The sequence below is a fragment of the Sebastes umbrosus genome, chromosome 14 (assembly GCF_015220745.1).
Source record: "Sebastes umbrosus isolate fSebUmb1 chromosome 14, fSebUmb1.pri, whole genome shotgun sequence".
NCBI classification, from domain to species: domain Eukaryota; kingdom Metazoa; phylum Chordata; class Actinopteri; order Perciformes; family Sebastidae; genus Sebastes; species Sebastes umbrosus.
In genome coordinates this window covers 15,100,075-15,172,163 of record NC_051282.1, presented here as the reverse complement: position 1 = coordinate 15,172,163, position 72,089 = coordinate 15,100,075, and the positions used below count along the sequence as shown (strand labels likewise).

Sequence of the window (72,089 nt, the reverse complement as noted above, 5' to 3'; positions counted from 1 at the left end):
GTTATACCGAAATTTACCAATTAATTTGAAAATTATACATCAATGTTAAAATGTTTAATTATCACATTGGCTAGTAAATAATCTGCACCACTTCCCTCCCTCTGTCGCTCACCTGTCTGTGGCTGTAGCCCTGCAGCAGGAGGAAGTAGGGGAAGTCGAAGGGTGGATGAATGGAGTACTGGGTGGTGTTGTCGTCGCTGCTCTCCGTCTCCTCCTTCTCCATGCCGAGCCGCAGGACCTCCTTGTCGGCCTCGGCCTCTGGATCCTCTCTGAGCGAGCTCTGCTGGGCCCGGCTGGCCTCCTTCCCCATCGCAGACAGATCCATCTCACTCAGACTCCTCCAGATCCCGAGTCCGTCCACATCCTCCGCGCTGCCGTCCACAAACAACGAGGTCACTCTGGAGCGGCTCTTCTGCAGCTTACGAGCCTGAGCGTTGATGCCTGGATCAACAAGATGTACAGATGAACATGTTACAATTTACAATATGAGAAACACACTGTTGCATGTTCATGATAATACTGTGCAAAACAGAGCCATAAATACACAGGAAAGACCACTCATAGTCAAAGATGTAGACAAAATATACAATAAAAAAGATTTCTGTGGATTCCCACTTTAATTACTGGCCAGATTATGTTTTTCTATGAGGTCACACCTCATCCTTCACGTCAAGAGAAACAAAATCAAAGAAAAAACATAAAACAATGTACCCTAGAACAGAATCAAACAACTCAGCATCACCTTCCACATTTAGATCAAAATAAAAGTCCCAAAAAACTTTACTTTAAGTTTTGCATTTAGAGTAAATGGTTGATTGATGGTGATTTTCTAATGGTAAAAATTGTGATAATTGATATAGTAGTAGTAATTATTAATCAAAATTAGTAGTATCTTGTATTTTCTGTTACTAAAAAGATCAGGCATGAACATTGATTGAAAACATGAATAGCTTTCCAAAAATGACACACTGCCAAAAAAGATGTACAAATATTCCTTCTTTGCTTTTGCATCTAGGACAGTTTGGAGAATTATCTTACTGGAGTAAGATGACAAATTAAGATAAGATATAAGCTAAGCTTTCATTGATTCCCACAAGGGAAATCCGGTTGTTGAAATGAGAGGAGGACCATGTATCATCATCTAAAGCCATGCCTGCTGTAGGTCATTATCAGTCCCAATTAGACAAAGTATAACCTATTTAGCTTAACACATACAGTAAGCAAAGCACTAACAATGACCAAAATCCCCCTGAAATCACTCTGGTCAATCAAACTCCAACACCACGTTTCTCTCCACTGGCACCAGTTCAAATGAAACATAACCAGAAGGAAAAAGTGGAAATGTGCGGGGAAAGTGAGATGTGACCACCTCCTCCTATCTGATGTACCAGCAGCCACTCTGTCGGCCTGACGTAACACAAACACTATTCAGCTCGTTTGGAGCCATTAAGCAGCGAGGAATGTCCACCGAGCCCCGGCTTCACACCCGGCAGCCCGCCGCTCTTATCAGCTGTGGAAGTGGGTGTTTTCCACATTGTTCAGCACCAATGTGACAGACTGGGCTCAGAGCCTAAAACACTCACACTGTAGAGGTAAAGGGCAGGGAGAGAACTACGGTTGGACTCATATTCATCAATATTGATATTTATGACATAAAATGTAAGTTGTCAATGATTGCCCTTGAATTTTATTCTTCTGGTGGTGGGAAATCCTTTCAAACAGCATTAAGACCATTATAAGACACTAAAACTCACACGTGAAAATCCAGACTAATGAAATTCATTTAAAGGATTTAAGGGAAATATTTACTTTTTTCAATTTCAATATATTTTTTCAAATTGTTGTTTTTGTCATGAATACTTTCACGCAGAACGTGACAATAACACAGCAAAAAAGCGGCGTACTTTTTTTTCTGAACAGAGTCGGTTTTCAGAGCTTTCGCGTTGCGAATTAAGGCATCAACCAATCGCGTTGCACCAACAAGTCCTGGACCATCTGTGTTTATACCCGGTGTTATCAGCACAGAAATTAACCTCCATTTAAGCCAAGAATCCCTCTAACCCTAGTTTAAATGCAGAATTAACTCACAAAAAAAGTAATTTAACAAAGCAAAATAGTACCAAGAACAATACTGATTAAAAAGCCCAAATATTGGTCTAAGACAGAGAGAGGTAAACAGGTCTGTACAGTCCCAAGTGAAAAGGAAGTGAGCTCTGATAGGAAGAATAACAGACCAGTGAGTGGTTAGTTTCTGGCGTCTCCAGGCCCAGTGGGAAGAGCTGCCTCGATGTTTAATGGGCCCTCGCAATAAAACAAAGATAAGAGTGGGGCCGCGCTGACCTCCTCTATCCCTCACGGCAGCTTTTGTTTCCTCCTGACCTCTCTCACATGCCGGCCATCTCCCCTGTTCTAGCTAGTGATAAGCTGGACAATGAAGGCTGTTAGCCTGCAATAAGAGACAAGGATAAAGGCTCCCCATGCCACCACAACAGAGACTGAGTGATTGATTACCCAGGCGTAAAGATGTTAGGGTCGCTGAGTTGGTTAGATGTTTAAGGAGGCTCAATCTTTGGTCTCTGAAGAAGACGAGGGACATAAGCTATGAAGGTGTTAAGCGAGGGTACACACTAAATGAGAATCAAGCTGAATGTGGGCCCGATTCCTCCCTCCAAACAATCGTCAGCAAAGCCCAGATGTTTTGGGAGATTTCTGTTTTATTTAGTGGGGACTCTTGTTATTCATGAATGAATCTGTTAGTGTGTGATGTGCTGTTTTTGCCAGATCGTTGCTCTCCACACATTATAGGAACAAAACTGTTAAATGTATCATAACATGTCGTTATGTGTGGGGTGTCTCCCATTTTCAACATCTGTTAAGATATGAAAAATCTTTTAGCGTGTGCCAGCCCTTAGCCGATGTGTATACCTGCTGTGACGGTGTCTCTGTCCTTTAAACTTTGCTCTTCGACACTCGCTCTCAGCTGGATTTCAAAACGCCTGGAGAAACCTTCCTTGGGTTTCCAAAGCGACTGCAGCATGAGGGGCTTCTCGTTGTCTCCTACCACCCGGAAACACTCCCTCTTCCACTGGTTGTCTGCACCCGTCTGGCCGATCACGTCGCAGAGCACGTAGTTGTTGGCGTCTTCTTTTTCCAGGGAGTACCTGAACAACAAAAGTGGACATTATTTAGACAAGAGGATGTGGTGGATGTTAAACCCTCTGGAACTGAGTCAACCAACTGTTTTTAGGCCAGTTTAACAATAGATATAACAACCTGGATGTCGTAATTTTATTTTTTTTAGCCATTCTAGCAGCTTTAGGGAAGAAAATGTACTTCCACCACTTTGGTCCAGACTGAAATATCTCAACAACTATTAAATTGATTGGTATGAAATTTGGTACAAGCATTCATGTTATCCTCAGGATGAATCTAACTATAAAGCGAGGAATCTCTGTCTGTCTGTTTGTTATTCACATATCTCCAGAAGCACTCGTCGGATCAACTTCACACTTGCCGGTGCATTGCTCAAGACCCAAGGGAGTTCAGAGTCAAATGTGGTGCAATTTGACCAGTTGATGGCGCTACAATGACAATGACGTTTACATTTTGGCCTGTAACCATAAGTCTCAGAAACAAAAATCTTTACTCCCATGTTGATAAGAGTAATATCTACTTCACAAATCTTTCTTTTTGAGGTACATTTTGAACAGATACAAAATGTATGATTAATTCGCAATTAATCTCGATTAAATATTTGTATCGTTTGCCAGCCCTAATCTCTACATATCTCACCTCTCCAAGGCCTCCTTCACCAGTTCCTTTGCACTGGACTGTGTGGTGGCCAGCACGCTCTTATAATTGGTCCCCTGACAGATGTCGCTGCCAAAGATCTTCAGGATGCCAGGGACAGACATTTGACTGGACAGCTCTGCCGGGTCGTCTGCAGCCTGGGGGTCACCGGCCAGGCACCCACTGCCCAGCCCCTGCTGGCTGCGGCGTCCACTGTTGGGGCTGTGGTTGAAAACAGTGGAAAGCCTGTTGTTGTGGCGGCGGATTTTGCTCTTGGCCGGCTGCCGGACACCAACGCTCTCTGTGGAGCGGACGGTGGTGTCAGAGTTATTGGATCTGAGAGGGAACAGGGAGGAAAACAAACACTGTTAAGTGGCAAGCCTTAAATATGTACAAGGGAGTAATCAGCCACAGAAATTAGTTACTTTTTCCCTGTATTTTTTCATTCATATGTAATAATCTTTCCAAATAACATTGTAATATATCTCACATGGGTTTTATACTACTCAAAATATTCATTTAAGCAGTAAATATTTATGTCAAAGGTGGTGAATGTTTTCTTGTTGAGTAAACTGGGTTTATCTCAACAACATGTGACACACCAAAAAACAAAAAGGAAGTGGTTTATAAAAGCTGGCAGTACTGTAATGACATATTGATATAAAACCAGTAAAGATAAAGATAGAAAAGTTTTCAAAAGTTATCAAATTATACTTATGGTACCAAAAGTAAAACTAGTAATTATGCAGAATGGCCTATTTCAGAATAATATATATTATATTACATGGAGTTTGTAGAATTATAAAGTAGCATCAAATGGAAATACTCAAGTAAAGTACAAGTACCTCAAAATTTTACTTAAGTACAGTAATTGAGTAAATGTACTTACATTCCACCATTGTATTTTGCACTGAGGTAACTAAAGCTGTCAGATAAATGTAGTGGAGTAGAAGTAGAAAGTAATGGAAATATTCAGGTAAAGTACCTCAAAATTGCACTTGAAGTACTTTACATTACATCACTTACATGAGGAGTTACACAGTGGTAATAATCTAAAATATGTCTTCAAGGGAGAAGTTATGACAAATGATGTACCTTAATTAACATTTTAGTCCATTTGTTAATGTTTATATAAACATTATATACAGTATTAAGACTTACTTACTTGTATTTTGTACTGAGGTAACTAAAGCTGTCAGATAAATGTAGTGGAGTATAAGTAGAAAGTAGCACTAATAGTAGTAAATTGGTTATGACATATTATGTACCTTAATTAACACTTTAGTCCATTTCTTCATGTTTATATAAACATTATATACAGTATTAAGACTTACTGGACAGATCCATTAAAGTTTATATGAACATTATAATATACAGTATTAATAAGACTTACTGGACAGATCCATTAATGTTTGTATAACATTATATACAGTATTAATAAGACTTACTGGACAGATCCATTAATGTTTGTATAACATTATATACAGTATTAATAAGACTTACTGGACAGATCCATTAATGTGTATATAAACATTATATACAGTATTAATAAGACTTACTGGACAGATCCATTAATGTGTATATAAACATTATATACAGTATTAATAAGACTTACTGGACAGATCCATTAATGTTTATATAAACATTATATACAGTATTAATAAGACTTACTGGACAGATCCATTAATGTTTATATAAACATTATATACAGTATTAATAAGACTTACTTGACAGATCAATTAATGTTTATATAAACATTATATAGAGTATTAATAAGACTTACTGGACAGATCCATTAATGTGTATATAAACATTATATACAGTATTAATAAGACTTACTGGGCAGATCCATTAATGTTTGTATAACATTATATACAGTATTAATAAGACTTACTGGACAGATCCATTGCTGGGTTTCCTTCCCAGTTTGGCCAGTCTCTTCTTAGGAGAGCGGATGAGTAAACCCACTGGGAAGTTCAGGGCTTGTTTGTTTACGTGACTGCTTCTCTCCTCTGAAATCATTGTTGTTTTAAAGTCACGTAAACACAATAACAGAACTACTGGAACAGTTGAGATGAGCAGAACACAGCATGCTTCTCCTTCTCCTCAAAAGAAATCACAAAAAGCCGTGTAAATACTCCAACAGTATCTCTGTATCCATCAGACAACACACATGTAGAAGGACATCAAAAGAGCGCCAGTTGGTTCAAACTTCCATAAAAAAAAACAGTTTTCTTGAAGATAAAATCCCAACTGAAGTGAATATTCAGCAGCAGAGGAAGAAGCAGAGACATTTCCACACAGCGTGTGTCCGGTACCGACTGGAAGCAGCTCGAGAAAACAGCCCCGCGGTCCGTAGTAAACCGTGAGATCCGTTAACTGTCCGTCAACTGACCGCCCGGCAGCCTGGACCGTTACTGACTGACTGAAGAGACAGGAGCTGCTGCTGCTGGAGGACCGAGCTACTGCTGGTGACGTCACCTACACGTCATCCTAGCGGGAGGCGGGACAAGTCACACACGCATTCTCACCCATGCACAGATAAGGGGACCGGGGGGCTGACCATTAGGGACTGACCGAAGTCCTTGTGGAGTCCTACTAAGTTTCCTCAATAAAATATTAAATTAGGTGAAATATGAAAATAATATAAAGTTTAAGGGTGTTTCTGCAACTATGGTCACTTTTGACTCTCCCAAAAAAAAAAAAATCAACTTCTATGAATTGTATTATGTAACAAAATGACACATAATGGTTAAAGCGACTGTTTGTAAGAATCAGAAAGGCTTGTTAACAGTGACACCTGTGGCCGTTAAGTTAACAAAAGTCAGCATCGGGCTCGCGCTTGCTCGCTCTAAATAGACATGAACGAGCATCACTCAAAACAGTGAGGCGACACATGTCAGCTAAAACCACAATATCACTCTATATTTCACCTGCTTGGCGGTAATGTTAGCTGACCAGACGAAGGTCTCTCCATGAATCACTGTTGATCCTAGTGTTGGCTTTTCCTGCTTCAGCCTCCCGACTGTGACACCGACACCCGGTCGGAGACAATAAAGTAACTTGCTGCGGAGCCCCGTCACTTCACAAGACACGGGAAACCTCTGTTGGTCTGGAGGAGCTGCAGCATGTATTTCTGCACAAACGTCCACTGTACATTTACTAGATATTCTCAGAGCTAAACTAACTCTCCTGCAGTATGTAGTGTGCGTGCATGCACGTGAGGTGGAGCGAGAACGTGCGCGGTGCGTGAGTGAAGGCAGGCAGGCAGAGGAGCAGAGTACAGCAGAGACTCCAGCCCTGGAGACCAATGCTACGGTCTCCCCCCGCGTCCTCCGACCGCGGCCAACACTGTTTTGCAAGACGGGCTTCACCAGATAGAACTTTGCGGTTTTGGTGCTTCCGTGTAGTTTGTGTTGCAGTCTTGTCTGAACAGCGTAGCCACATGGCGCGCATGGGACACCAACCCGGTAAGAAGTTACAAACATTCCCTTTAATTATATGTTGATGCTAATACTTTACTCAAGCAACATTTTGAATGCAGGACATATTTTTTATATATACTGTATATTTCTACTCTGTGGTATTGCTGAATACTTCTGTGTCGTACTACACAAGATTATTTTGCAAATTTTATATTGGAATTTCACTTAAACATGACATTTTTGGGCCACTTTGGGGCAGTTGTTGACATGATCAAGTTAATATGGTGAACTTGTTAGCAAACAGTACAAATCCAGCAGTTACGGAGCGACATGATGATTCATTAGGAGTCTTTGTGTTTGTGTCACCTGATGAATGCAAGTCCAATATTCTCTCTTTTAGCTCTGTTTTTGGTCTCCACCAACTCCTGAGGGAAAAATCTGTCTCTTTAGCTGCTAAATGCTCCACTACGTTCACCAGCTAGTCTCCAACTGTGTCTGTCTGCTGTTTGCAGTTAGTGGACAGTGGCTTTTTACAGACTCACGATGAGTCAACACATTGTTAGGTAATATAAAACAATGTTGCTTTAATTTTTTTATTTATGTTTTTTTTTTGGGTTTTTTTACAAAATTATAATGTTTTCATGTTTAAATATACCATGCAGGGTTAACACCTGACGCTGCATATCACATTGTCAGCTCCTGTCATCTTGGCCTGTACTGGAGGATGAGTGAGAAGGCTTAGGTGAGGATTAGTTGTGTGTTAACCAAAATTCCTATAATAAATCCTGGTGATCACTGGATGCACACAGACCGAAACAAAACAAAACAGGAAAACAAATCAAGAAAAAGTAGTACAGATGCAGTAATAGTAGTTGGGTAGAAGTAGTATTAGCAGTTTTGTGTTAGTATGCAGCAGGATCATGAAGCTATAATGTTGATTCTGCACCAAAAAGAAAAATGGTGTTTTCTCCTGTTGCGCAACGTTAACGTTATTTTACACTTAAATTGTCCTGTAAACAGCTCCAACTGGCTGCTTCACACATTTTAGAAATATAACAAACAGGATGGCTTTATTTATTTTGTATTTTATTTAATCTTTATTTAATCAGGCAGTCTCATTGAGATTAACATCTCTTTTCCAAGGTGGAAGCGCATGGTGCTTTGTATTCATTGGCATTATACTTCTAGAACAGGAAAATTGGATATTTGACTTTGTTAATTCCACCAAGGAGGTATTATTTTGCTTGTATATATCTTATATGTTGATACACATTATTGTTTAATATATCACACTGTTCATGTATAAACAACGTCATACAACTGTACAATCCTGTAATAGACAATAAACCCTGAAGCTTCAGTCCTCCGGTTGAGGCTCATTTGTGCATCAAGAGTTCCATCTAGTGACAGGATGGTTGAACAGTCACACAGCTGCAGCACCTCATTACCTTAGTAGAACATACACTTACATGCACACTAACACTAGATGTGACCTCCTAACAGTTTTAATGACAGTTATCATATTATAATGTACTAAATAAACAACACTGTACTGATGTTTATCATACCAACCAAAACCAAATTTGTAAAAGATGCATTGCACCATCATAACAAAGTGCTTAATATTAATTGATATATTTATTCTATTATTATAAAAGGAAATATTGTACTATTTGCTCCAGAATTTTTATCTAACAGCTGTTGTCACTGATTATGTTGCAGAATTTTGTATAATGTACTTATTTAGAAGATTTTCTCACAAAATTATAGTGTCAATCAAATGCAGATATTCCAGGCAGACGGTGAGAGTTCAGTTATTGATCAATTGAAGGTACATAAGCTTACAGGCAGACACAGGTACAGCGTTAAAATGATGGAAAAATTTAATATTTTTAAAAAAGTATAATAAATGTTTTGGAGTGACTTTTTACACTACCGCAACACTGGGTTTCAATGGGCATCACTTGTCCACACAAAAGGCCCCCATCAATGAGTCATATGGGTTATAGGGTTAATGTTAGGGGTTAAGATTAAAGGTTAACCCTATATACACCGATCAGCCATAACATTAGGACCACTGACAGGTGAAGTGAATAACATTGATTATCTTGTACTAAATCTATGTTGGTGAAGAAGGAGGATCAGCCCTCTTTTAGATGTTCCTCGTGTGAATAAAGAGAATATCTATAGAAACCAGAAGAGTCCTGAAAGTTTGGACGAGGAGGACGAGGACTGCTTCTGGAACAAGGTGCATGTTGACGGCCAGACGGCTGCCCTTGCATGTGAGGCAGACAGAGACCAACTAGTTCTGAACTATTTTTCTGATAAAATGCTTATCGTAGATACATTTTATTATAACGAGGAAAAGGCGTTTAATTTTTAGACACCACTACTAATACATTTTTGACAGTGAATTTCATGTGAAAATGTGAATTAAATGAAATTGGTACTTGTTATTCTCTGTTGGGTGAATAGCTTCCTTTCGGTATGACATCCCAAAGATTCGCCCCTGATGTTTTAGGTTTGATACATAATGGTAATTATTTCTAATACTAAATATATAATACTGTGAAGCATGATAAAATACTTAAAAATGTGTATACTAGAATACTGAAGAGTGGTAATTCCCTCCATTCCTGACTGAATATCTAAACAAAGTCAATGTTGCATGTCTGTAGGCACTAGAGGGAGCCAATGATCTGCTCTCTCTGAAGCTCATCTTGTCCAATCACCAACATGCAATGCACACACAATATTATGTATGAGGTCATTTTATCATTTGCATCTATGCCATTCTTTTATTTTCAGCTGTCATTATTTATCAAAAACTGGTGATTACACATAACGTCTTCAGCTTGGCTTAAAGAAATATCTGTAGCCTACTAATATCTGCACACCCACAGAAATGCTTTCAGTTGTTACATGATGTTTAATTGCCAAAATATGAAGTAGTGCATTCTATGTTAATAATGCATAGTTTTTATTATGTTAAATTCACAGTTGGAGAAACAGACTTCAAATTATCATCTAACAATTTACAGTACAACATTTCTGTCAGCATAGTGGTGTACTAACCTGTGTAAATCATTGTACAATATCTAGTTTGGCAATTTCCTTCATGTAGTTTCAACATATATTTACTAGTCTGGTCATGGTTGCATTTCACTGAATCTCATGAGGAAGACTGTACAGCTGTCTCCAACAAGTTGCTATGCCTACAAACCAAAATAAGTAATTTGTCAGTACCGTGCAAAACAACCCATATGATGCAAAAAGGCTAGAAAGGTCGTGGTCATGGTTTAAAAAATTCTTACGGCAGGTAGGTGACAGACTGTGGTAAAGGTTAAAAGTCGCACAGCAGTTTAAATTTTTCAATTACATTTTTGTGACTATTTCACAATCTGCCATGAGATTGTGTTGCATATTCAGATCTTTTAGTTAAGTAAAATTAGCAATATCACAGTGTAGAAATACTCTGTTACTAGTCATGCATTCAAACTCTTATTTAAGTTCAAAAGTATTGGCCAACAAGGTGCTCCGAGTTTGAGTATTTTCTTTCACATAGATGTCATAGCATGGTGTGCATGATATGCCACCACTAACACTTGCAGTACTTCTTTACAAATATACTCTCACACGCACACACTCTGAGCCTGTGTAGTTTTGTTGTGGTATTGAGTAACAGACTGAGAGGCGGATGTTACTGAGCTCCACCTGCAGCTGCACAGCAAGCGGTTGGGAAACGGCGAAGATTCAGGTCAGAGATGTATATTTACACTTTTCTGCAAACGCCCTGTTTCTGCTGTCTGGCTCTGACACTGACTGCACTTCACTATCCATCCATCCATCCATCCAGTCAGTCAGTCAGTCAGTCAGTCAGTTATTTAACTGTGCTGGTCATCTATCAGACATGTTAGAATCTGTTTTCTCTGTGTGAGGATGTTCACTCATGTTACAGCCTTTTTAGGAGAGAATAGATCTTGCTTATTGGAAAAAAAAATGGAGAAAAACATAATGAGGAAAAAAGGGACATGCATGCAATGACGAGACAATGTATAGTGTCATTTGATTAAGTTTAACAACAGCACAGAAATCCACCACATATTTTACATCAGGACATAAAGGTATGCTGGTGTGTTTATGGGATCAAAAGGCTGTTATTGGGTACGGCTGCACCATATTCTTCAAATTAATTAATTAAGTTCTGAAATTCGTGCAGAGAAAAACTCAATTTCTATGTGAAATTAATTAACTTGATCCTGCTCAGACCAAACAAGATGATTTGAGAGTTTTATTAGCTACTATCAAAATAATTTACAACCCAACTGTGCTTGTTTACAGTATTAACAAAAGACATTTTGTCATTAAACATTTTCTTTCTCACTTATTCACATTCACATGTCGACAAGTTGATTATGGCTGAGTGACGCAATAGCAACTGCCATTTCCATAAAGCACTCAGGGTAATCAGATTTTCTGTCATCTCCAATAACACTCCATCAAGATAATGTTCATTGATGGCAAAATGTCAACCATGTTTTATGATAACACTGCTGTAATCTAACAGTTTAAAAAATATAAAAGCAATATAAATCATATTATATCTTCAATAAATTAATATATAATCACAATACAGACATTTGTTTACACATGCAATGAATGAACATTAGATTGTTCCCTTTGTCTTTGCAGCATGATGAAAAGCTTCTCTACAAACGAGACTTCCTCAGAAATTAATCAAATTGAACTTCACTGACTCAATATGTTACATAGTCGGGCTCGTAATACAGATAAATATGCAAAGATATCGCCACATGATAGGGCCTTAAGATTAGGTTGAAATGCAGAAGCCGAATGTCTTAATGTCTTAATGTTGTGGTGAATATTACAAACAAACAAATACATGCAATTAATCAAATTACAACAAAAATGTGCGACCTGGCAGGAACTGCGAAGCATCTAGGTTACTGGAACAGTTGCTCACTTTGCTCAGTTGGTAAATCAGCCATGCATTAGGTGTTGCAAGCCTGCATAGCAAGTGTGAAACCAAAGCAGTAGCCTTCTGGCACATACTGTAGGCATCGAAAACATTTGACATTTATAAAATTAACTGTTTTTATGTTGAAAATAAAACGGTATTTTATTATGTTGGAGGTGGAAAATCTCTGGCATATTAATCAAACATTGTACAGGATCATTATAATAGAATAGTAATAACATGAAAATAACTTCATCATAACTACATCATCATCTATGTGAACACTTGTATGTTAACATAATACTAAGGCCTAATTATGTGTGTGTGTGTATGTGTGTGTGTGTGTGTGTGTGTGTGCGCGTGTGACTAAACCACAGTGCAGAAGTGCTGAGTAGTGACCTACCACTGATGAAGCCTTCACAGATGAGGAAGGTTTGTGGTGAAAATATGGGGCAAGGAAGGGGAAGTTAACCAGAGAAAGGCCGGAAACTGTCTGGATTTTCTGCAAAATGACAGGAAAACAGTTAAGAATAAGGGTTAGAAAAGCACAATTTAACATTATTGGGCTTTTGGCACAGTTCACCATGTATTTTGATAAATTAAATGCTTTGTAATCTGAATGGCTAGAGCGAGGCTAAGTGAGAAAATAATTTACTGAACCCAAAAATGAAAAAGAAATCACACATAACGGGTCTATTTTATGGGATATTTTTAGGATCCACCCACAGAGAAAGAGTCTACTAGAAACTTCAAAAAGTTGAAATTGAATGTTTTCATTCTTCCAGATGTGTTAAAGACATAGGCTGAATTAAGGGTTATTGGGACAGTTTTTGAATATCCGTCTTGTGTAAGCTTTCTTGCCATAAATAAAAAACAAATGCCCAACACAGGATACATTTCTGTAACACTGAAGATGTTACCCATGCATATGAGGAAGAAAGAATCATATTCCAAGGAGGCATACAGGCATACCCTTTTGTGTAAACTGACCCAAAACCACTTTTTTTGCTAACATTTGGGTGACTGAGACGGCACATCTTATCATTGATTTAGGCTAGTGTGAGCATATTAATTGCACAATTTAATTCATACTTTGATATAATTTCACATGAACATTTGACTTTTCCTGTTCATCATTAAGAATTAAGACTCCATGTTCATTTCTGTTAAACTTTATTACTGAAGGTTTAAAAATCCGTCCACAATTCATGCAGTATAAAGCTGCCTTTCCTCACTGACACAACCCCATCCCTCCCTCCCACTCCCTCCCTTAATTCCCTTAATTAATTAATATTGGCAAGTTCCAGGCCAGGACCCTCCACCTGGGTGTGTTCCCTGCTTTAGTCAGGACTAGTTAAGGATGGGTTATGAGGTCAAGTTAGTGCTAGGTTTGGCTTAGTTAGTGAATTAGGGTAAACTTGGTGCAAAATCCAGCCTGCATAAACTGCATAAACAGTCGTTCCTCACCTCATGCTTTGCAGGGCCAACTTCCTGTTTGATGTTTGCCTACGTGATGTCACAGGAGGACATGCAATTTTGATCATGTGGTTTCATAACTAGGGCTCAGCAAAAAAAAAAAAAAATACATATATTTTCACTCATCAGGTGAGGAAATAAACCCTGTATAGTAATACTGTCCCATTCAACCATATGTCCCAATCACCTTCCATATATTTCACCTAAAAAATACTCTGCTTGTAATAATAATCTAATTCTAATGATTTGTTTTTTCCAACCAAAAAGTTGGATTAGTGCCTATCCACAGCTGTGGAACTCTCTTTCGGAGGATCTCAGGCTAGTAAACTCTGTTTCTTCTTTTAAATCACGCCTCAAAACCTACCTTTAGAGGAAGGCTTTTTTTATAGCATCCTTTGTTTTAAATTTCATTATTGTTGACTTTTTTTACAAAAGTCTTATGTTCAACATTTTATTTTGGCCTATGTTTTTAAGTTTTTATTCTGTATTGTTTTTATCTTGATGTTTGCACTCTTTTAACTTATGTAAATCACTTTGTAACTATGTTTTGAAAGGTGCTATACAAATAAAGTTTATTATTATTATTATCTTTAATTTCTTTAATTAGCTCAGGCTAATTTTTAAATTTGAAAATCCAGAATATATGAAAAAAAAATTTTTAAGTCCATTATCCTACTTCTAAAGCTCACCAATTAACACTTTATATCTGTTTTATTTAATTCAAAACCTAAGTCTATAAACAACAATTATACATCAAATTTTGTGTTAGACTACTAGGTCACTTCCTGGCTGGAAGCAGTTGCCAGGCAACCAATTCAAATAGTCCAGCACATTAGCATTAATATTACATTAATAAAAGAGCAAATTTACTTAAAAAAAAATTAAATCTCGGCGAGAAAGTGAATAATTCCCCAATTAAATGCCGAACTATAGACTACTTTAAAATATTAATTCAGACTTGGAAACTTTCTCAAACCTCAACAACAAACAGGTGGAGTTTTATTCTGAAAATGAGGACGGAAGTGACGGATAACCCGCTCCGTTGCTCCATGGCTGTTTCTTCTTCTTCTTCTCAGAGCGACAACCGCACCGACCAGAGACACACGCAGCTCATAAATCATCCGTCTTTACTGCACCTCATCCCGCCAACAGACCAGTAAATCATCCCTCAGCGCAAACCGGGGCTTTTATTTGATTATGCAAACATAGTGTGAGCCTATAAATATGCTGCTGTGTTCACATTTCGGCAGGAGAAGAGGTCAGCCTTAGAATAAACTAGAATAAACTCCACACAACTTCAGCTCCACTCCGGAGAGGAGGAAAGGTAAGAAGAACAATGTTGATTAAATATCAGAAAATGTTATTATTAAAAAAAATCAACCATATACTTCATTGCAAAAAAAATTGAATTTAAGTAACAGCTCAGTTCTCTTCCTCTTTCTCTTTCTCTTTATTTCTCACTTCTCTAACGTTCATCTCTAGGTACATAGACTATAACAAAAATATTGACAGCAATTTTTACAATTTATGTAATTTTTTAAAACTGAATGAAACCCTTTTGGAAATCTCTGCTGCATCTGCAACAGCCAACACACATCTGGCTTTTATACTCTGTTATATGGACACCTGCAGCAGTCTGCACTCCAGTTATACTTGTGTACATGTAAACACAGGTTAAAACTTAAATTTCTGATCTAATTTCTTTGTTATTTATGTGTTCATTAACTGGATCCTATGTGTTTGTTATGGCTGGTTTGTTCCTCAGCTGCATGTTTTTACTGCCCTCACTTTGGGGAAGTGGTTTTTGAAGGGTATCGTTGGTGTACACGAGAGGGTTTAAGGAGGCCATAACTCATAATCATTTTATTAATTCAGATGTTTTGTTTTTTTGAGTTTTTGTGTCACCAGAGAGGTCAGACATCAGGGTTAGAGGTCAATGTTGGACTCTGTGAGCGACCTCATGTCAAGACATCCTCCTGGTGCATGGTACACACCCTGCTGCACCCTGTAGTGGAAGAAAACTAACTATTACCGTCATTAGTGACTAATGAGTGCTACAGGAATGAGTCCTAAAACACAGAAATAAGTTAGCATTTTAGCACTTCAGGCTTCCTCGTCTGGAAGTCAATGTTTTTGGTTTTTTTTACGTTTTTTTTAGTTAGATGTCTGAAATAAGGTCTGTGGTTAAAACAAGCTGAAGAGATTTTAACGTTTTGTTCTACGACATAAAATACATCAGTAAATATCCCACTTGTGAATTTTGAAGCCTTTACGAGTCTTAAGAAAGGCGATTGCTAACAAGTGGCTAAATCACGCCGATTCATCCGCCTTTACAGCCTCGTTAACTCACATTCACGCGACCGTGGTGTAGTTTATCTATAGCCTAACATTAGCGTTTTACATCTGGCGATTGCATTCACACTTCAAAAATCCTGAAGTGGTGTTCATTTGTGGAGATTGTCTTGCTCAACAAAACATGTACGTATCATAAACGTTTGTTTTTTCTTGTATCTTGTATTTCCTTTTTTATTCGTGAAGCTCAGCATGACTTTCAAAAACGTATTAAGTATGTTTTTAGTAACGCGTGATGCAGGTGTCAGTTTACGCTCCAGTCTTTTCAAAATAAAACTACTTAGTTAGGTTTAGGAAAACATCGACTTTGTTAGGTTTAGGCAACAAAACTACTTAGTTAGGTTTAGGAAAAGATCGCGGTTTGGGTTAAAATAACGCCGTAACTTAAGTAAGGAAATTACGTGACAAATAAATCAACGTTCTGGTTTCACACGGGACACAAACTCCTAGGTGAAAGTCCGGTGTTTTTTGACCCACCCATCCGCCCCGACCTCCTCCCTATGTGGCGTTCGTCACTCTCCATACATGGTGCACAATTAAGTGGATTACATGCAAATTGATTATGTGCTGACCATCACGAAAAAAATGTGAAATTCGTGTCACGTGTTTCACGTGTTGCTGGACATTTTGTAGGAAAACGCATGAAAAATGTGGAATAACTTTTCGCAAGGTATCATACAAACCGGAGGATATGTTGATTATTGTGCTCACGTCTTTATTCTATAGATATCGTTCTTCTAAAAAGGTCCCAAAAGCTTGTTACATTTTAATCTACTGAGATAGACTCATAAAATCCCATCAGTGACACTGTGTTTACCCAATTTTTCAAATCTGGAACTTTAGCTATTTCTCAAAATAATCCCAGAGATTCTAATCATACCCATCATAATAACTGGAAATGCACATTAGAATATATTTGTAATTTGAGATCTGTCCTTTAATAAACTGAAAGGAGGAGTCAAAGGGATTACTGAGACAAACTACACAGAACTTCCATTACTTTGACCCAGAATGGTTTCATTAATGTACATTCCTCATTTTTGTACTTCCAGCACATAACACAGATAAATACAAACATTAATGTGATGGACTCATGGTAGAACGATTACTGTCAGCGAATCCACAGTGGCGTTTACCGTCCAGCTTCTCTTGCTGCTGTTATCATGTGGAAGTTGATTATAACATCAATCATTAACTGTTGACTGAAACAGTAGAGGCGTGGTTACATATTGATGAGATAAGAGTTTAAAAAAAGTCCCTGAAGCTGTGCAGGAAGAGCTTGCTGTACTAAAACTGTACTGGATTTCCTCTTTATATATTTCTGCATTTTAACACACAGTCAGCAGCTGAGACTGGACTGAGAACGAGGCTGTTTCATATGAAAGTGTGCAGGGAACAAAGTACGTTCATTTCTACACCTTAAAATCCCCTTAAACTTTTCATATAAACATAAATGTGTGTTGAATAAGTGAAAATCTTAATCTCATTATGATCACACCTTTCTCAGGTTCAGGTTACTTTATTTGTACCCATAGGTAGATTTGGTCTATAACACTTTCTGGAATGCAAGAACTTTGGAGTAGCCTAATTGTTACTTGCTTAATTGATCCTTCGCTAAGACACTTTGTTTTCTGGAAAAAACTAAAAGTGATTCAAGAGAGAAGAAGACAGAAGGGTCTACACTCTGTGTTTGGAGGATATTGCAAACTGACTCAGCAGCCAAAACAGGTTAAAAAGATAAAGATAGAAGCTAAAGCCTACAGACCACAGTGTAAAAGTGAACCACCATTGTCATAGCCCGGCTCCTAGGCCATGACAAATACGGGAAAGGACGCAGTGATTGATTGTAAATTAAAGATATTTATTACAAATAAATTAAGGATATACAGAAATAATTACAAATGTGGAGTGTGTCAGTCAGTAACATCAGTAATGTAGATGTGGATGTGTGAGCATGATGAAGTGTGATGTGTTGTGAGTGGAAACTAAAGAAAAGCCAAACAAAGGCAGCCCGGCAGGTTCTGACAGGGATGAGTCCAGGTGAAGGAAAAAAAGGGCAGAGCAGCACTTGATTGGGGCTTTTATACTCAGGACGCGCCAGCATCAGGTGCTCTGCATCAGGCATCCTCTCCCGTGATACCTTCAAGGACACAGGGAAAGAATGAATGGCCAAATCCACACTGGCATCTCAGTAGTGAGGCAGGGGCCGTCACACCATCACCTGGTAATAGACAGAAGGCAATGATATGAAGGAACAACAGTGTTTTTTATTCACTGTTACTATCATTACAAAGCAAAACATATTCTTCTACGACATAAATATTCAATAAATATCCCAGCTTTAATGTGTCTTAAAAAAGACGGTTAAATGAGACTACTAAACGTCATCACGCCGACTCGTCCGCCTTTACAGCCTCGTTGTGTATACTCACACTCGTGTGACCGTTAGCTTTTTACTTCTGGTGATTGCATTCACACTTCAAAAATCATAAAGTGGTGTTCATTTGTGGAGATTATCTTGCTGAACAAAACATGTAAGAATCATAAACGTGTATTTGTCACATAGGTTATTTTCTGCAATAATCCAAAACTCAATAGAAAAATCCCATTGTCTTTTTGTGGGGGGATCCAGGGCGATGCTGACTACAAAAATATGTCATCCCTGCAGCACTCTATAGTCACGAAAAGTAATCTATTTGATTCGTGTACATTATGTATTTTTTTCGTGCTTTCTCCTACGAATGTCCAGCAACACGTAACGCTCAATTTCCGCTCCAGTCTTTTCAAAATAAATCTACTTAGGTTTAGGAACAGATCAACTTGGTTAGGTTTAAGCAACAAACTACTTATTTAGGTTTAGGAAAAGATCGCTCGGTTTGGGATTAAATAACACCGAAACTGTAACTTTAAGTATTGAAGTAACGTGACAAATAAATCCACTTTGATCTGTGGTTTCACACGGGACACGACCACCGGTCTCACGTGTGAATGTCCTGTGTTTTTTAACCCACCCATCAAAACCCGAACACACGTGAGAAGTTGTAACCTGCAACCTCACCGCTAGGATACCGCCAGATACACACTGTTCCTTTTAAAGATGATTAATCTCTTAACCCCACGGAGTAAGGGAATATACTGTAGGGGGTATTTTACAGCACTATACAGTAGTAGGTACTTGAGTTCAAAGAATATAATTGTAAACTTGCAAAGTTGCACAGCTGCATGAGTGAAGTGAAGTCACGATAACTCACCACATCCTTCACTCCGTAACCACAAACAGAGTGAAGATTACACTCACGTCTGTGGGAAAATAACCAAAAGTTAACACCCAAGATACAGAAACTGTCATGGGATTCAAATTCTCACCGTAGTTTTAATACATTTTCACTAATGACGTGTTGACGTCTGCATTCCCGTCCTGTTTGTGTTTCTGTCGGTAAACAGTTAGCAAACGAGGAAGTGGCTTTTGTGACTCTTCCTAATTTAAAAAAAGATTAGAAATGAATTTTTCCAGTTCCTTTACTCTGCACATGTAATTTTGTCCTTCATTCCTGTCAACCTGATAGCTGCGTCACATATGACCACATACTGTGTAATACCAGGAACTCAAGTATTAAAAGGTTTAATGTTTATATTCACTCAACATCCTGTTCCCTTCCCATCATATCCCCTAAAAATATAAGATAAATTAAGACTTTTATGTAAGAAATGTTTAAAATCAACACTATGTCTACCTATGCATTGAGTCCATACAGTATGCACTTTGTTTACTTAGATTTAAATTATTATATGCATTTTATTTAACTTCTACCTTTTTTATTAACCCTAATGTAAACATACTGATTATGTATTTGTCTGTAAATTATGTTTTTGTATATCCCATGTAACAAAACATGAAATATTTTCTAATTTGGTGAAGTATATAGAGTGAAGATAGCATCATATGGCATCATATGAAACTAGAAAAAACGTAAGGAATCCATTGGTACCAAACATGTCATACTAGCTTGTTAAATAACGCTTCAAAGTTGCGCTAAATGTTGGCGAGGAAAAACTGTCATGGGCATTTTCAAAGGGTTCCCTTGACCTCTGACCTCAAGATATGTGAATGAAAATGGGTTCTATGGGTACCCACGAGTCTCCCATTTACAGACATGCCCACTTTATGATAACCACATGCAGTTTGGGGCAAGTCATAGTCAAGACAGCACACTGACACACTGACAGCTGTTGTTGCCTGTTGGGCTTCAGTTTGCCATGTTATGATTTGAGCATATTTTTTATGCTAAAAGCAGTACCTGTGAGGGTTTCTGGACAATATCTGTCATTGTTTTGTGTTGTTACTTGATTTCCAATAATAAACATATGCACACATTTGCATAAAGTAAACATATTTGCCCACTCCCATGTTGATAAGAGTATTAAATACAAGACAAATCTCTCTTTAAGGTACATTTCGAACAGATAAATGTGTGATTAATTTGCGATTAATCGCGATTAACTATGGATAATCATGCGATTAATTGTGATTAAATATTTTAATCGATTGACAGCCCTACAAATAAGTTAACTTTGACTTCTGGCTTCACACGGGACACGAACAGCAGTCTCCTGGGTGAAAGTTTGGTGTTTTTAGACTATGTCACCTGTCTGGATTCACGATTATTATGTTGCCAACTAACCATCCTTGGTCTATTAATACTCTTCCATTGTAAGGCAACGAGGCGTTTTAGCCTGTAAAATACACATGTTAATAAAATTAAATAAATACATTTGTATTCCTTTTGTCTCAAATGTATATTTAATTGTACTGATATAACTACAATATGAAATCACACTTTTCTCCCTGCATAGAAACACTTGCTGTGGACTCTCTGATCGTCTCTTTGCTGATTTTCTACGTTTGTTGAACACTTGAGCCAGTCCTGATGGAGGCCAGAGGAAAGTATGATTTTGCTGCGACAGCAGACGACGAGCTCAGCTTCAGAAAGGGCGATACACTGAAGGTCAGTAGATGAGGATTTTTTTCTCAATGTGGCTTCAAAATGTTTTATTGTGTGACATCTCGTTTCTTTACTTCTTCTGATCAGATTTTAAGCCCACAAGACGAGTGGTATAAAGCAGAGTTGGACGGAAAGGAAGGATTCGTACCACAAAACTACATCGAGATGCAGACTCCGAGGTGAGAGACATTAAAAAAAAAACTATTACACAGCTTTGTTGAATACCCGATTCTGATTGGTCAATCACGGTGTTCTATTTTGCTATGGACGCAGTTCTGATGTTGGACTCTGGCGGACCGTTTTTGTGTCAAATTATTGATTTCTTAAGTAACATTATCCGTTACTTAAAAAGCAGCGGGCCTGGAAAGGATGGCCTCCAGTTCATAAACATTGTTTGAAAGCAGAAATGTACCTGTGCAAACCATTTTAAGATCCAAATATCGCAACAGTTGCTAATATTGCGACAGGACTGCAGATAAAATACAGCAATAAGATGAGAAAAAACATATATTTTGACTGTGTTTGTGCCTCGGTAGATTAGATTCAGTATCACTTAGACTAATTCTTACTATTTGATAATAAACTCCAAAATGTCCCCTTTCAGAAGAGACAAGGAACAGGACTGTAATAAAAAAAAAGCTGTCCTTGCTCAGGGGAAGTTGCAACAGAATGTCGTTTACATCAGATAAGCAGCAGCATTATATCCTGTGTGTGTGTTCAGGTGGTTTCAGGAGAACGCCAGTCGCAGCGCTGCAGAGGAAGTCCTCCGGCACAAAGGTTTGGGAGACTTTTTGATCCGAGGATGCCAGAGCTCCCCGGGAGACTTCTCCATCTCTGTCAAGTGAGTGAAAACCTCAGAAACATGAACAGAAACTTGGAAATATTTGTTTTCACTTTAAATGAATGAGCACCCAAATTCATTTATACACTTTAAAGTGATAGTTCAGATTTGTCTCAGTGGGGTTGTATGAGGTATTTCTCCATTGTCAGTGTATTACCTGCAGTAGATGGAGTTTGGAGAAACAGACAGGAGTACCAGCACAGGAGCAAAGCAATATACTGCTGTGGACGGGGGGCAGCAGAAAAACATATTTTAGACGCCTAAAAACAACAATATCAGTTTAAGTGTACGCTACATTTAGAATATTTTCACCACTTTACCTTGCTGTCAGACAGCCCTTTCTGACGGGGAGCTGAAGCCTTTATATATGCTCTCTTCAAAGCCACCAGACTCCTTTGACAAAAACAGTAAATTGACCTTGCAGAACACGGGAGTTGCTGGTCTACCGCTGCCTCGATCGGTTAGTTTGTTTGTGTTATCGTATGACTTTGGTGAATCCAAACTATCCATCCATCCATTCATTTTCTTCCGCTTATCCGGGGCCGGGTCCCAGGGGCAGCAGGCTTAGCAGGGAAATCCAGACGTCCCTCTCCCAAGCAACGTTTTCTAGCTCTTCCTGGGGGACCCCGAGGCGTTCCCAGGCCAGACGAGATATATAATCTCTCCAGTGTGTTCTGGGTCTACCCCGGGGCCTCTTACCAGTTGGACTTGGCCGGAAAACCTCCAAAGGGAGGCGTCCAGCAGGCATCCTGATCAGATGCCTGAACCACCTCAGCTGGCCCTTTTCGATGTGAACGAGCAGCGTCTATACGCCGAGCTCCCTCCGGATGTCTATGCTCCTCACCCTATCTCTAAGGCTGAGCCCAGCCACCCTACAAAGGAAACTCATTTCGGCCGCTTGTATCCACGATCTCATTCTTTCCGTCACTACCCAAAGCTCATGACCATAGGTGGAACGTAGATAGACTGGTAAATCGAGAGCTTTGCCTTCCGGCTCAGCTCCCTCTTCATCCACAACGGCTTGGGGCAGCCAAGGAGGGCGCAGTCCACCGTTTTCCTGCAGAGAACCACGGCCTCAGACTTGGAAATACTGACTCTTATCTCGACCTCTTCACTCTCGACTGCAAATCGCCCCGGTCCGTGCTGAATCAGAACTAACCCAAAAATCACCAAAGTCACACAATAACACAAAAAAACTAACCGATCAAGACATTTCAGAAAGATTTGAAGGGTACTTCGGGGACGGTTTTGTCACTGACACCTTAAACTTCTGACACATAACCTGATATTGAAATGATTTGTGGTTTAGAGTATTATTACTAATCTAGTTGTTGATTTGAAGAATGTTTCCTTTCTACGCCCATCAAAGAGGTAAACTCTGACTCACTATCTCACCCTCTGAGCTTCTCTAATGTGCTGCAAACTCTGCAAGACTTCACATATTTACAACCAGGAGACAGCTGTAAGTAAACAAGACAGAGGCAGAGTTCAGTTAGTTTACCTCAGAGTGTCTTCAGTCATTCAGTCCACCAGTGAAAACATTCAAACTGCACAGCTTTCTTTAACTCTATTCTTAGTTGTTGTTGTTATGTGCTGTTGACCTCCATTGTGGCCACCAGGATCTGACTCATTCCTTTTTAGTGAACCTTGATGCTGTAGTTTTGTAAAATGACCAGCCGAGGAGATCCATCTTGAATGATGGAGCACAATCAGTCAATCAGTCAATCAATCAATCAATCAAACGGTATTTGTGGTTAGTGCAGTTCAAAGCACACGAGACAATAAAAATGACAAAAATGTAATAAAATCAATTTAAAAGCTATAATAACAGTAATAGTAGTAAAACAGCATGAAATAAAAACTAGATGAATAAAATAACAATAAAATAGAATTAAATGTTACAACTTAAATACAATAAAATAAGTGATTATTAAAATAACAATAAAAAAGAATTAAATGTTACAGTTTAAATACAATAAAATAACAATACAATTTAATAACATTATACAGATAAAAATGCAATAAAATAAGCCATCCATCCATCATCTGCAACCGCTTATCCCATTAGGGGTCGCTGGGGGGCTGGAGCCGATCCCAGCTGACATTGGGCGAAAGGCGGGGTACACCCTGGACAGGTCGCCAGCCTATCACAGGGCTGACACATAGAGACAGACAACCATTCACGCTCACATTCACACCTACGGGCAATTTAGAACAATAAAATAAGCAATTAATACAATTTTAATAAATAGAAAGTTTACAACTTAAATACAATAAAATAAGTGATTTATATAATAACAATGAAATACAATAAACATTTACAACTTAAATACAATAAAATATGTGATTAATATAATAACAGTAAAAATAGAATACAAGTTTACAGCTTAAATACCATAAAATACATGACTTCTAAAATAATAATAAAATAGAATAGAATTTACATCTTAAATACGTGATTAATAAAAAATAATAAATAGAGTATCAATATACTGCTTAAATACAATACAATAAGTGATTACTAAAATAATAATCAATAGAATAAAATTTGCAGCTTAAATACAATAGAGTGATTCATAAAATAATAACATTTTACAAATTAAATACAATAAAATTAGTGATTCATAAAATAACAATAAAATAAAATAAAAGACCATAAAGTGCAGTAAAATATTAAAATAATTTTTACGTTTTTAACTAAGCTAACCAATGTAAGGACTTTATAACAGGTGTAATGTGTTTTCTCCTTCTGGTCATCATTGTTCAGTTAGTTGTTCAGGTCCAGCTTATTTAACAACACATGCTTTATCTTCCATCAGACACGAGAGTGACATTCAGCACTTCAAAGTGATGAAAGACAACAAGGGCCAGTACTTCCTGTGGTCTGAGAAGTTCACCTCCCTAAACAAGCTGGTGAACTTTTATAAGTCTACCTCCATCTCTAAAACCAGGGAGATCTACCTCAACGACGGCAGCTCTGACAGTAAGAGCCCCTCCGTGGTCCAGGCGGTAAGAAACATCTCTGTTCAGCACCGCTGCTTCGAGTTGCTATTCACCTCAAATAGTTCAGTAAACTCGACTTCTTAATAAGGCCTCACCACAGTGACCTACTTAGGTGGGTTACTTTACTAAAATGTGCTAAAAGACTTTTTCAAAGGACTTGATGTCTTAATGAGAGTGAATCAAAGTGAGCTGAAGAGGAAGACATTAGACATTCATTTTATTTACTATTAAATAATTTATCCTGAATTTTTTCAGTTTTTTTGACTAATCAAATGTTAAAAAAAAATATTGTAATGACAGCCAAAAGAGCCAAAGTTATTCACTTCACACTAGGGCTGCAACAATATATTTTCATTATTGATTAATCTGCCGATTATTTTCTAGATTAATTGATTAATCGTTTGGTCAATAAAATGTCAGAAAATAGTGTAGTGATGTCTTCAAATGTCTTCTTTTGTTAGTCTAAAACCCAAAGATATTCAGTTTAATATGATATAAAACAGAGGAAAGCAGTAAATCTCCATATTTTCTGCCATTTTTACATTAGAAATTACTTTAAAGATTGATTAATCGCTATCAAAATATCAGCAGATCATTTTTCTGTTGATCAACTAATCGATTAGTCGACTAATCGTTGCAGCTGTACTTCACGCGAATGTTAGAGAAGACGCTGTAACAATGAAATGTTGTTATAATAATGTTATTTTATGAATAACCTAAATGATTTTTGTCATTAATTAATTATCTATTTCTTCATTCATCAATTTCTCACTTCAGCTCTAAATATTCAACATATTTTCGTCCTCAGCATTTTGCTTTTTGTAACGTTAATTTGAACTCTTGTCAGCTTTTTACACCAGTTTTTCTCAGTTCCAGTATATTTTTAGGAAGTTAAACAAATACTGTTGGTAATTATATTGTTTACTGTCATATGGGAAGTTAGAAAATAAATTAAAGCCTACATGTTTATGTTTTGAATATGTCTTTGCTTCCCCGTAGTCCACCGGGTGAACATGTCAGATTCACATTTGATATATGAACATATAAATAGAAATGTCAACTGTCTACTGTAGTTCGTGATGTGACGGTGTGATGTCATGTACTTCCTGTGTGTTTCCTTCGTTTAGGTGAAGAGGGGAAGTTTGCCTGAACAACGAAGCGCCGCTGCAGCCGTAGCTCCTTCACCGCGCAGATCTTCAGACCAGCCACACAACCAGCTGGTACTCTCTCTGCTTCTCAACCTTTACCAGTCTGATATATCCTCCTCATTAACACCCGGCATGTCCCTAATGTGTTCATTTCAATTGATTTGGATGAAATTTGAACACTATCTGTTATATAAAAGCATATCTTGTCACAATATTTCTTTATACTGTGTCGATTTTTAGGTCAGTTGGTCGAGTTTGCATTCATAATACCAATCGGACATTTCAACCATTTATCTATTATTTTAGCTTATTCATTCGTTAATTTGAGTAACTATTTCAACTGTTTAGATTGCTCTGCTTCCTTACTAACTAGTTTTCACACACCAACACCTCTCATTCCCAACTCATCACACACTGCATACTACATACTACACATTTCCCAGCGCGTCAAACTATGACGCTCCACTATGGTCGCAGTAAACACGTGGTTAACATTGTGAATTCAAACAAAAAATCTTGCTTAGGTTTAGGCAACAAAACCATTTAGTAGGGTTCAAGAGAAAAGAACATGGTTTGGCTAAAGGCCCAGACACACCAAGCCGACATTGAAGAAGTAGCGGCGATGAAGGCCGACCATTGTGTCGCGTCACGTCGCCTTTGTCTTGTCCGACAAGTTGCATTTGAACACACTGTAAAGATGGCCAGTTAGCACGGACGTTCTGCGCCTGCGTGAGATGAAATAACTCTCCACACCAGCAGGCTGTGGTAGTCTGTATTTGTTATTCAAAAAGGGAAATCGGGAGACCGAGGGCGGCGGATATACAAGCCGTTGTTATGATACATACATGAAACAAAGCAAAAACTAGGCCGACAGACGCTCACCGACGGCCCCAAACTGTCCGACAGACGATCGTTGGCTTGGTGTGTCAGGGCCAAAAGTAACCCCTGGGCTACGAGTGGCCCTGGTGGTTCTCCAGCATATTATGACTCATATAATATTTGTCTGCAGAAACATAAAGTATTTTTCATTCTTTTCCAGGCTAAGAAAGTGGGTCTGGAGGAGCGAGCTCACACCATCGGTCACACAGGAAGAAACAGCCCCGTCCCAGCTGCTAATCCTCCCCGTCGTACATCGGACACCATGCCTCTCCCTCAGGTCAGCCTGCCATCCTCTCTACCTCTCTGCTTAATCTGGAAAAAGTCAAACAATTGTGAAGAATTTCCAAAGTCCTAAACACAAATGTATTCAATGTATTATAATATAAAACAAAGAACAAGCTGATGACAGACTTGAAAAGCTGATTAATTTTAGTCTGAGTCTGTTGACTCGTTTCACCATTTCAGCAGTAGCCTAATACAATTTCTTTGGATAATTTTAGATCTTCAAATTAGTATTTCGTGCCCTTAAAATACCAATTTTGTTCCCTAAATTCTGTGATTTGTGTATTTACATTACTTTATCACTACTGTTTTTATCATCAGAAATAATGGTGAACGACACTTTAACAAAGCTCTTTAAAAAAACAATGAACTCAACTTTAACACTGAAGATTTTGTATGTATTGAGCCGTCCCTGACTTCTTCTTCTTCTGTCCCACAGAGGGCATCCACGCTGCAGGTGAAGGCGCTGTACGCCTTCACCGCAGAAGAAGCCGACGAACTCGGTTTCGGCTCCGGTGACATCATTGAGGTGTTGGATCGCTCTGACGCGTCGTGGTGGAGAGGGAGGCTGCGGGGGAAAAGCGGGCTGTTTCCTGCTAACTACACAATACAGCTGTGAGAAACAAGCCGAGGCGATGCCGTTACTCTGCCTGCACGTATTCACAGACTGCAGGTGCTTCATGAACATAAAGACTGACTCATCTAATCTCTGCACCACATGTTCATCAACACGCCGCTGCCCAAAAGACTGAGAGTCACACATCATATTCACATACAGTATATCCCGCAGACTGGAGCAGAGACAGGAACTTCCTAAAACCTGCTGCAGATGGCAGCGAGAAACGTTTCATTATCTGTATCACGACATGTCTGACGGCAGGTATTTATTTGTAAAATGCTCGCTGCTGATGAACCGTTTCTGCTTGTGTTGTAAGTGTAGTCATATTTTATACCACAAAAAGTTTTGTATGAAAAATTCAGTAGATTTCTCAAGAAGTCTGAATGCTTAACATAGACGTGTAACTTCCTCGCAATAAAATCTTTTTTTATCTCCGATTTGATGTTTAAATTTAATATTTTAATGAGTAATGAGGGCCACTTACGGTAAGTATTTTTTACAAGGACTTACTGTTATGGCAATATGACAATATATATCGGCAAAACGATATAAAAATGTCTATCGTATACATTATACCGGCAAATACGTCATTGACAGTAGGCTCTCGTGGCCACGCCCCCTTTTGGGGGAAACCAATCCCGTGTCCCTCATAGACAGTAACATATAATATAATATTATATAATATAATATAAGAAATATGTGCATTAAAGACATACAATATATGACATATAACCACGGTGCAAATAAGTAAATACAATATTCTGAGAGGTGGAATCTATTAAGTATGTTCAATATAAATTCAATTATAGTATAAATATGAATTAAATAAGAATATTTCTTTATAAATGCAGTATTAATGACAGGGTATTGCACAGTTGAATTATTGCAGTTGAGTTAAGTCAGTACATGAGAATGATAATAACAATAATAATAATAAATAATAATAAATTATAGGGTAGACATTGCTTCAAAGTTCAATGAGACATCTGTTTATAGTATGATAAATGTATCTTCTATTTATCTGTAAAACCTGTCATTAACGACATACCCAAGTGATTGATGGTAAATGGACTGTAATTATATAAAGTGCTTCTATGGTGCTTCACAGAGTGCCTTTCATTTATCTGCTACGCACACTCAATTCAGTGTCATCTCGCTCAAGGACTCTACATTAATGTGGTTTTCATCTTTACACGTTGAAGAGAAGCACCTAAATGCCCCATCAAACTGGCCCTCCAAATTCTCTGCTAAAATTTACATTTTTTTCTTGAATCAGAATCAGAATCAGCTGTTTTTGCCAAGTACATGCTGTACATACAAGGAATTTGACTTCGGTTTTATGCATCTCTCTAAATATACTTACACAGAAATAGAAGAAAAAAAAACAGCTAGGGAAAAAAACAACTAAGCTGTAAATAAAGGTGAGGAATAAGCAGGACTGTTATGTGCACAAGTGGTGGCTTCTAGATGCCGACACTAGCCTAACGTTAATAACGCCGTTGCTCAGCAGCAACGATATGATCAAGAGGGTCAAAGTTCAAGGTGCAATGGTATGAAGAAGTAGCAAAGGGTATAGAAGCAAAGAGATGAAACTTCTGTGTTTTTTTGACAACAGCCGCTGCTGCCATTTTGGACTGAAGTCACTTATTATATTTATAATATAACACAGGTCATTTCGATAGAATAGAAATATTCTGTTTTACTTTTGTACGGCACTTTTTAGGCGGATGTTTTACTGGGGTCCGGTTTCTGGTTTTTCATATATGTTCTTTGGAAGTAGTACGTCCTAATTTTATGCATACTTCACGCAACAGTATGTACTTTGTAAGGGTAGCGGCAGTACGCACTAGAAGTAAAAAGGAAAAGTATGACATTTGAAATGCAATCCATTGTAATACTGCATGGAATCCATGTGGGCAATTGACATTGGGTCATTATGGAACCCACGGACAATCCCATATAGGGCCCATTTACTACCCACATGGGCCCCACATACAAATGTTGGCTGTGAAGTGGACCAGGTGACTTTATAACACCAAATGTTTCTTTTATTCTGAAAGTTTTACAACAGGAAGTTCTTGGCTTGGCTTTAAACTGCCAAACAGTAGCTTGGTCCCGCCTCCTAGCTTCTCACCTGAGAGACTCACCTGAGCACCTGCCGTACCTGTCATAGTCATATTAGGATTTGAACGCATTTCTTATGCTAAATGCAATACCTGTGAGGGTTTCTGGACAATATTTGTCATTGTTTTGTGTTAATTGATTTCCAATAATAGATATATACATTTGCATAAAGCAGCATATTTGCCCATTAGATGTTAATAACAGTATCAAATACTTGACAAATCTCCCTTTAAAGGGACTGTTTGTAACTTTTTACACGTATAAATCACCCGGGTCGTTGTCCCATGCGCGCTCTCGCGTGGCTACGCTGTTCAGACTCACACTCCAACACAAACTACACGGAAGCACCAAAACCTCTTGGTTATATCTAGTGAAGCCCATCTTGCAAAACAGTAGTGGCGGCGGTCGTAGTACGCGGGGGAGACCGTAGCTTTGGTCTCCAACGCTGGAGTCTCTGCTCCTCTGAGTTATCCCGTGTCTTGTGAAGTGACAGGGCTCCGCAGAGAGAAACGTTATCGTCTCCAACCGGGTGCCGGTGTCTCCCTGTGGTCGCGGTCGGAGACGATAACGTTTCTCTTCCTGCTTCAGCCCCAGAGGCTGAGGCAGGAAAAGCCAACACTAGGATCAGCATTGATTCATGGAGAGACCTTCGTCTGGTCAGCTAACATTACTGCCAAGCAGGTGAAATATAGAGTGATATTGTGGTTTTAGCTGACGTGTGTCGCCTCACTGTTTTGAGCGATGCTCGTTCATGTCTATTTAGAGCGAGAAAGCGCGAGCCCGACGCTGACTTTCGTTGACTTAACGGCCACAGGTGTCGCTGTTAACAAACAGTCTCTTTAAGGTTAATTTTGAACAGACAAAAATGTGCGGTTAATTTATGAATAGTCGTGATTAACTACGAACAATCATGCGATTAATCACGATTAAATATTTGAATCGATTGACAGCCCTATGAGTTCAACCAGGTGAGACACAAACAAAGTGGAACAGGTGACCAAATGTTTCTTTTATTCTGAAAGTTTTACAACAGGAAGTTCGTGGGAGGCATACAGTAGCTTGGTCCCGCCTCCTCGCTTCTCACCTGAGAGACTCACCTGAGCACCTGCCGTACCTGTCCGCTCAGTGTTGTGGAGCAGCAGCGTGTAGACCTGCTGCCATGGCGATGTCTCAGTTAGAGTGCCTGGACGAGGGGCACGTTAACGAGAAGATCCCGGAGAGCAGACCGGACTTCTACTACAGCGAGGAGCAGCGGGCGGCTCTGGAGCAGCTCCTGAGGAACGGAGACGGAGCCTTCAAGATGCGCCTCAAGGAGGACAACATCAAGGACTTCCTCTGCGCCCGGGAGGTCGGGATGATCCGGGACACGTTCCGGGAGTGCGACACGGACAGCGACTCCGAGTCCGGAGAGCAGGAGAAGAGTAAAGGCTCCTCTAGTGCGGACTCCGGAGTCCACTCCACGTACTGGCCCCAGATGTCCGACACGGAGGTCCCGACTCTGGACATCGGCTGGCCGGGCAGCAGCGGGGTCTACAAGGGGGTGACCCGGGTCTCCGTGTTCTCACATCCTCCCAAAGAGCCAGGGCCACACATCAAGGAGGTGGTGAGGAGGCTCATACAGGAGGCACACAAGGTAACTAAGATTAGTATTATTATATTAATATATTATACTATATTATACTCTACTCTACTCTACTCTACTCTACTCTACTCTACTCTACTCTACTCTACTCTACTATATTATATTAAATATATTATATTATACTATACTGTATTATACTATAATATACTATACTATATTATATTATATTATATTACATTACATTACATTACATTACATTACATTACACTACATTACATTATATTATATTATATTATGTTATATCATATAATGTTATATTACGTTACATTAATTACATCACATTATATTATGTTACGTTACATTACATTGTATTATATTGTATTATATTATATTTTTTATTATATTATGTTAAATTACATTACATTACACTACACTGCACTACACTACATTACACTACACTACATTACATTACACTACACTACACTACATTACATTACACTATACTACACTACACTACATTACACTATAATACACTACATTACATTACACTACACTACATTATATGATATGATATTATATTATATTACATTATATTATATTATGTTATATCATATAATGTTTTATCATATTTTATTTTATTATCATATTAATAACCCTATTTCAATGTAAAAAGTAAAGTGATAGACTAAAAACTGCAAAAACAAATAGTCTAAAACAACTATATGTCATTTGTTAAGGGTTGTATAAAGTTGTATAATTTTATAAATTAAGCAACACTATCATTGAACATCAGTTGCTTAATTTTCTCCGGTTCTCATTCCCAAATTTTTTAATGAATTCATTTACTTTGATTAAATTATTCTCACCCCTGGTTGTTTTTTCCCCACTTTTTGGACTCTAATAATAAATGGTTAATAATTAATGTCTTTATTTATGTGAGAATCACAAGAAAAACATGAGGCTAAATGAACAAAACTCAGTCAAACCTTCATAAAAACTATTAAGGCAACAACTAACAATTACATCTTCTAATCACTCTATTATTGTCTTGATTAATCAGTTGATCTACGTATAAAATATCAGAAAATGGTGAAAAATGTTCAGCCTCATTTTTTTTCGACCAACAGTTTCAAAGCCAAAGATATTCAATTCACACATTCACAATGCAGATTAAAGCAGCACATTTTCACATTTGAGAAACTATAATTTAGGACTTTTGGCATTTTTGCTTGAAAAAGAAAAGACTTACTTACACCCAAATGTTTTTTTAGATTTTATTGATTTCTGCTTTGCCTTCTTACAGCATAATGTAGGTCAAACCTTTTCACGATGCACGCAATGCAATTCTGCAGAAAGGTGTGAATCTGCAAAGAATGACGCAGGCAGATTTGATAGATCTACAGATTAACAACAGTTGGATCGACTAAATCTCAAAGCCTGAGTTTATATCTACAAAGAACACAATGTTGAAGTCTTGATGTTGGCCTTAACAAAGAAAAAGTAAAACTCATTTATGAACATGTGAAAGTACCCGACCATGCAGTAAATCAGTGTCTTCTTCTACGTCATGTCCCTGAGTTACTGGAGCAGAACAGCAAAACAATACTTGTGAAATATTCAAAATGATTGGCTACAGGTGATCATGTGACCGCCTCCTACAGGTTAAAGAGACAAAAAACCCCAGGCTGAGATTAATTGCTGGCACTCCACATGTCTTTACGAATGCACGAGACAACCTTTAATGACAGTGTGAGGTTTAAAGGATTTTTAATCCACAGTAGACACACTGTGATTTTTAATCTCTAACAGGTAGCCGGAACATGAATGTTACAAATAAGATGTATTTATTTATGCCCAAAGACTGTATTTAGTATGATGAGGAAAAATGCCACTGCATTTGTTCTGATTGCTCAAAAAATCTTGAAATTTGGTACGGACATACTTTGGACGAGTATCTAACAGGACAACTTTTAAATTTTAAGATCACATGAAAAATCACACTTTTATCAATAGTCAAAGTCAGGATTTTTGAAAAATGAGGAAAAACGCTAACATCGTGTTTATTAAATGTTTTCCATGTGAAATCATTTTTTCATATGTGTACTTAATCTTTGATATTTAACTTGTTATGAGTTCATAGATTTCAAATACTTGATTGTGCTCCTTGTAGTTTCTGAGATACCGCCATTTTATTATCATAATATATCTAGTATTTGGGCACATGGGACTACTGTTTAGTAATTAACGTGATAATAACACGTTAACGCAAATTCGCCTCTAATTTCTTTAACGCAATTTGTGATTTTCAGGTTGAAACGGGCTCAGTTTTAAAGCTAGAGTGGAGATACTGATATCATATGAAACTAGAAAAACCTAAAGAATCCATTGGTACCAACTACTATGTCATAGTAGTTTGTCGTGAAGGAGGCTAAATAATGCTCCATGCACAAAATTCCAACAAAGTCATGGCCATTTTCAAAGGGGTCCCTTGACCTCTGACCTCAAGATATGTGAATGAAAATGGGTTCTATGGGTACCCACGAGTCTCCCCTTTACATACATGCCCACTTTATGATAATCACATGCAGTTTGGGGCAAGTCATAGTCAAGTCAGCACACTGACACACTGACAGCTGTTGTTGCCTGTTGGGCTGCAGTTTGCCATGTTATAATTTGAGCATATTTTTATGCTAAATGCAGTTCCTGTGAGGGTTTCTGGACAAAATTTGTCATTGTTGTTAATTGATTTCCAATAATAAATATATACATACATTTGCATAAAGCAAGCAAATTTGCCCACTCCCATGTTGATAAGAGTATTAAATACAAATCTCCGTTTAAAGTACATTTTCAACAGATAGACAAATGTGTGATTAATTTGCAATTAATCGTGATTAAATATTTCAATCGATTGACAGCCTTAATTTTTCCTAAAATATAATAGAGTCTATTGCAAAAACAGCACTCCCATGTGCCCAAAGACCACATATAGTATGATAAGAAAAACTCACTTTTCAGACAAACAGTTTGCAAGATTTAGAAAATTTCTTCACATCTGTGCTTAGGCAAACCCAGAGAACACCACCAAAGGAAAAGAAAAATTTCATTTGCGGCCACAAATGGGTTAATCATAACTTACTCAACCATTGAAGTTTTAATTGAGTAAAAATGTTGGTGTAGACGTCAGCCTGAGTAAAAATATAAGATAAGATAAGATAAGATATTCCTTTATTAGTCCCGCAGTGGGGAAATTTGCAGTGTACAGCAGCAAAGGGGATAGTGTAATAAACAAGATGCAACAGCTAACACAGTAAAAAAGAGCTAAACAAAGTGTAACAAAATATGAACCATTTAAATAGAAGGAAGTATAAAAATAGGAGCAGTATATACAGTATTGACAATAAACAGACTAATTAAAAGGACTATTCAGGATTTTTTTTTAAACTGAAATCATATTTATTCATCCCTTTTTGTTGTCAACAATAATGCTAACATGTTTATTTAAATGTATTGTTAATAGCTGTTATTATTTAAAGGAAAACAAGGTATACTTGTCTCAGCTGTCTTTATGCTAAGTGAGAGTGTTAGTAGTAATAGTCTTATATTTAACGGACAGACATGAGAGGGACATCGGTCTTCTCATCATCAACAGCTGAACACAGTTCTGCATACATTTACCAGACAGTGATAAATCATTACAGGACAGATATTCTTTGTAGAATACTGATTTAAACTCAGATAACATGACATGTTTGCCAATGGTTGCTAAGATAACAGTCGATTACTGTGCTCAGTATTGGTATGGAAATCATTTATCTATGATTTATCTTAGGGAATGAATTATTTTCATTGCATTTGAATTATTGTAAATTGATGGGAAGTGATTTTTGCTTTTCCATTTTACATAACATGTTTTTCATGCAACACATGCACTTTGAATAAATCTTACTAATTTTTAACTCAAAATATGTTTTGCTCACATAAAGTCAGTGTATCTTCTGGAGTGTTAATATAAGAAAAAGGTACTAAACACACATACCGTCATCATTGCACCTGGGTCCTAAGCCAAATTTTGAATGTGATGTGTCTTTTTAACTGTTGCTAATTATATGACCTATAGAGTAAAAAGGTACAGAAATTTCCCCAGGCACTTAACCTTCCCTCCGAAACCTAAAGTATACAGCATTATTATGTATGACTAATTTAAACTGCAGTAATCACATAACCGACTTACTGTAGAACACCTATAAAACCTAATGCCGGGTCCACACGACACGAAAATCAAGCTGATTTTGGGCCCGATTCCCCCCTCCTGACAACGGTCAGCAAAGCCCAGATTTTTTGATGGTTCTAAAGATTATCTTTCCAGATATTCCTGTGGTGTGAGGTCTGTTAAGAGTGTTTTTTACATCCCCGATCGGCTCGGAAGTCCATCCTGCCTGGCCACACCGATTTCAAATTGTAACATGTTCAATATTTACGATTGGATATCCTGTTGTGCGTGGGGAACCCCGAGGACAGACGATGACGCAATCACGTGGGAAAGAACGATAGTCAATTGAAAACAAAGCTGACTGAAGAAGGAAGGACAACAACCGCCGTCATGGCAGCTAATGCATGAGCTAATGCAAAAGTAGTAGTAAGATGGAGCTCAGAAATGAAGGACCGAGTTGTTGATTTGTGGCAACAAAACAAGTGTTTATTTAACGTGCCTCCATGACTTCATCCATCCATCCTTCGTCAATTTTCAATACAAAGTAGTGCAAAAACTAACATCGCTAATTTACACACACTAAAGTCACGTTTGATCGCAAGAGATATTGCGAGATTTACGTAATATTTTAGTCGGGACTAGTGTTGTTCATGAATGAATCTGTTAGTGTGTGGTGTGCTGTTTTGGCCAGATTGTTGCTCTCCACACACTATAGGAACTAAACTGTTGAATTTATCAAAACATGTCTTTATGTGTGGGGTCTCTCACATTTTCAACATCTGTTAAGATTTGAAAAGTCTTTTAGTGTGGGCCAGCCTTTAGCTGTCCTTACAGAATCATATTTCGCATATCTATCTCTGTAAGAAGGGTTAACAAAGCCCACAGCAGAAATAAAAAAAATGGGAGAGTCTAATGCAAGTTTAAACAAGCTGAGTCATACTTGGTGCAGACAGAAGCACGAGCAGCTCTAAATGTCAGCTTCACATCAGGACATGCAGCAGAACGTTAAAGGCTTGTTCAGCCTCCCCCACCGTCCTGCAGCCCAGGTTATAGGGTTGAACTTCTTTATTTTTCCCTCACCCACTCAGAGATTCCCATAACTCCCTCTGATTGGGTGACCTCCTTGGTATGCAAGCTTAAGCTAAAAAAGGGGAACATTGATTGATTTGTGTAGCACCGGAGGCTCCAGTCGCAGGGTTGGGTGAAAGGTTTGTTTTAACTGGCAGAAGGTGCACTGTTCCTCTTTTTGAGGTGTGGAGGACAATAAACTTACCCGGACCAGACACAGTTGAACGGAGCATTTGAAGGCGTCCAACAGTTGTTATTGGGCAATAATTGGACATACTTTGACATATGAAATAATCCTCTTTATTATCTGTTTATATTAGCCTACTGATGGCAATGACAGCTTAATAACAACATGCTGAGGTTGCTCCCCTTGAGGTGAAGTAAATCATCTACTCCTGAAATCTTGCCAAATACTGGAGAGAGGACTTCTGCATTTCAGTATCCTGAAGTTCTTTATACTTACAGAAAGGCACACACACACCTTATGGAAACAGGAAAAAGGCTACAGGATATCTTTATCTCAAATCAAGAGATGAAGCACAGCTGTGTCATTTATGTAGCAATGACTTCAGGGTTGCAAGCAAAAATGGTTTTCCGGCCAGGTGTATCTACATGACAGGTCCTTTCAAGAGTAAGTGCAGCGTTGCAGAAAATGTCTACATTGACAAGTCATTTAAATCCACATTCAGTCTTAAGGCCGTTACAAACCGGCGGCGTTTTTTTTCGTGCGATTAATTCACACCATAATGTATTTTTTGAACTGTTGTTTTTGTCAATACTTTTCACGCAAAACGTGAATATTATGCGGCAAAAAAAGCTGCATAATCAGGAACGAGGTTGATTTTCTGTGCTTTCACACCATGAATAAAGACATCAACCAGACATCAACTTGTGCAGAACGGGTTGAGTTGCGCCTATAGAGTTCTCCAGGGATGACGTATTTTTGTAGGCCAAACAGGAAGTTAGCATCGCCCCGGTTCCCTCGACAAAAAGCCAATGGGATTGTTCCATTGGGTTTTGGATTATTTCAGAAAATATGCTCTGTGGCAAACAAACGTTTATGATACTTACACGTTTTGTTCAGCAAGATGATCTTCACAAATGAACACCACTTTATGATTTTTGAAGTGTGAATGCAATCACCAGAAGTAAAAAGCTAACGTTAGGCCGTAAACGAACTACACCACGTTCACATGAACGTGAGTATACACAACAACGCTGTAAAGGTGGACGAGTCGGCGTGATGACGTTTAGTAGTCTCAGTTAGCCACTTGTTAGCAACCGCCTTTTTTAAGACACATAAAGGCTTCAGAATTCACGAGTGGGGTATTTATTGACGTATTTTATGTCGTATAGAGCAAAACGTTAAAATCTCTTCAGCTTGTGTGAACCACAGACCTTATTTCAGACATCTAACTAAAACCCCGTCAAAAAACCCATTGACTTTCAGACGAGGGAATCGGAAGTGTTAAAATGCTAACTCATTACTAGGTTTTAGGACTCTATATTTATGAAACAGTAGTCCGAACCAGAACTGCAAACTTTATTACTCCTTTTAAAGGTAGCGGAGACCAGATCCACTCCTTCTGTTCTTAACTTTCACAATAAAAGCTCTAGACTATTCTCAGTATTCAATAGTTGTTGAGATATTTCAGTCTACACCAAAGTCGTGGTGGTGGACCGAACGCTAAAAATAATGTTTATTCCTGAATGGTCTTAAAACAGATGGATTTACACTGAAAGAAGTGTAACTGTCTCCTTTCCTGGACAAACGTTTTTCTCAATACACAGCCTAATAACCAGATAAGATGAGTAATTGTTGACAGTTTACTTTTAAGGATTACTGTCAATCAAAATTTGACCAAGCTGCTGTTGCACGTAAAGCCGTCTGCCAGGAAAACTTGTTTGGAAGTTGTTGGATCAGGACTTATCATGCACGCGAGAGCCGCGATAAGGAATTGGAAAAATGCTCACATGATCACTCTAAATTGCACTCACGGATATAAAAACACAGTGTGGCTGTAAAATGCTTCACTGCAATAGTCAACATGTTTGTTTAATAAAATATACATAATATAAAGGTGCGCTGAAAATACCAAAATGGAAAGTACATTAGTTCTGTGGACTGTACTGTAGACCGATACCTGTACTGTATCTCGTGTCTTGTGACGGGATGATTTCCTCCTCAGCTCAGATCCTGTACGGTTATGTCATAGTCTTGAGCACAGACACACTGGTGGAATAATTAGCAGTGATAATTAGCAAGTTAATCCTAGCCGTTGCTGGACTGTGTCATAATTATTTTGAATAACTTTTTAGTCACCTGGAAAAACAAGTTCCACAGAAGCATCAACTGTCACTTCCTCTGTGAATTATACTTACATTTAGTATCACAACAGTAATTATCAGTTAGCGTCTGAGTGTCACAGTGTTTACCGACAGTGGGAGTGGTGAAAAATGTTCATGAGGCTTAATGTTGCGGTTATAAAGGCAACGAGACGTAACTAATCAAACACCCAGAAATCATCGGTTGTGACATCAGTAACGTGCGCACACACACATCTTTACCAACCCGTCTGGTCAGGTATGTTTTACAGTGAAACCAAATGGATAAGAGGAAAAAGAATCAGAGAAACATGGGTTAGCTAAGAGGACAAATATCTGTAGCCTCAGTGAAGGTGATGGGGACAAAAAATTCATGCCGCAATTCAAACAGAATCAGAAAAAATATTTGTCTCTTGCCGTTGACTACCGTTCATATTTTTTCCGAAATAAGGTCCCATGGTGGTCCACCGGAAGGGGCGGGACTTCACCTCTCTATAATAGTTTACACACACAACAGTTGACAAGTATAAATTGTTGAAGGAGTACTTCATCTAACGGGACTGTGGTGGCATGTCTGGCAAAAAGGGTTGGGAACCACTGCATCATATTTTACAAGCTCATCATACTGTATATGTTGGATGTAAAGTCTGAATCTGTAAAGTAACTACAGCTCTCAAATAAAGAGTCCAATACTTCCATGTGAATTATAGTGAGTATGTAAAGAAGCATGAAAATACTCAAGTAAAGTTCAAGTATTTCAATTTGTACTTGAGTAAATGTACTTAGTTACATTCCACCACTGCGGCTGTCCCTCTGCTTGGCTGCATTTAAATCTCCCCCCCTTCTGTGTTCCCCAGGTGGTGGCCATCGTCATGGACCTCCTGACTGACCTGCAGATCCTCCAGGACCTGCTGGATGCCTCGTCGCGGCGCGGCGTGGCTGTCTACGCTTTGCTGGACGCCAGGGGCGTGCCCCACTTCCTGGATATGTGCACTCGGCTGCAGATTAATGCAGTGCATCTGCGGGTGAGGAGTGAGCTCAGCAAATGCTGGAGAGCATGACAGAGTGCTACACACAGACAGAGGAGGGAGGCTCGCTAATACAATATACAAGCAAATGGAAACACCTCAGTTGGTCACTGCTCTGCCTCCTTTAGGAGACAATGGCAGCAATAATTATCATGGTTTACAAAGCATCATGTGTCATATGTCACGCCAAGTAATGGCTTTACTTTTAATCCTTATAGTAGCCGCTGTAATCTGTTATTTTAAAGGGTTTTTCTGGTCTTTTATATTGTTGCTTTTTAAATGACAAAGATGACAGTTTTAAACCTAATTAAGTACTCGTTTATTGTTAGATGCAGAAAGCAGAAGGACAATGAGGCGCAGTGTTTTGGTTGCGTCTGGTTGCTATGATACGGAATATCCGCAAAAATAAGGCCGAAGCACAAACAGTAGGGAGAGAGGACAGACCTGCTGGTCTATGTCTATGTCATTTTACACAAAGTTGAACATTTTTCAACTCTCGTCGATCGGAAAAAAAAAAGTACAACGCTCGCCGTTTGTAGCAGAGTGTAAATTTGTGTCACTCCCATTGCAAAGAATTCAAAAAAGAAAAAATGTGAACATCGCAGTTGTGGCGGTTGTTTGCCATCCCCTGCAGGTGGCTTGTCCAAATCGCGGCATTGCAATATTGTGGTTATTGCGACAGCTGTAATGCATCCATGTAGTCTTTGACCCACTTATGGGAAATTGGGGTAATAATACAAAAACAAATTCTCTTAAAAAGTACAAGAGGTGAATAAAACATTTAAATGGATGGCATCAAGCATAAGATTTTTGAGGAATACTTGGAAAAAGGAAATGCTGAAATATTGATGCTCAAATGTGTTTAAGGGTTAAATATAATCATCTTGCTTTCATGAATTAACATTTAATATCACATAATCTGCGTGTTGCCGAACCTGAGAAATGACGGTTAGTGCTGTTGTAGATCGAGATCGTGCAGCAGTTCACTGAGCCAGACTGTCATCCTATCTCCACGGGGACACAATACCCGGCCTTATCTGCTGTATGCAGAGTTTTGTAGCTCCAGTCTAGTTTGACTAGAGCGCTGGAATATACCTGGTTATAGTGGTGTCAGTTGATAAGGCAGTGAAAGGCCTTTTCAGAGCACTGGGCTCTGTTACTCTTACTTCTTACAAATGAACATTCATACATCCTGAGAACAAATCCAAAGACTGTAACTCGATGCTTCGGCAGAGGAAAGCCTCCTCCCAGTGTGTCCACTCAGTATCCACGTCTCCTTTTCTGTCTCTTTCCTTTCTCTTCCCTTTAAGTAAACATATGTGGCTATTAAGGGTTTGAGTTTTGCCCTTTATGTCTTGAGAAAAGTTGACTTGAGGTTGCAAGGTGTGACAGCGCAGTTTGACTTGGCACGTCCTTCGATCAGTTATGCATGATATATCAGGGGACGTTTGATAGCTGCGGCTGAGTGAGTTTACTCAGGCTCACCCGTGTGATGCTAAGCCAGCTGAAATGTGTAATCAAGCAGGTGTTTCTTTACAGAATCTGCGTGTGCGGACGGTGGGAGGTTCAGGGCTGGCCCTGTCGTTTGGAAAGCTGCCCGGGTCCCTGTGCTCTAAATACATGCTGGTGGATGGAGAGAAAGTCATGTTTGGGTCGTACAGGTGAGCACGAATATCCAGCAATGTCTTAAACTGGCACATTCAGCCTGTGCAGTCGGGATAATACTGTATGTCTATCCATCTTGTGAATGAGGTATTTTATTTTATTATCTCTGGTAACTCATTTTGTGAAGAGTCGGAAAAAGTTTAGTATGCAAAAGTGAAGAGAAACACATTTTTGTATGTAATAAATTATTATAAAAAGTATATATATATTTAAGCTTTTTAAAAATTGTTATACCCATCCAAAGCATCTCATGCAAGATCTTTCATACGAACAGGTTTGTTCTTACAAACTTCTGGAGTTGGTCTAACTGTCTACCAAATTAAATTGAATTAAAATTGAAATGAAACCTCCTCGTCCAAAAGTCAGACTCTTGATATTAATCAAATCATACATCAAGAAACGTGAAAGTTGTTGATACTCAGGGCTATAGACAGAGTTTAGTTGGTATTTAAAGCAACTCTAATCAATATTTTTATACTGATGCTGCTAAATTTGGTCTGTTTTTGTCTGCTGATTCCTGACAGCAACGCTTGAAGCTCTGCTGTATGTAAATTATTCTCTTTTCTAATTTTTCTGAATGAATTTGGCACAGTTTGTTAGCCATACGTGGCAAATGTAGCAGCATCGTTGATCAAATCTCACGCACAGGTGGTGTTCATCAAGTTGAAACAAGTTTTTCCAGTTAGGAGATTTAATCTGACTTGGAGCACACGGAAGAGATTTACAGATAAGAATACAAGATGTTCTCTTTCCATTGATATGATAAACTCCATCTGATGAGGAAATTCATTCAATCAAAAGCTCCAGTTACTAAATGGATCTTGTGGTGCAACTGTTGTGTTAACAACAATGGTGTGGTTTTTCTTTTCTTTTAAAGCTTTGTCTACCTTTTAAAAAAGTACAATAAATATAAATATTACTTCACTAATTCTTAAAAACATGATGTATCGCTCCATTTTATTAGCTACAATTCACTTAAAAATATAGCTTATTCATCTTGCAAGTTCAGTTTACTACTTGCTCCATACATGTGAAACTAAAACCACCTATTTTCCACTCTCAGATCCAAATGTTTAGAGGCTTTAAATATAAAAACAACTGCAGGCTACAACACAATAAAACTACTCAGATCAGCTCACTAATAACTCCTTAAGACTTCCAGAGCATATTAAACTGGTGGAATGACTGAAATGCTTTTTGCAGCACTCTCTTTATCTTCTTTATTACTAAATCTATCGTTGTAAATCAACTTCTCTGTTATGATTACTGACGTGTAAAACCAGTGTGACCTTATTATGAAGAGCCAAAAAGCTTTCTGTGTGTCACCTGAGTTCTCATTTAAAATGATTAAGCAGGTTCAGTGGAACGATTACGCCGCCTACATTTGTTAACCCCTTACACCCCCATCGAATGTATGGAGAGACCGAGGCTCTCACACCTCTTTAAATCAAATACAGTAAAACGTTTTTGTCAATCTGTGCTTGTTTGACATTCAATAATCATGCTTTAATACACACTGTTTAAAAAAATATGTTTCTTCACAAAATGTAAGGTAAAGTGATTCCAATATTTTTAGTGCCATTGTAAGAGTTTAAGCATATTTTGATGATTATCGGGATAATATCGTGAATTACAATTATTTAGGCCAGGATAATTGTGACATGACATTCTCATATATGTCTAGTCAGTACACAAATGTTTAAGTTGTATATGTTGTATAAAATGTATATGTTGTTGCTTAGCTGAAAAAATCCTTAATTGTAATTTATACATTCATTCTGAATCATACTGAAACGTTTATAAAAAAATCTTCTAACAGAAAACCCCATCCTCATTTGAAACTGACAAATACCTGACCCGGACTCCCTGCAAATATAAGCTGATTTAAATGTTTTGGCTACAACATAAAGAGTTAAGCTCCTGTTTACAGTCGCCTGTCTGAATACAGATGACACATCTTTCCACATGTTCATGTGTCTTCTATCAGCCAGCTCTGGTAAACCACGTTAGAGACCACAGCAGTTTCATTTTGAATTCTTTAGAATCAAAACTGGAATGACTGGTTCGTGCCAAGTGAAATGAGCGCTTCATGTTTTAAGTCATGTGTTTTACCTAGTTATGATCGGAAGTTTACGTGAGGAAATTTGGGTTTTTTTGACTTTCAGGTCAAGTTTTCAAAGCTTTTAAAAACTGGAACAAACTCCTGCTGCTTCTGCATTCAAAGGCTAGATTTGCTACGAAAAAAAAATTACAGTTTTTCATTTTGACTCACTTCGCTTTTTTTTTTATATCACTTAGCTTAGCACAAAGACTGGGAACAGGGGGAAACTGCTAGCCTGGCTCTGTCCAAAGGTGACAAACTCCACCTACCAGCGCTTCTAAAGTTTACTAATTATAACACAATACATCTTGATTGATTAATCTGAACAAGAACGGAAGTGTAGAAAATGACAATTGACATTTTTAGGAAGGGTTATGAACCAGACTTTTTGGAGAGGACCAGTAACTTTCTGTGGTTTCTGCTGGTTGCCTGGTCAAGAAATAGTCAGTTTTTGTCACTTTTACACTTTTTGTACAGTTGAAACTATCAAGATATAACATTTTAGTGAGCTTTGGAGATGCTGGTAGGTGGATTTTGTTACCTTTGGACAGAGCCAGTCAAGCTGTTCCCCCGTTTCCAGTCTTTGTACTAAGCTATTACCGGCTGGCATATTTACCAGACAGATACGGTATGCAAGTAGTGACAATCTTCTCTAACTCTCGACAAGAAAGCAAATAAGCGTATTTCCCAGATTAAATATTTCCTTAACTTTTACACCACAGTTTTGGTTTATATTAGAGCTGTCAGTGGATTAAAATATTCAATCACGATTAATCGCATGATTGTCCATAGTTAATCCTGATTAATCGCAAATGAATCAAATTTTGTATCTGTTCAAAATGTACCTTAAAGAGAGATTTGTCAAGTATTTAATATTTTTATCAACATAGGAGTGGGCAAATATGCTACTTTATGCAAATGTATGTATATATTTATTATTGGAAATCAATTAACAACATAACAATGAGAAATATTGTCCAGAAACCCTCACAGGTACTGCATTTAGCATAAAAAATATGCAAGTTGTGGTGCCTTAAAGAAATTAGTGGCATTCAAATTACAGCCCTAATTAAATCCCTCTTTTCTCCTCCAGCTTCACCTGGTGTTCCTCTCGGATGGACAGGAACACGATCACCGTGATGTCGGGACAGATCGTGGACTCCTTCGACAATGACTTCAGGGAATTGTACGCCGTGTCTGAAGAGGTGGACCTCTACAGGGAGTTCAACATCACCAAGCCGCCTATTGCTACGCCCATCAGGAAGCCAAAGGTGGAGAATATCCAGCCTCTGCCCGTCTCCACATCTCGCTTTCAAGTATCTGCCGGGGACTGTAGACAGGTACCTGCACATAAATACCACAATCCTAAGTACTCTTTAGTTTTTGGGAACAGTACAGGCCTCACAGGTTCCCTACAAGACCTGTCGACCCACAACAACTCGCTGGTTGGCGGGCTGAACCAAAGGAGCGGCCTACAGAACAACATCCTTCATGCCGGCAGGACCGGCAAGGACAAGGTGGACCGAGTCCCCCCTCAGAGTCCTGGTTTACCCGCAGAGGAGGAGGATGATGATGGAAAGGGAGACGTGAAGAAGAACCAGGTCTTTGGAGCGAAAAAACAACGCAGCTCGTTCAAGCACTTCCTGAAAGGCAGAGGAGCCAATCAGAGCACAGAGACTATAGAGGAAGGCGTGGTCACTCCTCAGAAACCCTCCCCCACCTATAAGGTGTCAGAGACCAATGGCGTCGCAGGAATTGAGTTGGAGGACTCGTTTGAGATCATTGAGAAACCAGGTCTACTGAAATCCATAATCAAGAAGCCCTCAAAGGTCATTCAGAGAAGTATGTCTCTGCAGACCTTAAACACCGGAGACGACGACGGTACGTCTTCACATACTCTATTGTTTGTTTGTTTCATTATCGTCCAAACCAAAATTCTCAAAATGTTTTTTGTCTAACGAAATATTCTGCTACTGTCCATATTTGTTGCCGTTTAGCCTTTCAAAAACTGCGGTCAAAAACCCGATGCTCCCGCTTGCCGCACACAAAGGGAGGCACACACCGACGAGTTACATTCATTAAAGAAAGTTGATTTAATGCAAAAGACTAATATTTAAACCTCAGTAGAAGCTTTGAAGGTAAAAAAAAAAGGGACCTAGTTGTTAACTAGTGTAGTTCCCGTTCAGAACGGGCCGATTGCTTGGCTCTTGGTAGTGCAGCTTGCAGCGTTATTGGCGGGCGAGTCTGTTCGGTAGGGATAGGCGATACCAAACTTTTTTAATTTGATACGATACCGATACTGCTGTGCGCAAGGTTCTGATGTCACATGGTCTCCACAGTCATGTGACACGGGCCAGCTAAATACTGTTTTGGCACAAACATTATACAAAAGTAGTGAAAACGTTCAGAAGTAATGCAACCACCCACGTTTATATTTATATCATGTTATTATCAATATTTTTTTAAAAGAATCAGTACTAAATTATTAGCTAGTATCGAAGTATTGATACCACAGTATCGATCTACCCATCCCCACCGTTCGAAGCGCATGGCCGCTAGGAACGGCTGATTGATGGCCCCCAAAAGTGCTGTTTGCAGCGTTCTTGAGAACCGCTCCTCGCTCATTGAACCCAGGGAATTGAAGAAGAGTTTGGTTTCACATTATTATATTATCATATATTATATTATACTGTCTATCATAATTACTGTATATCCAGCTTTCAGCAGCAAAATGAACTTCAACCCGGAGCGCTTTCGCTTGTTTATTCAAAGTTTATTAACATTGAACATGTTGCGTACATACTTGCCAACCTTCCCGATTTTCCCGGAAGACTCCCGTTTTTCATTGCCCTCTCCCAGTTTCCTCCTGGGGTCACAATTCTCCTGTTTTTCTCCCGATTTATCACAAATTTTCACACTTTTTAGCCTGTTTCTGAAACTGAACAGCGTGTATAATCCCTACTGTTTCCACCCGGATGATAATAGAGCTACACCAGCTGTCGTTTCCCAGTGGAAGAGAGCAGTCTATGCTCGCGACACAGCACAGTTTGAGCTCATGTTTAAGTTGCGCTCGTCACAGCGTGCAGCGCCCAATGTTGGGCTTTGCTTGATGCAGCAGAAAGCTGGCGCGGCGCGGCGCAAGCTGTTGGAAATAACAAGTTTCAGAGCGCAGTGGTGCCGTTGTCACATTGTGTCTGAAAGGACCTTTAGAGAGTAAGAGAAGGAGAGAGAAATGGAGAGAACTAAGACAAATAAATACTCAAGCAGGAGCAAAAATAAATAAAAACGAATGAATATTAGTTTATAACAGAGATTCACACGCAAAGTTCACACTGGAGTGGTGAATTATTCAGTTTTCTTTCCTGGGAGTTAAAGGTAAAATCAAAAGTTTAACATAAAAATGCTGTTGCAGTGTCCTTATTATTTAGTTATTTTCACTCTTTTAAAGTGGAAATAACACTAATTTTATTAGGGGGTCCCCCATGTCCCGCGCTTTGATTTTGAGATCCTCCCTTTTTTTAAAGTCTCAAGGTTGACAAGTATGGTCGCGTGTGCAAATTGCACCATATTCAACACTACACATCCTTGGGTCCCCAGCAATAAACCCGCCAAGTGTGAAGTAGTTCAGTTCTCGAGATGGACATACAGATCCTTTGCTTTATAGTTAAATTAATCCATTATTTATTTTTCCTCAACAGGATCCAAAAGCCGGCGGCGTCAAAAGAAGAACTGCATCCAGTCATGAGATCAGACACAACAGGACAGACTGAGGTTATAAAGAGTTACGTATAAAGAGCAGCGGCGGATCTCATGAGTCACAGTGTCACCTCACTGTAACCAGGTGACTTTAGTGTCTCTGGTCTGTTACACTGCTTCAGGTGAAAGTCCTCATGGGAGTGACCACCGATGAGATGTTTAACTAATCATGTGAGGAAAAAGCTCCTCCAGAGAATCTCAACACTGAAGCCAAAGTGCTGACGGAGGGAGGTTTCGCCATTTTTTTCTACGTTATTTTTGTATTAAATTATTCCACAGTTAAATGTTTTTATACTTTATGCTCGAAACCTGAACACCACAGAGCAGCCCAACGCTGTGTCACCCAGGTAGAGTGGGTGGATTACATCACTCCTGGTCTCTATGGAGACGGTAGAGGTGATGAGTAGTGCCGTTTGTCCCTGAGTGTCGCCTTACAGAGGACCGTTGGTAACAGAGTAAGTGTTCATCAGACTGTGTTGTACAGGCTGTGAATAATGTACACAGTCCTGCCGTGTTTCTGCACACCGTCCGAGGACTTTGTATGTTTACACTGCGGGTGATTCAGGTGAATCTGGCACAGATTAAAATGTGAATCCTTGAGAACCACTCGAGACGAATTAATCCTAATTTTGTAGCAGAAATTGAATAAAAGACATGAAATATCAGATTAGAAAACTGGTGTGTGTGATTAAAATGTCAGTTAAAATTCAGACTTTTACAACAAGCCAAATATCTTTTAATTCATTTTGTACAATGTGAAGCAGAAATTAACCAAAAGTCAACATTCAGGTACATTAGAAACAGGTTTACTGGTCTCCCTGAAGAGAAAAGACTGTGTTATTTGATTAAGACTGAAGACGAAGTCTAGTTCCTGTTTTATTGTTCATTGTATGATGATTTAAGTGCTATTTTTTTTAGTAAAATGTCCTTAATGTCTGTCTTCTGGATGAATTATTTATTTGTTGTTGCCTGGTATGTCACATGTAACATTAACCCATTAACATTAATTTGTCCCTTTCAGTAGCTTTAAGGTTGAAAGAGATCATCAAGGAAGAGATTGAGCATATTTAGACCCTCTTTAACAGCTAAAAATACACATTTAACGTTACGTTATCAGCATGATCCTAATTTTACGAGAAGAAAAGACGTCTGTTACAGAAAATTATGCATAAAATCGTTTTGGGTCTGTAAAACCTGGTTAAATACAATGTATTTTCATCTGCTCCAAATCTGTGATTGGTGTTGACAAGCCTTTTTTTTACATGGCACTAACGTTGCTCCTCCCAAATCCCAAATAAGAAAAAAAGGTTTCTGTTCTGTAACAGTTTCTTCATAAGCACTCTAACAGGGAGGTCGACCTCTCTGTGATCAAATTGACCCCAAACATAAGTAATGTCACTCTGTATAGAGGACGAATCCTGCCAAAATTAATGAATCAATACATAAATGACTCCACAAATAAATAAATAAATAAATTAATATGTCATTAAATGTAGCAAAAATAATATAGATACACGATTAGACACACATTGAGTGACAGCAGAAATGCATAAAGACAAAAGAAATGTATATAGGAAAGTTTACAGTAATAAATACGTTTGGGGAAATAAATAAGGGGTGAAATGCAAAGGGAAAATCGCGCAGAAATAAATACATACATTGAAAAATAAATAAATTTAAAAAATAATAAAAAATTAATTACACAAATAAATAAAAGGGAAAATTAAACAGAAGAGTAAATAACTACGGGAATTAATACAAAGGTAAATAAAGAAGCAGAAATATCAATTTATTTCACATTTTATCAATTAATTAATGGCTACATTTATTTTTTATATTATTTTTGCCACATTTAATTACATTTATTTAGTGAGTCATTCATTTATTTTTCATTTATTTTTGATTTTGGCAGGTTCTCCAATATATACAGTATATATATATTTTTTTGTGTAATAATCATTTATTGTCATTTCTGTATTTAGTCACCTTCATCAATTGTGCAAGTCCAGTTTATGGCAACAGGAAGAGTTAACACTTTTATACTTTTATACTTTTATACATATTGTGTTTGAATAAGGAAAAATAATGTAAATTTAACAGTGAGGTTAAAGCTGATGTCAGCACAGCAGCAGGGTTAAGTGTCCTCTAAGCTTTTAAAAAGAAGCCTGAAGAAGTTTATTTTTCATTATCAAGATGATTAAACCCTCCCATGTTTGACATCGTGAGGAAATGTATTTCACAAACAAAAGCAAAGGTGTTTTGTTTTTTGCTCCCAGGAAACCACAACTCTTACTGCATCACACGCTCACAACAGGAACTGCACAGGAAAAGCCTTCAGATAAACATCAGATACCTTCTTAATCTAATAACATTTCTCAGTAGCTTAACTGCTTTCTTCGTCATCATTAATAACAGTAATTATGTTGTAAAGATATTCAGTGTGTGTCATATAAAAGTTAATGTTTGAACGACCTGGATGAAAGAAGAAGTAATGATGATGTAGCTCCATCTGCTGGACAAACAGCCACACAAACAGATTCACTATAAACCGGTTTAATGTACAACAAGTAGATTCTACCATCAATATAAAGTCATTAAATTATACATACAGTCATTAAAAAAACACTGTGATTATAGATATGTTCAAGCTAAATACAATATACTGTACAATTTCAAAGTATTCATAAGTTAATTTTAAAACTTGACAGGATCTTTTAGCTATTTTTCTTTTACCCCTGCTTTATCACTTTATTTACAACAATTAAATAGGGAGGGGGGTTGGGGGGCATATTTGTAAAATGAGTAAAGATTTTGACTCATTTTATTAATTTTGAGTCTTGTTTTAGTTATTTTGCATCTCTGTTGTAATTTTGATTCTCATTTTAGTCGTTTTGAGTCTCGTTTTAGTCATTTTGAGTCTCGTTTTAGTCGTTATGCATAACTTTTGTTTGTTTTGCATCTCTTCGTAGTCATTTTGAGTCTCATTTTGAGTCTTGCTTTAATAATTTTGAGTCTCATTTTAGTCGTTTTGAGTCTCGTTTTAGTCGTTTTGCATCTTTGTCATCATTTTGAGTCTCAATTTAGTCGTTTTGCATCTCTTTACAGTCATTTTGAGTCTCATTTCATTCATTTGAGTCTCATTTTAGTTGTTTTGCATATCTGTGGAACTTTTAGTCTTATTTTAGTCATTTTGAGTCCCGCTGTTGTCGTTTTGCGTTTCTTTGTGGTCATTTTGCATCTCTTTTTAGTTTTGTTTCGTCTCTTCGTGGTTGATATACATGTTTTTTGTGCAATTCTTTCCCACAATAAATGTTATCAGGGGCCCTGGAACTGTACCCAGTAGGCCTGTTCAGTAATCCATCCAAGCCAACTTCCTTTCACCCTCTGACTCTGGTAGAGGGCAACAGAAGCAGCCAATCAGCTTCCAGGGGTCCCATGCCCCCTCTGGGACTCGCCCTGCAGCAGATGTTTGTCAGTAAGACTGTCAGCCCCTGAAGTCGGTGCAGTAGTGTGTGCAGTTTGCAGAAGTAATGTGAAGACGAAGCCACAAATAGTTCCCTTTTTCTTTTTTTTACACTTTAAAAGGTATCAGTTCCTAATTTCTGTGAAATGCTTTGTGATTCTGTTTTGTTTTTCTTTTTCCTGAACAGTCTTCGTCATAAGTTCATTCATATCTTGTGTTTCAGTCCTGTTAAGAAATGTTGTTAATGACTTTCCTCTTTCGTAGAGACACCAGGTCATAAAACGGGTCTTTGGTGATGCTCGCTCTGAAAGAGAAGATTAAGATTCAGTTAGAAACTGAGATCATCAAAAGTAGTAGTTGTATTTTCATATTTACTTTTTCATTTAACCATGTAATGCTGAGTCTATAACGTGTCTAAAAATACTGAAAAAGATTTTTTCATCAGCCGTATCTGTACTGTGTTTACTTAACAAATATCAGTATGCCAACAAGCTAAACTAAGATGGTAAATATTGTACCTGCTTAGCATTGTCACTCTGAGCATGCTAGTGTTAGCATTTGGCTTAAAGCATCCCCTGTGCCTTAGTACAGCCTCACAGAGATCGACATCACTCTCATGTCTGTTTTTGTTCAATATAGCTGGGTTTCCACCAAAAGTTCCTGGGACTTTTAGTCCCTGGAACTACTTGTCAAGGAACTAAAGGGTTCTAACTTCACTTCAAATGTTATCAAACAAAGATAAATGTTCTCCCCTCGTCCTAAAATGGATCTAACATAATTTAGACCCTGGTCCTTGCGGTCAAAATGCAAAGAGTTCCTCAAAAGGTTCTTAGTTCCAGGGGAAAGTTACTGCGGTTGAAATGGGGTTTATGAAGCTACAGCCAGCAGGCAGTCAGCTTAGTTTAGCATAAAGACTGGAAACAGGGGGAAACAGCAAGCCAGGCTCCGTCCAAAGGTAACCATATCGGCATATCAACACCTTTAATGCTCACCAATTAAAACGTTTTTATCAGGTTTGTTTAATATGGTCAAAACCTGACGTGTAAAAATGTAAATCAGACTATTTCTTGGCTCTGAGCTGTTGTCGGGCAACCAGCTCAAGCTCCAAGCCAAGAAATAGTTTGGTACATAACCAGCCTGTAATGTGAAGGTTTGTAGATCAGACGCTTTCATCCTGATCATCTTTGTTGCTTGTTTGACCTTTTTGTGATCACATGTTTAATATCTCAAACACTGAAGACACACGGCCTCCCACGTGTTCTCCACAGCATCGACAGTTCTCACCTGATCGCATCTATCCAGGCGTCCCGTTCTTCTGCACTGGCTGCACTGAGCTTATAGGACTGGTGTTTACCCTGCACCACTCTGCCTTTGTTCTCCGTCTTGCAGGCCTTGATCTTTTGTCCTTTCGAGTTATATAACTCCAGAGAATACTGTTCAAACACACATAGACACACATGTGGCACTGTTACTGTGTGCCTATGCTTTCTGTTTATTTCAGTCTGATAGCCTCATGATTCACTGTTTGTGCTAGAAATTCATTTAGCAGCTGCTGTGTGATACATTAAGTTGTGTGGCAGCAGATAATGTGTGCGAGGAAACTCAAGACAACAAAAGAAGAATATACCCTACCGATTTGCCTGAGTCTTGTAGCTTCCTGACACACAGATTCTCCAGAGGAATAATCCCGATCGGGTCTTTATCCTGCAGGAGGAGGAGGAGGATATTAAAGACAGATGTAACCTTTCGACCACCAGTAGGATGACATTTACATATTGACTCAAATGTTTTTTAGCAGCAGAAACATTCTTACTGTGGTATATTCAAAGTAGTACAAGCAGCTGTCTGTCAAAATGAACCACCTCCTCTTCCAGGTTTTAACTCGACCACCTTCAACAAAGACAACAAACATTTAGGAAAACAAGGTTTCGTTTGGATTATTTTCTGTGTACTACAGACATCATCATCATCTCACCCATTTTAAGAAGCCAGCCTTCTCTGTCTGGATTAAAAAATGTCAGCGTGAGGTCGTTCCCATCATCCACTGGGATTTTGAACGGCTCACTGCGGATGCTCGCGTACAGTTTCTGGAAGAAAACGTCAACATCAAATTTAGAATATTTTAAAAGTCTAATCTTCTTTAAAATTGATTTAGACAGTAGTGGAAGAAAAACAGGAAAAATACCACAATGGGAAAGCCCTGCATTGAAAGGTTAACTTAAACGTTACCAGATAGTAAAGGTTAAAAGATAAAAGAACCCATTGTGACGAACATTCATTGTCAGAATGAAAATCCAGAAGATTGGAGATAATGTAAGAATAAAAATCCCCCAAAACCGTCTTTCCTTAGATAATGTGCACAATGCATTGCGTAATCAGGCTAAAATATTTTACAGAGCCTAGTAGTTATTTTCCTGCTCAATGTTAGGTGTCTATAAAAAGAGTAAAAAATGCAATCAAAATGCAAATACTCAATTAAAGAACCTCTAAATTTTGCTTTACCCTCCTGTTGTCTTAAGGCTCAAAAACGACCTGTTCATGTGTACAACAACTAATAAACAAGCTTAATTAATTGTTTTCAGTATGAAATTTGATGATTTTTCCAGGGCTAAATCTATTATTTTATTGTCAATTGAAAATGTTTAATTGTCAAATATTTAATCGCAATAATTCGCATGATTGTCCATAGTTAATCACTATTTATCGCAAATTAATGGCACATTTTTTATCTGTTCAAAATGTACCTTAAAGGGAGATTTGTCAAGTATCCAATACTTTTAATAACATGGGAGTGGGCAAATATGCTGCTTTATGCAAATGTATGTATATATTTATTATTGGAAATCAATTAACAACACAAAACTATGATGGATATTGTCCAGAAACCCTCACAGGTACTGCATTTAGCATAAAAAATATGCTCAAATCATAACATGGCAAACTGCAGCCCAACAGGCAACAACAGCTGTCAGTGTGTCAGTGTGCTGACTTGACTATGACTTGCCCCAAACTGCATGTGATTATCATAAAGTGGGCATGTCTGTAAAGGGGAGACTCGTGGGTACCCATAGAATCCATTTTCATTCACACGTCTTGAGGTCAGAGGTCAAGGGACCCCTTTGAAAATGGCCATGACTGTTCTTCCTTGACAAAATTTAGCGCAAGTTTGGAGCGTTATCTAGCCCCCCGCTCGACAAGCTAGTATGACATGGTACCAATGGATTCCTTAGGTTTTATAGTTTCATATGATGCTAGTATCTTCACTCTAGCTTTAAAACTGAGCCCGTTACTTTCATCTAGCACCATCATCAGGTCAAAAAGTTAATAAAATACTTTGGTTTATGACTAAAACTAATGACATTCCCATCAGCCTCGGTTGTACTTTGTGTTTAGTGCTAATTAGCAAATGATTGCAGTATTTTAGATACTGTTTTTAGTTTAGTTTAGTGACAAACATGAGTTTCTAATGATGTTATTAAAAGGACATTATTAAGACACTGGTATTGGTATTAGCAGCAGACCGTGAGCAGCTCGGTAGGCAGGTCCTCCCCGTTGTTGATTCCTCTGTTCATGGTAACAAATCGCTGCAGATTGGGTTTTTCTTTCACGTTGGGGTTGTGGAGACTCGTGTTGAGCATGATGATGGCAAAAGACAGGATGTAGCAGGTGTCTGTTACACACAAAAACACACACACACACACACACACACACACAGAATGCAGAAAACCACTGTTAGTTTTCTTCAGTTAGGCATCGTTATCACTGCTTCTCGTACTATAACGGCTTAAAACTCAAAATTTCCAAGATTAAAGTCGTAAATTTATCAGAAAAAAACATGGTAAAGCCAGCCGCCATCTGAATTTCACTGTGCCTTAAGTCATAAAAAAAGTGACATTATGGTAAGAATGGCCTCTGAGCGAAGCAAAGGTTCTGAAAAATACATATACTGTACGTGTTTTCTTTCATGTTTGTTTCTGTGTTCTTTTATGAACATAAAGATGACATTGGTATGCATTGTAATTTATCCTCATGTTAGACCTGTTGTACCTTTTATTTTGCCAACAGGTTATCAGATAAATCCTAAAGATTGTTGTTTCCAATGTCCTCTCTGACGGACTGCCTCTGAGTTTGGTGAAGGTACTGAAAAATACACATTTCTTTCATGTTCTTTTTGTTTTCTTTTATGAACATGAATAAATAGTTAATACATAATATATTTTGCACTTGGCGGCTCATGTTACCACAGTGTTTAACGATAGCATCTGTAGTGTGATGAGGTTGATCCAACTGTGCAAAGCAATGTGATTCCTTAACAAAAAAAAAATCAATTTTTCTGAGGTTTTTTTTTGTGTTTTTTGTGTTTTTTCTTGTAGATTTGCAATTTTTTTTTTTGTAAATTTACCAATTTAATCTCAGAGAGTATCCCATTTTTTTCTTGTGAATTTATGACTTTATAATCTCAGAGAATATTCTAGTTATTTTCTCGTGAATTACCACTTTAATCTCACAGAATGTCAGAGTTTTTTTCTCATAAATTCTGAATTTTTTTTCTCAGAAAAATACCCACCTCAACCCGGCTATGTATTTATTTATTTATTTTTAACCTACAATGGCCCTAATACGGCATTGTACTACTTCAGCTCTATAAATTGCACCCATTAAAACTAATAGGTTTCTGTGAATGCGGCCAGAGTAAAACCACTTATACTGAATCTATTTACTGTGATCAGTGAGAGAGAGATGAGATGTAACTGTGGCTTCACTCGTGTGTTGTGGAAAGAAAAAAAAACACATTTACGCTGGTAGACTTTTAGAGGGTTATTTTTTCAATCTATTAAATTAATGAAACAGAAATGAAACTTTTTAATTGGACTGTCTGAGCGAGTGAGTCAGGCGAGACAGAGCAGGGTCTTTGTTGTTGGTACCTGTGGATTGGAAGACCCCTGGGTTACAGTCGCAGTAGCGAGTTGCAAACGCCTCCATCATCCTGTCAATCTTCTGAGCTTCTCCCGGGAGACGAAAGCTCCACAGAAACTGCCTGCAAGACGGCAGGGGTGTCAAAAAACACACACGCAATGTCAAACAGATACTGGTAAGAAGTAGGAGGATTTCTACATCATCAGAAAAACAAGACTAAAGGTAGAAACTGCTGCAACGACTTTAGAAGCTACACAAACCTCAGCGCCTGCACCAGATTCAGGTCTGAGAATTCATGCAGGCCCACAAACGCTTTCAGTGTCTGCAGATGCATTTCCTCCCTGTGTGAAAGCCAAGAGAGTAACAACATTCGTGTGAGATACATTATAAAGCTAAAGGTCAATATATGAACTCTTTCAGCACAGAAGTGTGGGAAAGAAAAAGAGAAAGAGAAAATTACATAAAGCTGTTGTGTAGCGTGTTAACCAAGGCTTATTTACAGACTAAACACTTAGCCGAACGTGATTCAATCAAATATGTATAGAAGTCTGGATAAGTAATATCCGGCCAATGTGTTATTTCAGCCTAGACTTTCCTCAGAGTCCAAGTTACATCCACATGTTTCTCCCCAGATCACTTGTGTGCGTACTGTACCTTTCTCCCAGGAAGTTGCCGATGGCGGTCTTATTCAGTCCCTCCTCTTTGTAAAGAAACTCAGCCACCGACTCTGCTCGCCATTCCAGCAGGTCATTTTCAACTAGGTAATGGACACCCTGAAGGAAGGAGGGGTGGGAAGTCAGGTTGTATGAAAAGTATTTGGAAACCGGGAGCATGCAAATCAGTAATGTCCATGTTTACACACAGACACGTGTGTTTTTTGTGGTGTAGCGTGGTCGTTCAGGGCGCAATCTGCCACATTTGGCTTTGTTTAAATGTCCAGTCATCAGAGGGTTTTATATGTTTCATATTTTGTGTGTTTCGACTTCCAGAAAAGGAAATAAGTACCACAGCATGCAAGCTTTCACGTAAAACGTTGGCCAAAGTGTTTAAATTCTTATCAGTGCTGCTAACGCTGATAAGCAAGAAAGTTTTCTTCTTCTCCTTTTGAGTCACTGTCGTCATTACTCGCCAGAGAAAGAAGATGAGAAAGGTTAAATGAATATTGCACACTTTAATCTCTAAATCTTACAGGATGTTCAGAGCCAAATCTTCACAGTATGATCCTTTCGATTGAGTGTGTACTCCTGCTGAATGCTTCTTCAAATCAATTACACTTAAAGACCCCTTTAACCCCAACCAGTCTGAAAACTTCTCATCCTCCCACTCGTACAGGTCTTAAGGCCTGAGCTCAGAGCGGTCACAGGCCGAGGGACTGAGCTTTTCAACCGAGGAGGCAGAGAGGAAGCAACGAAAAGACGTAGGTCGCTGTGGTGAAGTGGCGCTTCTGCACCACTTCAGGGAACAGGATGTGGTTTTTCTCGCTATTCAGTCATCCTCTGCGACTGTGCACAGTTTGCATTTCTGCACATCTCACACACACACACACACACACAGACACACACAGACACATCACTCAAATCCACATCCGCTCTGTGTGGAGTTATATTCGCTGTCATCTGGCTGTTGACCTTCAGATCCAGAGAAACTGAAGTGAGTGAAAGTATGCTTTCACCTACTGTATCTTTACTGAGACTTGAATGTTTCCACTTAGTGTTGAATGAAAGGGCATGGAGCATGGCATAACCAAAGATTATGCCATGATATCTCTTTGAAAGTACTCTGTTCAGGTACACAGGTGACCAAAGTGTTGAGTGTTGGTCAGGTTAGGCTGCATAAACACATATATACGAGTCATATTTACATACAGCTAAAATGTCAAATAACTAAAATGCCCTGCATGTTAAAGGTTTGCGACAACAACTTATATCTTCAGAGCAAGAAATCAACCGGATCTTTCACCATTAAATCCTCTTTTTCCTGTTTATATGTAAAAAATACTATATAAACTCACCTTTTTGGGGTCCATGTTGAATTTCTTTTTCCCGCGTAAGAATCTCCTGTTTCTCACATCAGTTTTACTGCAAAAGAAGACAACAATTTCCATTTTAAATTAACATATATACTTTTCATATAATGAGTTATTTCTTTCAATAAAAAATTGAATGAACAAATAAAAAATGTATCAAAAAGGAAGAGAAGAAGAGGAGGTCGATTTACTTGTATATAATATCTATATAGCTACTATATACCATATAAACTGGGTTTTTTGCTTTGTAATATATTTGTAAATTTGTACACTGTATTCTGGATTGGGAAAATACAGCATTAACTTATTACAGATTGGGTATATTTATATATTTATATATTTATATGAATGGAGAAACGTCAAATTCATACCCTTCACAAGTTACTGAGGCCCAAAATGAGCTCAGAGTAATTATTTTACCTGGCCAACAGTTTAAAATCCAAATTATTCAATCACCAATGCTATGATATAAAGAAAAACAGCAAATTCTCAAATTTAAGAGGTTTGAACCAGAAGTTATTTGGTATTTTGACTTAATAAAGATGACTTAATGTTTAATCAACTATCAAATATATCAAAATGGTCATCAATTCATTTTCTGTCATTCAATAAATTGCTAAAACAAACTCTTCAGAGCATTTTCACCATGATTCGTTAGTGTGTGACCTATTTTATATGGTGGGTGTTGAGGGTGTTGGGGTGGAGAACTGAGAAACTGTGGCTGTCATGCCAGTAACACCGTGAATTGCAGTGTCATACCACTGACATGTTAATATCACCTTCTGAAAGCCGTGACAAAAGCAACAGGAAGTCCAAATGTGTCTATAATAGATAGCCACATGCACACATTCTCAAAATGTCACAAGCCTTTCTCTACAATTTCTGTCACAGTGCTCAGTAACTGGGTTTTATTACGCTCAGAACTGCAGTATGACTCCTTCATAAATGGAGACATCAGTGATGACCACCCAGGGGTTAATCGTGGAAAGTGTGTGCATAGCCCAACTAATTAAAAAAATATATATAATTACAATTTGAATAAAAAAATCCATAGATTCAGGACGCTGTAACTGCTGAACACGACGTGTTGAGAGTGCATGAAGAATAGTTAGCAAGCAATGAAGCAGAGTTAGTTAGACAAAGTTAGTTAAAAGTGATGGATAAATGGTTGAAATTGTTAACTAAAGGTAATGATAAACAGTTAATAGTTAGCGTCAATGGATGGCGTTTCAGTTTAAATAGTTACATTAGCTAAAAGTAACGGATAGATGGTTGAAATAGTTATCTAAATAAACAGTTGAAATAGTTATCTTAAAGTAATGGAGTAGAAATAGTTAGCTAAAGGCACTATTTCTCTGGCGTCTCCTCTGTATGAATTGAACACGTGTAATGTAAATGTGCAATAACATCTTGGTCACTTTTGTGTCACTTTTGCAATGTAAATACTGTAAATCTACTGTTACGGATATGTGCAATAACATGCTGATCACTCTGTGCAATAATTATATGATGCTGTGCAATGATTATATAATTATCTGACGGACACTTTGTGCAATAATCTGGCAAAACTGTCATCTCATCAATATACATATTGTATTTTTATATTTTATATTGTATTATCTTTGTCACAATCTAATTTCGTTGTACTACACAATGACAATAAAGGGCTTGAATCTTGAATCTTGAATGGATAAACAGTTGAACTAGTTACTGTAGCTGAAGATGTTAATGGGTAAACAGTTGAACTAGTTACTGTAGCTGAAGATGTTAATGGGTAAACAGTTGAAATAGTTAGCTAAAGACACTAATGGTTAAACAGTTGAAGTAAATTAGTTAGCTGAAGGTACTAATGGGTAAACAGTTGAAAGGCTTAACTAAAAGAAATGGATTAACAGTTATAATAATAATAATAGTTAACTAATGGGTAAACAGTTGAAACAGTTTAAAATAATAGATAAACGGTTTAATTGGTGCCATGGACTTGAATTCATCTGACAGACTGTGGGTAGCCTACAAAAAAGGCTGAGAACCACCGCTGTGAGGCATTTTCATCAAATGGTTTAAAAGCATCAGAGCATCAGGGTGAAAGGTTTGAGTAGCAGAGGCAGCATCTATTGGGAATTATTTTGACTTCTGACTCAAATAAAAATCACAATAAAGCTGCTCGTAGCCTATGACTTTGTCAAAGTGAGCATTACGTGGGGAGTGGGAGTCTGCTATAGTGTCACTTAAGAGGGGAAGATGCCGCGCTGACTCATAAGAGCTGCTTTAAAAAAAAATTGCTCAAACTCACTTCTGTTCCTTCATTTCAGGGCTGTGGATTTCTGGCATGACGTGATTGATCTCCAGCCTCAGCTTCTGAGAGAGGGAGGTGAGAAAGAGAGTGGTGATGTTAGCTTTGTACCAAGGTTTGTCATTACATCACAGAAACCTCTGGTATGGTGGCCTATTGGTCCCAACACAGAAAATAACCTTCAAATCCTTCACATGTCAATTAAAAGTTGGTGAACTAAACGCCTTTGTGTGCTGTGAAAAGCTCTGCTGAGGAGCGAAGAGTGGGTGGAGAAAGAGAAATGAGTGATTTTATTGTAAGACCTTGGAGGGATGTATTATAGTACCTGAATGTCATCCAGCAGATCAAACTTGTGAATCTTGATGGTGTCGCCCTGCCTCCTGTCTCCTGGGGGGAGTTTTGGTGGAGCTGTGGGGCGACAACAGGCATCAGCACTAAGACAAGTACAGTTCAGGATGGTGGCATATATTGATGAAGCAGTCAGTAGACATGCAGCTCTGTGGACTGTCTTGACAACCTCCCTCACGCCTACGCTCTCTCTCACAGTGCAGCATGCATCACAACTTCATCCTCCACTAGTTAGAGAAGAGGTCAATGAATGAGAGAAGCAAAAGGGCTGAAAATAGCTGTTTCTCTTCCTCTTTTCAATGAATCAGGTTCATTTTGACTGTATTGTGTGCCATTAAAGTACAATTTGTCTGATTTGTAGAAGAAGTGGATGTACAGTCACCCATTGGTTTGTGGACTGCCGTTTTGAAGCCTCGAGTTTTGACCATCTTGGTTTTTGCAACCAGAAATGACACGAGAGGGTGGAGCTAAGTACAAACGAATGCTGAATAAAGCATTTCTAGGTGACCAAAAATGTCATAATTAACTTTCATGAACTGAAAACACACTGTGAAAAGAGTTAAAGTTGTAAGTTGTAACTCCCAGACCAGACAACGCCGTGGTAGCGACCTGTCAATCACGACCTAAAGCATACCCTGCGTTATGGTCTATTTGACTCTAAATGGGACCATAATTTACTAAATGAACATCATGCTGTATTGAAGAAGACTTGAAACTAGCGATTGAAACCATAAACTCATGTTTACAATGTTTACTGAGGTAATAAATCAAGTGAGAAGTAGGCTCATTTTCTCATTGACTTCTATACAACCAGACTTCTTTTTGCAACCAGAGGAGTCTCCCCCTGCTGGCTGTTAGAAAGAATACAAGTTTAAGGCACTTCAGCATTGGCTTCACTTTTTAAATCCCGAAGTTGCCCACTACAGGAAGATTATCGTGTATCACAGGTCTCAAATGATACAAAAGTTGAATAACAGAACTATCAAATATGTGTAGTTTTTGAAAAAAACATTTCCACATAAAAGCAAAACATACAAGAACATACTTTAGTCAACATCACTGAAAAGTTTGGAACCCACAAAATGTAAATTAGCAGCAGTTTAAATGAGTTCTAGACAACACACCACAAATGATTTGATTAATACTTTAAATCATCTCACACAATTTGTTTTTGAGCAGCAGCTTTCCATAATAATATAAAGTATTGATTAAAAAGAATAATAATAGCGTACCTTTCCCCCAGAGGAAGCTGTCTTTTCTGCGTATAGCCATGTTGTTGATGGTGAAGAGACGACTGACAGCTGTACAGGAAACAAAACTGAGTGTCAGGGTGAAAAAAGGGCCGGCGCTGCCATTCTGTGACAAAGAAGAGACTCCGAGGTCTCAACATCTCTCTTACTAAATATCTTGTGACGTACACAACAAAATTTTGACATGTCTGTTTATGTGCGTGTGGACATTTCTTTAGAAAAGAGATTTCATTCATACCCTATACGCAACACCACCACTACTATTATTACACATACTAGCTCTACAAAAACAACTACTAGTACTGTACTACTATTACTATAAATAAAATTAAGTGCCTCGTAAAAAAAATATAAAATATTACAAATATGAACAAAAAAAAGGAGCCATATTTTATTTTCTACTTAAAATTAGGTAGGATGTGTATAGTTTATTCACAATTTTCCCAATGTGCTGCAATCACATTGTACTGTTTTACCACAGTGGTCTGATTATATTGTTACTACAGTGATGACACAGTACATCTGTACTGGTAAAATGTACCTTGTTCTGTATGGTAAGGACCAAATAACCATGTACTCTGTTTCTTAAGACGTGGTGTCAAACATGACTTCTTCAACAGGAAGGAAACGACTTGAACAGAGCGGGGCTTCGTTCATTTCTAAATATGAGGCCCCACCTAGTGGGCTTCACATTTCTGAACACCTCAGAGACTGTTGGTATGTACAAATCATGATGTATTATTACATTTATGTAACGTATTAGGAATGAAGAACAAGCACTGATAGCATTCAGGCACTTTCACTAAACTGCCATTCAGCATGTAGAATAGATACCTTTAAGAAAAAGGCTGGTCCGGCTGTGTTTTGTTGCTTTGTGTTGCTTGCATGGCTACATGTACCAATGAGTGCATATTGTTGCTGTATTGTTCTGCTTATGTTTTGCTGTTTCCTGGCTTCAGAATGCTTTCTTGTCTCTGTCTTCATGGCATCTTGTTATCCTCTGTTTGTAAAGCTTACATTTAACCATGATCACCTCATTTTCAAAACATCTCGCCAAAGTGACCCTGATGAAGACCTATGTTGGTCGCAATGCATTGGTCATTTTAAACAATTATTGCCATGTAAAATAAAGGCATTTTAACTTTGTTCAAACACTACAGTGCACCTTGGATTATTTTTGAAGGAGACTTGCATATTGTACTTTTCTGAGACCATATTCCACCCATGCAATGAGCCCTTCACAAGACTGAATCTCGCCAAAGGACTTGAAAATTAGCCAGCTCGCTAACACTGGCACATTTACAGAAATGTTGATTAATGTGCGTTGCCTCCATACACTGTCCTTACACATAAAATAAATAAATAAAGGAAATATTCAGTATTTCTGTTATTGTCAACAAATCCCATGAGAAGAAAACTGACCATCCCATAACCAAAAACCAACAATGTGTTAGTCCGTCTAATGTGTTGCTAATACAACTCTCTAAGCTAATTTACTGTAAATGTTGCATTTATTTAAAGGTCACATATCATGCTCATTTTCAGGTTCATACTTGTATTCTATGTTCCTACTAGAACATGTTTACATACTATAATGTTCAAAATAAACTTTATTTTCCTCATACTGTCTGCCTGCCTGTATTTACCCTCTGAAACGCTCCGTTTCAGTGCATTTTAATGGAACCGCAACAGAAATGTGTTGGCTTGGGTTCATGTTTACTTCCTGTCAGCTGATGTCATTCACATACACTGCAGCAGGAAATAAACTGGGACACATTTAGAATGTGTTTTAACATATTGTAGATTTGTGACATCACAAAGTTACAGAAATCCTGACGGCTCGTTTAAAGGCACAGTTTCTCGAATACGGGCTGTGTGGATTTCTGTGTGGATTGAGCGTTTCAATACTTTCACAGTATTTATACAGCACGTAAACCTGCTTTATTATATAAAAGACATGAAAATCAAACTTCTTAAAATATGGGACCTTTAACTATTTTTACTTATAGTATTGTGGACTGTGTGTGTGTTTACTAGATTAATTAGGCTACTGTGTTACATCCTATGTCAACATCCTTGATGTTGATCTTTCACTGATGATTCTTTGTTTCTATAATGAGGAACAATATAACTAATTATGTAATTTGACCGTTAATCTATACTTCTGGGAATCCAGTTTCCTTGTTACTGTACTAACACATTTTTACAATGACTTGTTAATGGAATCTCATAATTTAACCAACATTGGTTTCACTATTTCACAATTGCATCCTGTCTTCTTCCTTTTTTTAGAAGTCTATTTAGCTTTCTGCATAGCTGTGCACAAATGAGGGCAGAAGAATATTACTTTTTGACCACATAATGTACAAATACTTATCTGTGAACAAATTAAGTTACTTCCTGCTATCTGCTGAAAATTGCAACTTGACACAAATGCTGAACATCAGACAAGAAAAAAGGGGCGAAAAAGAAACAAATCTCCCTCACTTAATTTTCTTTTTTCATCAACTTTGAGTCGACCGACTCGACTGTATCATGCTAACTTAACAGTTGAAACAAAGGTCACTTACTGTAAGTATGAATAGAGTGAATAAATGCTTGATTGAAGAGTGAACTGTCCGGTTTTAAGGGACACTTTCATTTTCAAATTTACAACTTAAACAAATAATAAATAAAGCACTTCTTTTATGAATGTGCCATGGAATATACATTGAACTCTTTACATATATCACACCCTAAAATGAATAATTAACACCTCACTATGAATATTTATTCATCTCTAACTTGCTTTTGTGTTGCTGCAGCACAAAAATGTCACAAAATGTTCCAGACTATTTCAGTACAGACATGCATATGCCCACCAGAACGATTAAGCCTGACAATGCGTTTGCAGCTGGATTGTTCCAAGTTGACCCTTTTTAATTGGGCCCATTTCCCCTTCTGTCAATCATCTGGAGCATTTGTTATAAGACGAGGTAATCTACCAGCTGCCTGCTCTGTCTGCGATGCTTTAGTTCTCCCGTAATGGCTTCAATCATTATATTCTTTGATTCATAATGAGGAATGTATTGTTGCCAGAATTTCATATTTAAGAGGGTAGCTTGTGATAAGACAGGCTTGCTAGAACATCAACCATAAATGGATTATTGAACAGGCCTACAGGGAAGACAGCCAGGGGTCCAAAGGGTTAGATTTCCCTGCACCAGAGCCTTTGTTTGAAGTGACTGTTAACATTTGGAAAGTCAATCAAACAGCTACAAAGAGACTAAAAACAACTACAAAGAGACGCAAAATGGCCACAAAGACAAACAAATCAACCAAAAAGACACAAATCGACTGTAAAGAGACAAAACATGACCACAGAGATGCAAACTGACCACAAAGACACTCAAAATGACTACAAAGACACAAATAAACCAAAGACATAAATTGACTGCAAAGACAAAAGGTGACCACAGAGATGCAAAATGAATCCAAGAGTCTCAGAGATGCAAAATGACTGTAAAGAGACACAAGTTGACTGCAAAGAGACACAAGTCAACTGCAAATAGACAAAACGGACCACAAAGACATGTAAAACATCTGCAAAGTGACACAAATCAACAGTCTGTAACATGTCTGTAGGGGCCGTTGTCTCATAATCTGTCCGTGACATCAACATCCACATAAAGCAAATGTAGCTTCTCTAAGTTCGACGGAAGTGTTGGGAGCATTTGAAAGAGAAGTGAAATTGGTTAGTATGCTGCTTTACTCTCTGTAAGCCTTATATCAGTCAGAGCAAACGTAATTGCCTCCAAAGTGGGCTTCAGTTCAGCAGCTGTTGTGTTGACAGTCACACACATCAGCAGCAAGTCACAAGAAATAAGCATTAACTCTGAACCCGCTGTATAAATCGCAGGTGCACATAGCAAGATGGAGGAGAGGGAAAATTGTCCTTGATATTGGTGATTATTGAGGTGCCAGCCGTCCCAATTTGTGGCATTTAGAATCTCTCTGCTTTCACAAACAAGTGTACTAAGTGTTTTGATTTGTCATTAGGGTCCAACAATAGCAATTTGCCTTTAACCCTTTCTCTGCCAACACCTGACACATTTGTGAAACTTAAAGCAGCAGTAGGCAGTATATTTTTGGCATCATTGGGCAAAAATTCCATAATAACCTTTCAGCATATTGTAATTCAAGTGTTCTGAGAGATAACTAGACTTCTGCACCTCCTCATGGCTCTGTTTTCAGACTTTAGAAAATCTAATCACAGGTCATTTCATTGAGAGATGATCCTATTGGCTGTGCTCCGGTCATGTGACCAGAACTTGGCGTACCTTCACCAGATTTAACAATGGCGTCGGCGTCACAATCTTTCTCATTTTACAGCTCAACAGTGCACTACAAGATGATTCTGAAAACATTTGAGGAGAGAAATAGGCATTACAGTAACAGAATATTGATTCATATTTGATCAGCGCTGCCTAGTTTGACCGTTTGGTCGGAGTTCGCAAGTGATTGACAGCAGCTGGACAGCAGACCTCAGATCAGCTCTTACTGCTTATTTTCCTTCGGTCTGTGAAATCTTGCAGATGCCGTTAGGAGCCCCAGAGGACACAGAGGCACATGATTTTTTTCAGGTTACCTGTTTCATGCACCACTATCACGATATTGCAACCGTTTTATAAAAATAACTTTTTTAAATTATATTTGCACCAATCTTGCCTACTTCAGCTTTAATCATAGAAATATTTCTAGGTTTACAACACTCCTCTTTAGCATCTAATTCAAGGTCCCGGTGTTTTATTCAGTTGCCATAGTAACCTGATGATGCAAATGCTACCTTGTCAAACTAGAGACCTTCAGGTGCAGATCTATTTACAGCAGGATAATGTAGGCAGTGTGCAGATGTCGCAGACGTGACAGGATTTCTTCCATGTACCATTACCGGATTCACTCTCCAGTGTTGGAAAGTACAGATAGTCGCACAAAACATACCAAAAAAGTGTCTTCCAATTATACACAGTATTTTTTGAATTACAATATGCTGAAAGGTTATTATGGAATTTTTGCCCAATGATGCCAAAAACATTGTGCCTACTGCAGGTTTAAGGGATTCTCAAAATGCAGTCTGAAGAGAGAGGTCATAACAGGTGAACACAGGTGAATGGGTTGATGTGATGCCTGGTTACCTGCTGGTGGGAATACCAGTAGCAACACCGGCTCACTCCTCGGGGAGTGCTTGTATCTGCTGCTGGGTGCACTTCAGTATCATGGGTAGATGGTGGCTATTTACAGCGTATTTGTGTTCACAGAAGCACTTTAAATTTCCCAGTATTTTGCTGCACTGGATATATTTTGGAGAATATGCAGTTGAAATAGATATAATTGGATAATAATTAAGGTAATTAAAGCCCACACCAGCAGACAGCATCTGGGAAATCACCTACCAGTTGCTAAAAAGATATTTTGGACATTTGGGATTATCCCTTGCTGCTGCCTCCCTCGCTTGGCAGTAAAATCCAAATTCAGACAAAGGGAAGGAAACCTGATGAAGCTGAGGTCAGATGATAAACTGCAGCCACCAAGGCTGATTACAAAGGCTCTGCCGACCGTGAGCCGCCACTGGGCCACCACTGAGTCTCTGTGGCCAACTACAGTATCAGCTGCCTTATCAGTGATATTAAATATTCATGACTAAATAAACAGCACTCAAGATCGAAATTCGCCAATTCTGTGCAACCAGGCGTCACAAACATACGGACATGGAAGACAGCTGCAATGGTGGTAGTCAGTGGAAAGACAGTTTGCTTATATACTTATACAGTATTATTATTCCACTGCACATCAATTTATAAATGAAACAATGACTTCAGTGACCTCCATGTTTACTTCTGTACAGGGTGCTGCGTGTTAGATCTTTGTTATTGTTCTTTTGGGCATGCGAGTCAGTTCAGGACCGTGACCAGTTCACACTGGAATCTAATATAGGACACATTTAAACTTGACAAAATCTCTCGCAATCAAACGTGACTTTAGTGTAAACAAACATAGCGGACGACGGAAAGGAAGAATTAGTGATGTTAGTTTTTGCTTTGTACTGAAAATTGACGAAGGATGGATGAAGTCATGGAGACACGTTAAATAAACACTTGCGTTGTTGCCACAAATTGGTCCTCCATTTCTGAGCTCCATTTTACTACTACCAAAGAGTATTCAAGCAAAGAGACAAAACAGCCATTTTGGACTGAAAACGCTTATTAAACTTATAATATTTTGTTTTTCAACACAGGCCATTTTGGTAGAATATGACAACAGAATAGAAATAATTTTGTACGGCACTTTTAGTCGGACGGTAGTTGCTTTCAGTCCAAAATGGCGGAAGCATAGTTTTGCTGCTGGGCGCTGATGTTGCAATGGAATAAACAACTGACTTTGATTTCTTGGCAATATACGTTCTTTGCTACTCCTTTATTCTTCACGTTTTGCATTAGCTCATGCATTAGCCGCGGCTGCCATGACACTGGTTGTTGTCCTTCCTTCTTCAGTCAGCTTGGTTCTCAATTGGCTATTGTTCTTTCCCAGGTGACTGCGTCATCGTCTGTCCTCGGGGTTCCCCACGCACAACAGTGTGGCGGTACTGAGTTCCCCAGACTTTAGTTGTTCAGTCAGAACTGAAAAACAGTTCCCATCCACATAATAATATAAAATAAAATGCCTTCTTAATAATAATAATGAACAAATGCCTCTATATTAACAAACAATTAAGGAAACTGAAATATTGGTTTGTGTTTTTCCTTTTACCCTCCTTTAAAGTTTTCCCAAATAAAATACACTAAAAGAAATGGGTATAAAGGGTTTCATTGAAAATCAACAAATGAATAGAATACAAAAATACAGCCTGAAGGCGTTAGGCTATTGTAAGGCAAGCCAGCTGTTGCACAAATAGCACCTAATCGTACCAGTGCAGGTAACCTAATTGGTTGGCACTTAATTTGTTTCCCCAACTAGGAGTCAACACTCTCAACAAACAAAACACAAAGATCACAGAATCCCAAAAGGCCCAAAACAGACCAGAGTTTCTGATAAAGCTGATAACACATGTTGCATTGAGTGAAGGAGAGATCAGAATGACCCTGGGTGTGCAGTTTCCCTCCTCTTTTAAGCCCTACAGAAAGGGCGTCGTTACACCCTGATTGGCCAAGAGGGGAATGCACCAAGCTGCTCTCAACTATCATTTAAGAGCCAGTCCCCACACCCTGCGCAACAGGTGAACTGAATAACCCTCTAATCACTCAGCAACTCAACCAAAAAAACACCAGGGAAAAGGGAAACAACAGCAAGCACCAGAGAATTGGCAGCTGCCACAACAGGATATCCCATCGTAATATTGAACATGTTTAATATTAACAATTTCAAATCAGTGCGGCCAGGATGGATTCCGAGCCGATCGGGGATGTAAAAAACACTCTTAACATACCTCACACCACAGGAATATCTGGAAAGATAATCTTTAAAACCATCAAAAAAATCAGGGCTTTCATGACGGGCCCAAATGATTCTTGATTCTCGTGTTGTGTGTACCCGGTATAAGTGATGCCAAGCGGCCCTGACCTAGTGTCTGTATGTGACGAGTTGCGAATGAGAACGAGTCGCATAAAAACATCAACAAAATATCAGTTATTTATTATTTATCTAAAGAACAGTTCTTCCTTCTTTTCTTAGATATGTTTTAGTAGGTGGATCCAATGCGGGTTAATGTCTGTATGAGTTCGGTATGTACATGCTTATATAATGCGAAATTCCTTATATAAATAAATAAAAACAAATAAAGCTATATAAAAAAAATGTGTTCAGTACATTCAGCGCTCAAGGTTGGATGATAAAGTGTTCAAACCAAACAATCAATGCACCTTTGTGACAGTCACAAACACATTCGTCTGACTAGCTGCCTTGTATTCGTCAGCCCTAACCTTGAAGTGAATGATATTCAGACAGAGAAATTGATTCACTGAAGGTTTCACTGAAATAAGCTCCATGTTTGTGTTGTGGTTCTCATGGTCTCTTCACAATCACTGTTCATCTTCTGCTCTGTTAGAGGCTATAAAACAGTAATTTCCATAGGGGACTGTTGAATACCCCTAAACAGTTCGTCAGTTATGGCTGTTTGCTGAGTCACTGAGTGTTGTTCATGCAGTGTCTCAGTTAGTTTCAGAGTTAGTAAAAAATGTCAAGATCATCATGAATGTTTCAAAACAAAAGGTCTCTTTTAAGCTTGTTGAAACTTCTGGAGAGTCATTGTGGGTGGCAGATTATCTGTGCTCATAGATATAGGTACCGCATTAACCGCTTCAACCATGACCGTTTCCTAACCCTAAGTGGTTCTGTTTCCTAACCCTAACTTCCTGTGAAATTTATTTTGAAAGGACACTGTATATGTAACAAGCATTTATTGACACGCCGTCCCTGTCGAAAAGTAAAGCAAGAGGGGTATTCCGTGCGTCAGCCGGCAATGCCAAGGGACACTGACCAAGGGGCGGTATTTGACGAGTTGAGCTTGAGAATGTGTTGCATTTTTTTTTTTTTTTTACATTTTTTCTTGCTGCAATGGCTTTAAGTTAAATTATCATCAATGCAGAATGAATTGAGGAGGATTAGGTCTCTAAATCATGAGGTACAGTTTGATCCTCCATTCTCAGATCTTACAATATTATTTCTGCGAATTGTTGTCAGGAAACAGCAGTCGTTTTCTCATTTTCACCATTCACATCTCCGAGGGACATTTACCTCTGTATATTCACTTTACCTTTGCATGTGGATGTGACCGAGTTCAAATTCATCTTGAGTGTTTCAGTAATGAAATGGTGAATACTTTGCACAGTCCTAATAAAGCAACGTCTGAATGAAAGATTGGAAGACAGCCATCGAAGTTCTTGCCCTTATACAACGCACTGTGTTCTCATCTAATTCATAAACACTTCAAAGGCCATTAGATCTATGTATTCGTTTTCAGCTCGCCACTGAAATGTCATCATGCTTTTGCTCCGAAAACAAAAAACAAGGACCCTTGAGTGTGTTGATCCTCCATCGAAGTGCTGCAGCTCAGTCTGGAAGCAGGACTCTGAGTAGAAATACAACCATTTCTACACACAGTAGAAATACAACCATTTCTACTGTGTGCAGGTATAAATTTATTTTCTTCACTAATTTATTAAAAAGAAAAAAAACTGAAAGATCACATTGATTGATAAGTATAGGGAATGTGAATCGCGAAGCATTCTGGGGCACGCCGCCTTTTTTTGGAGGGCAACGTATGGAGCTACGGTCCAGTAGACTGTCATTATCTGTAACAGGTCTATTCATCGGTCATTCGTTCATCAGAAATGTATAAAGAACGTGTGAAAGACAAATACCCACATAAAGAGAAGCTGACAGAGACTAAAGGGAGCTACAGTATATTACAAAATTGGAGTTAGTTAATGATACCGATCCTTACGAATTACGAGGACCTTGACAGCTTGCCACCCATTACGGTCACTGATGTGTTTTGGCGTTAGTGAACACCTGTCAGCCGTTCAAAATATGTTAATCTTTGGAGGCCGATATCCAATTAACGGGTCGGTACAGTATATGACATTAAGATCTAAAAGCCAAATGCAAACTACACAATCATCCGGATAAAGGTAAGCTAGCTAATAATATTCTAACGGAAAACTAACAAAACATCCGTTAATACTGCATATTTAATCTACCGGTTTCTTGCAAAATGACACCCATAACGTTAGCCTACCTTTGTGTCTAACTGAATGCTATATATACTACGATTCAGCTTTTGAATCGTATTCACTGTGCAGTGTTTTGTGTTATCTTTTGACACTTGCAGTAATCAGCCCTCTTACCCTTTATCCTCCAAAAATGTCCGACTTGCTGTTGGTGACGTCACATTCCCATTCCCTATTCAGACCCACGTTTGAAATTGATCATAGATTTACTGTGCATGTCAAGACTGAAGGGTGTCAGAAGTGTTTTTTACAATCTCATTTTAATCTGTGCAGCAGCTGTCTGCACGGCTCCGTCTCAGCTGTGTCTCACAAAACCACTACCTGAACTGAAGCCTTTATTTACGCTTCAAGTCTATTTTCTTTTCGAGCAA

The 72,089-nt window shown here is 38.3% G+C and overlaps 4 protein-coding genes across 5 annotated transcripts in view; 2 read left to right on the top strand and 2 right to left on the bottom strand.

Annotated features, from left to right (window-relative positions):
• si:ch73-281f12.4 (RA_Radil_like and Myo5p-like_CBD_Rasip1 domain-containing protein) overlaps positions 1–6,235 on the bottom strand; it is a 31,080-nt gene extending 24,845 nt beyond the window's left edge. Inside the window, exons 1-4 of the mRNA XM_037792569.1 lie at positions 5,684–6,235; positions 3,793–4,125; positions 2,926–3,161; positions 113–441 (exon numbers count right to left, since the gene is read on the bottom strand). Of these exons, the coding sequence (XP_037648497.1) occupies positions 113–441; positions 2,926–3,161; positions 3,793–4,125; positions 5,684–5,811 (1,026 nt within the window). The 5' untranslated portion in view covers positions 5,812–6,235. The remainder of the gene's footprint in view (positions 1–112; positions 442–2,925; positions 3,162–3,792; positions 4,126–5,683) is intronic.
• Positions 6,236–14,551: 8,316 nt separating this feature from the next.
• On the top strand, positions 14,552–28,232 carry grap2a (GRB2 related adaptor protein 2a). 2 transcript variants are annotated; one of them, XM_037792347.1, is made up of 9 exons: positions 14,552–14,992; positions 17,360–17,420; positions 20,875–21,026; positions 21,111–21,202; positions 21,745–21,864; positions 24,684–24,873; positions 25,995–26,087; positions 27,055–27,171; positions 27,616–28,232. In XM_037792347.1, exons 3-9 carry the CDS (start codon positions 20,949–20,951, stop codon positions 27,793–27,795), a joined length of 870 nt encoding a protein of 289 aa, XP_037648275.1. In that variant the 5' UTR covers positions 14,552–14,992; positions 17,360–17,420; positions 20,875–20,948; the 3' UTR covers positions 27,796–28,232. The 2 variants fall into 2 exon arrangements, with proteins under 2 accessions (XP_037648275.1, XP_037648274.1); XM_037792346.1 differs by lacking the exon at positions 17,360–17,420 and having other exon boundaries at positions 14,553–14,992.
• A 2,771-nt stretch (positions 28,233–31,003) lies between these two features.
• Positions 31,004–48,594, top strand: fam83fa (family with sequence similarity 83 member Fa). Its single transcript, XM_037792344.1, has 5 exons — positions 31,004–31,552; positions 39,965–40,132; positions 41,675–41,796; positions 44,995–45,782; positions 47,600–48,594. Exons 1-5 carry the CDS (start codon positions 31,079–31,081, stop codon positions 47,644–47,646), a joined length of 1,599 nt encoding a protein of 532 aa, XP_037648272.1. The 5' UTR covers positions 31,004–31,078; the 3' UTR covers positions 47,647–48,594.
• A 940-nt stretch (positions 48,595–49,534) lies between these two features.
• Positions 49,535–62,078, bottom strand: LOC119501762 (cytohesin-2-like). Its single transcript, XM_037792345.1, has 13 exons — positions 61,937–62,078; positions 60,682–60,764; positions 60,357–60,421; positions 58,049–58,115; positions 56,692–56,810; positions 56,298–56,378; positions 56,046–56,158; positions 54,642–54,790; positions 53,096–53,207; positions 52,934–53,010; positions 52,753–52,824; positions 52,405–52,553; positions 49,535–51,424 (listed from the first exon to the last, which is right to left on the bottom strand). The coding sequence occupies exons 1-13, from the start codon at positions 61,974–61,976 to the stop codon at positions 51,349–51,351; spliced, it is 1,203 nt and encodes a 400-aa protein (XP_037648273.1). The 5' UTR covers positions 61,977–62,078; the 3' UTR covers positions 49,535–51,348.
• Between the last annotated feature and the right edge of the window lie 10,011 nt (positions 62,079–72,089).

What these genes read in the sequence shown, in the direction of transcription:
- grap2a (XM_037792347.1), top strand. Translation starts at nt 20,949, where the DNA reads ATGGAGGCCAGAGGAAAGTATGATTTTGCTGCGACAGCAGACGACGAG. An exon ending in ATCGAGATGCAGACTCCGAG is followed by an intron (nt 21,203 to 21,744) that starts GTGAGAGACATT and finishes GTGTGTGTTCAG; the next exon opens with GTGGTTTCAGGAGAACGCCA. An exon ending in ACACCATGCCTCTCCCTCAG is followed by an intron (nt 27,172 to 27,615) that starts GTCAGCCTGCCA and finishes TCTGTCCCACAG; the next exon opens with AGGGCATCCACGCTGCAGGT.
- fam83fa (XM_037792344.1), top strand. Translation starts at nt 31,079, where the DNA reads ATGGCGATGTCTCAGTTAGAGTGCCTGGACGAGGGGCACGTTAACGAG. An exon ending in TTAATGCAGTGCATCTGCGG is followed by an intron (nt 40,133 to 41,674) that starts GTGAGGAGTGAG and finishes GTTTCTTTACAG; the next exon opens with AATCTGCGTGTGCGGACGGT. An exon ending in GTCATGTTTGGGTCGTACAG is followed by an intron (nt 41,797 to 44,994) that starts GTGAGCACGAAT and finishes TTTCTCCTCCAG; the next exon opens with CTTCACCTGGTGTTCCTCTC.
- LOC119501762 (XM_037792345.1), bottom strand. Translation starts at nt 61,976, where the DNA reads ATGGCTATACGCAGAAAAGACAGCTTCCTCTGGGGGAAAG. An exon ending in GGCAACTTCCTGGGAGAAAG is followed by an intron (nt 56,379 to 56,691) that starts GTACAGTACGCA and finishes GCTTTCACACAG; the next exon opens with GGAGGAAATGCATCTGCAGA. An exon ending in ACTACTTTGAATATACCACA is followed by an intron (nt 52,825 to 52,933) that starts GTAAGAATGTTT and finishes CTCCTCCTGCAG; the next exon opens with GATAAAGACCCGATCGGGAT.